This window comes from Ochotona princeps, chromosome 10 (assembly GCF_030435755.1).
Source record: "Ochotona princeps isolate mOchPri1 chromosome 10, mOchPri1.hap1, whole genome shotgun sequence".
Lineage (NCBI taxonomy): Eukaryota > Metazoa > Chordata > Mammalia > Lagomorpha > Ochotonidae > Ochotona > Ochotona princeps.
In genome coordinates, this window is record NC_080841.1 from 32,264,386 (window position 1) to 32,335,757 (window position 71,372).

Genomic DNA, 71,372 nt, shown 5'->3' on the forward strand with positions numbered 1-71,372 from the left:
TCTTTTTTATTTCATCTCTTTAAAACACTTTCTCATTAAATTCTTCACTGACTAGCAGCATCATTTCTTCAAGAAGGTTCTTGATTTTCTTTTTCATTTCTTTTTAAGAAAACTTTTTTTTAAAGATTTATTTATTTTTATTGAAAAGTCAGATATACACAGAGGAGGAGAGACAGAGAAAGATCTTCCATCCCATGATTCACTCCCCCAGCGGCTGCAGCAATGGCTGGAGCTGCGCTGATCCAAAGCCAGGAGCCAGGAGCTCTTCGGGGTCTCCCATATGTATGCAGGGTCCCAAGGCTTTGGGCCATTCTTGACTGCTTTCCCAGGCCACAAGCAGGGAGCTGGATGGGAAGCAGGGTTGCTGGGATTAGAACTGGCGTCCATATGGGATCCCGGGGTGTTCAAGGCGAGGACCTTAACCACTATGCTATTGTGCCGGGCCCAAATTTCTTTTTCATTTCTTCAGCGACACATTAGTCATTAAGTAGCATATTATTTAACGTCATGACATTTTTATTATTTCCTCCTGTTGATTTTGTTTCGTGGCTTCTCATTTAAAGGTATGTAGAGTGACTGTGTAACGGAGACTATCATATCCAGATGTGGGGATACAATGCAGTATGCATCTCTACTTCCAGATCAAAGAAGGACTTCTAATGAGACTGTTAACTATATTTTGACAATAGGATGCTGGACTCTCTGCTATTGTCCATGCCCACAATGGACATATGACTGTTTATGAATAACTATGCTATAGTAATAATACAGGGAAACTCAGTCAGAATGGGGAGGAAACTTGGGGGGTAAGGGAGATCCCAGGGCCTATGGAATTGTATCATAAAATGATAATAATAATAGAAATATATATATATAAAGTAGGACAGGAAGAAGAGAGGCTGAAGTAGGACAGAAAGGAAAGCAAGTGGCTCTTAGCGACTGGAGACCTCTGTTCCAGGGAAGGAGCAATTCTAAGTTCAAAGATTTGATGATTTTGGGCTTGACACTGCAATTCTAGGCCTGAAATTGAATCCTTTCTTTTAAATTTGTTTTTTATTTTATTATTATTTTTAAAGATTTATTTATTTCTATTGAAAAGTCAGATATACACAGAGGAGGAGAGACAGAGAAGATCTTCCCATCCGATGTTCACTCCCAAAGTGGCTGCAGCAATGGCTGGAGCTGAGCCAATCCAAAGCCAGGAACTTCTTCTGGAGCTCCTACGTAGGTGCAGGGTCCCAAGGCTTTGGGCTGTCCTCATCTGCTTTCCCAGGCCACAAGCAGGGAACTGGATGGGAAACAGGGCCACTGGGATACAAATCAGTGCCCATATGGAATCCCAGCACATTCAAGGCGAGGACTTTAGCCACTACCGTATTGTTCCGGGCCCAGATTTATTTATTTTTACTGGAAAGTCAGATTTCCAGAGAGGAGGAGAGACAAAGATCTTCTGTCTGCTGATTAATGCCCCAAGTGGCCGCAATAGCCAGAGCTGAGTCGATCTGAAGCCAAGAACCTGGAGCTTCTTCCAGCTCTCTCAAGCGGGTGCAGGATCCCAAGGTCTTGAGCAATCTGCCGTTTTCCCAGGCCACAAGCAGGAAGCTGCATGGGACATGGAGCAGCTGGGGCACGAATCGGAATCCACATTGGATCCCAGCTTGTATAAGGCAAGGACTGCAACTGCTAGGCTACTGCGCTGGGCCCTTGAAATTGAATCTTAATAGCCACCATGGAGACCATCTTTCACAGAAGTAGAGTCACAGAGCCTTCAGGACTTCACAACTGGAATCCAGTAACCCCTGGACAAGTAGGGCACAACTGTCCTCTGGGTAAGGGCATGAGTATACAGCAAAAAGCCAAGTTGAGGAAGGAAAAGAGGCCTTGGCTGTGGGCAGGGTGCGTGACAGTGACCTCCATAGTATCATCAAAGCCTGTGGAGATTAGCACTAGCACCTCATTTAAACTATTCTGGACAATGGTTTCTATTTCTGTTGTGGTGCCCCTTTCTTTACAAAGTCCTGGCACAGCAGAGCGGCAGGGAGCCTGCGTGATTATCTGCAACTGTGGTGCTAAGGGCCTTGGGTCTGGGCTGAAACTCGAGTGGGGTCTGTGGACCCACTACGTGCATGACGGGGGTGGTGTTGTGATGCACTAGGTCAAGCTATTGCTTGCAAAGCCAGCATCTCATGTTGGACCACCAGTTCAAGTCCTGGCTGCTTTGCTCCCCTAGCTCCCTAACACACTCGGGAAGGCACTGGAAGATGGCAGCTCTGAGGCTGCACTGCAAAGCTGCTGCTTCTTTCCCTTTGATCAAGACAGCAACGAGAGCGAGTTGCACAGGAGGCGAAGGACCTGCCTCCTGCCCATCACCAGGGAGAGGACGCAGGAGCTGGTGTCACCATCTGCTTCTCACCAGCCTCCATTAGCACCCTGCCGGCTACTCTGCCTGCTGGCTCCACAGCTTGGGCTCTTGTTGGTTCAGAAAAACAAAATCCTTCAAAACTGTATTTCTGGAATTCCTCTCAAGTACTAGGCAGACATGGAAATCACAACAGCTTAAAGCTTTGCTATTGGCCCTGCACCAAAATTGCACACTGGCTTATTCAATTTGAAAAGGCCCCGCCTGATCCCCAAGTGAACACCACATAGCTAAAATTAGCCAGGCCATCTGCTGAGACAGCAGCTGGGCTATTCCGAGCCCCAGCAATCTTGCCTGGAAGTGGAGCTGGACCTGGGGGGACAGTGTGGGAGAGGATGGTGGCTCTGTGGTCTAGGGAGATGTTGAAGAATGACCACTGACAGGGAAGGCCACTTGTGGTGCTGTTTGCCAGGGGATAGGTCAGGCACCTGCTATCCGTGTCCTGGTCACTCTCCTTTCTAGCCTGGAGTGTCCTGTTTGGATTCAGACTCCTTGCACAACCATCTTCTGGGATTTCATTAATAATAACAGCTGGCCGAGACTTATGGGAGACTTTGTTACAAGCCAGGAACCCCATTAAATACTTATTAGCACCCCAGATTTTGGGGATTCATTACAGCTAGATTCGTTTCCTTCTGAAGCCATGATGAAGATGGGTTGAAAGCACCACACAGGCACAGTCAGAGCTCAGATAATTGCAAGAATCCAAGGGTTTACCCTGGGGACCCTAACTCCTACTTGTCCTATCGCTGGACAGGGAGATGCCCTTCAAAGGTCAGAACCCACTGCATGAAGAAATGGCCTAGAAATGGCCTGGGAAAGCAGTTGAGGATTGTCCAAACCCTTGGGACTCTGCAGCCGTGTGGGAAACCTGGAAGAAGCTCCTGGCTTTGGATCAGCACAGCTCCAGCTTTTGTAGCCACTTGGGGATTATTAAATCAGGAGACAGAAGATCGTCCTCTCTGTCTCTCCTCCTGTGTATATGACTTTCCAATAAATGTAAATGTTTTTTAAAAAGAGATAAGAAGAAGAATTTGGGTGTATAAATGCGACTCAGTGTTGTGGTTGGTGAGACTACTGCCTTCAACACTGCCATCCTACATGGCAGCAGTTTGAGTCCCAGTGGCCCCACTACTTGTACCATTTTCAACTGCTTTCCCAGGCCACAAGCTGGGAGCCTGATGGAAAGTGGGCTGCAGGGATTAGAACTAGCGCCCATACAGGATGCTGGCGTGAGCAAAGTGAGGACTTGTCGCTAAGCTACCACACCGGGCCCCATGGCTCCACTTCTGACCCAGTTCCTTGTTAATATGCCTGGGAGAGGGCTCAAGTGCTTAGGCCCCTGCCACCCATGTGGGAAACCTGCATGGAGTTCAGGGCTCTTGGCTTTAGTGTGGCACAGGGTAGCCACTGTGGCTATTTGGGGAGTGAATTAGTAGACAGAAGATGATTTTTTTGGAACTCCACCTTCCAAAATCAAAATGAGCATATGGTTTAATATTCATACGTCTCTTCCTGCCAGAAATCCTAGACTTATCCAATTGCTCCACTTCTTGTCCAGCTTCTTGCGTATGTGTGGGAAAGCAGCACTCAATGGCTCAAATATCTGAGCTCCTATCACCTACGTGGAACATCTGTATGCGATTTCATCTCCTGTCTTTTGCCTGGCCCATCCCTGGCTGATGCAGCCATTTGGGGAATCCACCATACTAGGTGGAAGATCTCCCCAAGTCTGCATTTCGAATTCCCTTCCTCTACATTACTGGGTCAGCACAAACAGCTCCTAAACTGTACATGTGGTATTAAAAGTCCTAGCAGCAAGAGCAGCTTACTCTAACCTCTGGCTCCAGGCTCTTGCACTGTGGCTGGTGGTGATGACACACAGCAGCACATTCTGATCTCTGACATAAAGCATCTACCGCATCCTCTTCCAATGGAACCTTAGCCCTTCAGAGTATAGCCTCCCAACTGGAAGCATGGTGAGCCATTCATTCCACCTTTCCATGAGGTCACTTTTGGGTGCGGGGCTATATGGGGCAACTGGTTGATTGATGGGTATAGACCCAGTGCTGGGAACCAAGCTCCTCAACCAGAGCCATGCTGTGTGCATGGCCACAAAGATGGAGAAACACTGAGTCTGCCTGGCATGTGGGAGACACCCTGGCACCTGTTCTTAGGTCAGGGATGGGTTACCCTCTATGAACACAAGGGCCAAGCCACTAAACAGCAAGACAGTCTCCAAACATGTATCTTACAACCCAGAGACACATTGGCAAACTGTCAATAGCCTTAACCATGTGAGTGGCCCTGACTAGTATTTGACAAGTACTTAAGAGAAAGACAGCATTTCTTGTAACACTCGACCCCTGCTGAGGTACGCTTGGTCATAAATAAGACCTGAGGCCGAGGTGCCAGCCTGGAAATGTGGTGGCAATACCTGCCTGCGTCCAAGAAGTGATTGGCAAGCTTTTGGGAAACATGTTCAAGTGTACTCTAGAGCATGGTAAAACCAGTCCGATGGGTCAAAAATATGCCCAGCTGCCATCAAGGTCTCTGCACAGATAGGCATTTTCTGAAGCAGCCAAGGGACTGGGGGTGCCTTCTAGCTAGGAGAGTGAACAGTTCACACCTGAAAAGTTCACAGGGCTTGTACCAGCAGCTAGCCTGCAGCCAGCCCAGGCATCATGAAGCGTCAGGCTGACCCCTCAATGGCAGCTCTCTAAGAGGGCTGGAATGCTGAAGGAGCTCTCTCAACCTCAGAGAGAGAGCAGCACCAGAAGTGTGAAAAAATACCATGGCTGGAGTTATGTGTGGTGCCTCCCAGCAGCACTGGGGCCAGCACATGCTGCCCAGGGCACTCCCAGGCAGTTAGGTGGGGTAGCTCATGGGACAGGTGTGGAGCAGCACCCCAAGGTTCTAGATTCAAGCCTGGTTTTCCAGACATTTTAATCACTTGCTTGCTGTTAGCTGCTTCCCTGACAGAGTTTGAAAAATAGAAAATGACTTTTGAGATGTAATAGAGTTGGTTCCCTTGGATTTTGATTACAGGGAACTCATTAAGCAATCACTCCAACCTAAAAATACTTAGTTTGGTCAGGTGGTGAGATGGTTTAATCGCCTTTCTCTGTGCTATTTAAAAAAAAAAAAAGTGAAGAGTATGGAATATTTAGGATTTATGGAGTGAGCGCAAGAGCCTCTGGGAAGGCAAAGGGTCTCCAGTCAAAGGTGCCAAGGATTCTTATCAAACTGTAAACACTGAGAATAGGCGAACACGAATCTGTCCTCAAAGTCAGTTACTTGTCTGTACTTGGACCCTACCTAACTCCTTACCTGTGCGGTACAGTCTGCAACACTCCAGTGCATCAAACCAAAAACAGCATTGCTGATACACTGAGTGCTTCATGTGGCAAACACTGCAACAACGCTTTGCATCTTTACTGACCTGCATAGGGCCTACTCATGGCTTTCCTCACCAGATTTCACAGCACTGGGTTGGAGACTGCAGCTCTGCACGAGGTTTACAGAACCCAAGCCCTGGCTTTATGGCCCTGCCCGGGTGGTTTTCTTTGCTCAGTGATTGTTGGAGAGGCTGCCCGGCCCACAATACTCCTACTGGCCTCTGCTGAAGGGCAGGAGGGATATTAGACATGTTCCCAGTTTACACATGGGGGAACTCAAGTGTCAACATTTAGCTATCACAGTCAAATAACTGCATAGCCATGTGAGGCAATGAGGTGCATGCGAGACAATCTTCCACAAAACAGATCAATCAATAGGGAGTGTCCTTCTCTACTTCACTGTTACTCTGATAAATCCAAGAGAGGACACAGTGTCTTCCTTTGCTGGTTCCTGTACCCAGGAAGGTATTCCCAGTGCACAAAGCCTGGCTTGCTGCTGCCATATTATTCTGGGATTGCAGAGATGCACATATTTGCAATCCCCCTGTAGTCTCTTTGGATCCTGCACTGTGAAGACTGAGCCGCGTCCATAGCGAGAATGAGACCACAGACACAACACACAAATACAGGAGTTATTTACATTTTAATCGAGAATGACTATTAGCTCATAGGTGACTATGGTGGTGTTATGGGTCATTTTCATTTGGAAGACAAGATTAAGATTGCTCATAGGAATCTAGAACTTAAAATGCAACTTTCAATTTACTACATTCTTTATCCTGAGAGCTTTCAAGTTCAAGTATTTCTAGAAAAGGAAAGGGCTGTTTGTTTCTAAGAATAAGAATTTGTTATAATGTTCCTCCATTTGGTCTCTCCAGACCCATCACCAAAAGCCAAAACCCAAACAAATCCTCCCCAGAAACTAAAAAGGGGGGAAAGAAACAAGATAAAAAAGAAATCTAAATAGTATGAAATTAGTTTTTATTTTTAGCTCAAAATAAAGGTTTAACATTTTCTCAGAATCAAAACTAAAGAGGAACACTTAGAAAAAGGTGGAAGGAAGCCTGCTTTTCTCTCTCCCTAGAGACCTGTAAGGCAGCTGCTCTACTGTGGCTCGGTTCTTTCCATGGGGCTACACTACGCAAACAAAACAGAGCAAACGGAACTTCTCCCTGACGTCCTCCTCCAATCAGCTCCAGATACCGGGGCTGTGTTTGGCAGAGAGGAAGCCCCCAAACACGATGCAAAACAAGGGATGTGAGAAGTTGGGAACCACCTGACCGTGTTCAAATGAAAGCCATTTAGGGAGATCTCGCACAGGTAGATCAGCAGGTGAAGCCACAGCAGAGCCACAATGGGCAGCTGGGCCCTGTATCACTGTTCACCACAGGGATGTCTTGAAATTGAATTTCAACTTCAGCAGATACTTCAGATTTACCTGAGCAATATCATAGACGATGTACCTGGAGGAAGAAATGTTAAGGAACCCATGGTTGCACTTTGCAGTGAATGGTGGCGCCCCCTTCCCCAGGGACAGCAGGGTGCCCAGAGCCCTGGGGTGTGGCCCAGGGAGGCGTGGTGGTGGTGGTTAAGGTCAGCGAGCCCTCTGGGGCAAGGGAATCCTGGTACCCTGTGAACCAGGCCTCAGGGAGTCAGACTGACTTATTGCTGTGCTCCAGGGTTGGTAGAGGGGACCATGCAAGGAACCTGGTTGCTCTGAGACACACTGGATGTGAGTGTGACCAAGGCCACCCCAGGGCATCCTGGTGCATCTGTGCATCCACCCAGGGCACATGCTTGAAAGGATACTCGTTATAAAGCAGACAAGTGTCGTTGACACCAGAGGAAATGCCAGTCCCCAAGGGAACTTCCACACCATCCAGAGTAATACTAGCCGAAGGGTCGGGGGTGGTCTTTCCCAGACCTGCAAAAACAAGTGCGAGCTGTATGAATGGTGACAAAGGACATTGACAATGTTCCAGGAAAAGGGGAATGGTTTTACATTGGGTCTCTGTGTTCACTTTAAACATGTAACTCCTGCACTCTATCCCTTGGGTATAAAACTGTGAGCTATATAGCTCAGGACTTCTGGGCATCAATCTTCACAGGTTTTCCCACAAGCAGCAGCCTTCTGCTGTGGGGGCCACACTTCTGCTGCAGAGAATTCTAAAGCTGTCATTTTAAGCAGGCAGCTGAAGGCCCTAACTTCTCATGTGCTGGCCATCTCCAGTAACAGCAGGGTATTCTAGCACATTATGCCCCAGGAGAGCCCTTTTGCTGCTGTTTAGACAACGAAGTGAACAGTGGGTCAAGGAAGCAGCTGGCTTCCATGCCACTGGGGAGCCCAGCTGCAGCCACACAGAATGGACGTGCCTTTACAACAGGAGCCTCCAACTGCTTTGGTAGCTAGCCAGAACATGGCCTCTGTGGAAAGAAAGCCCGTTCCTGGGTTGCACAGGGAGCCAAGCCGTGTTACCTTTGACGCTGTGTTTGCCCTTGGGTAACTTGCTGATATGTGAAGCATGCTTCAGTTCATACCTATTCAAGAGAGATGGGCTCAGAACAGTTTTCCAAAGGATGGGCCAGCTGAGCTAAGTGCCCACAGAACCCACTCCATCCACTGCTGGGAGCTAAGGGGGTGCTTCCTTTTGTAGAGCTTCTGTCCCACCATCACCGATATGGGGCCATTCCAAGGACAGGCCCGGAATGGGACTATGGGCAGCTGCATTGCAGATTTCTGCTAGCCTGTGATCCCTGGACCTTGGGCCCAGGAGATGCCCTTATTTTTTGGGGGGTAGCTGATAGGACCACGTTCGCTTAATCAGGTATTAGGTATTCTCTGCGGGGAATGTGGAACTAACTAGGTTTGCAAGTCCAGTTCCATGTAAATTAGTTTCAGAAAATCTGGCTAGGACAGGGCTGCTGCAAGGTCACAGGGCAGCTTCTGTGCTATCCCACACCCCTCTTCTCAGCCACAGAAAGGGCAGTCAGCAGCAGCTCCTGAAGTGAGTCCGTGCTCCCTTCCCTGCACCTTCCTTGACCTTAACCTTAACTGGTTTCTTTCCTTACAAGCCAAGAGTTCTAACTGGCAGGGACTCCAAGGCAGTGTCCCTCCCCCATTAATTGGCCCCAGCTTCAGAACCAGGTTACTCACATGTTTCCAAGGGCAACTTCTCCCAACAGGATTAAGCCTATGGGGTCTCCCTGAGACGTGTGACAGTAGTTGGCGCTCTTGGAGACCATGTCAGCAAAATAGATACCTTTCCCGAACATGTAGCCTGTCTGGAGGGTTGGAAAAGAGACAGCTGAAAACCTTTTCCCAGGAAGTCAGGAAGTGATTCACACCATGCCTATGGGAGCCAAGCCTCTGGCTAAGTGCTGTAGTCCTCCCCTGTACCCACAGGAAGTCTGAGCTTACAGATAGGCCAGGAGCCTGAGGCCCAGGAATTGTTAAGAGTTACTAACCCTCTTGACCCACTTTCCTTTCCTCTCAGCTGAGGAAAATCGCCTCATAGGGCTGCCATGGAGACTGAATGAGTCAATGTGTGGTTAGATCAGTGCCATGTGAACACCCAAGGAAGTCTGACCATTTTGCCAATTCCCTTCTCTATGTGAAAAATGGGACTGAGAGTGCCTAGGCCATCTGCCCAGTTACATACAAGTGCATAGTACTGGCAAGTGCTGTGAAAGCTTTTCCCTCTTCATTGTTTACAACTCTGAGAGGTTGGTAGTGGCACTCTAGGGCCCTGTCCAGCTGGCCTCCTCTACAACCAGCAGGTGACTGACACTCCCTCAAGCATGGGCGAGGCTTTCCTTATGGAATACCGCTTGTGAGTGAGGAAGAGGCGGAAACCCATCTCTCGGAGGCTGCCCTGCCAGCCAGTGGCAGAGACAGGTCTGAACACAGGCTGGCCTATGGCTCCAGTCTGCAGCATGCACACTAACACACTCCATGAGCTTTCACAGCAGGCCCTGGTCTGGACACTTCTGACACAGCAACCATGTCTGAGAATTCTGCAGCAACACTATCAACAGGGCTCAGGTCTGGAGGGGGAAGGTGCAGGTATTACCTGGGGGCTTTGGCCTCAGGCATCTTTAAACTGGCTCCTTGTTCATGGGGGCCTGGAGTGCTCTCCCTAAAGGATCCATAATGCTCCTTATGGAGACAGGTACGCTCCCCTACCCAACCCCACCCATCCCCAGGCCAGACAGGCACATACCACAGGCGCTTCGGGCGGGGCTATCCGCAGACCTTGGGACAGGATCCCAGCAAAGTTGGTGGTCCTGGACCCATGCCACAGTAATTGTCGGTTATGAAGCTGCTTAAAGGGCTTATAGCGTTGGCTCTCTCCTTCACGCTCTATCTTAAAGATCTGCTCAAGGCATTTAAGGGGAAACAGAAGTCAGGCATTACTCTGGCTAATGCAAAGATTCAACAGGATTCGAGGCGTGACCAGTCTCCCTGTAGCTAGAAACCTGAAGGTCGTTTGCAGGATAGAAGATGCTAGGTAGGCCAAGAAGAACTGAGACCTGTCCAGGGCCTGCCCAGTAGCATCTGGCCATGGCACTCCTGTGCAGATGCTTGCTCACCCAAGCAACCCTATGGTGGACCTCTCAGAACTTCACTCTGATTCTAAAACCAGGCTTAGGGATAGGACATATCCTTTCAAAAATAAAAAGCCACCCCCAAACTCTAAGACTACTAATTTTCTCATTCAACAGGCAAATGAATCACTTCCTCTGGTGATTTGGCAAAGTAAGCCGCTCATTTCTCTCCTTGCCCAGGATGGAGAAGTGGGCAGGACTAGCTGGCAGGAGGTGAAATGGGGTGGGGAAGAAGGGGGATTTCTTACGTCAACAACTTCCAAGTCATATGCATTGTGCGTTGTTGCATGAGTGTTCTTCACATATTTCCTGATGACCTCAGCTTCTTCAGAGTCTTTGTCAACCACCTACAACACAGCATCCCGAGATGAAAGGAATGGTGATGACAGAAGAGCACCAGGGAGGCAAGACGCCTGTCCACGGGCTCAGTGGATGCTCAGACTAGTAACACATGCCATAGCAGAGGCCCAGGGCCAGCCCAAGTTCCAGGCCTATCCACTGGGCATACCCACTTTCCCAACACATCCACTCCTTCTACTTGAGTTGTAGAGGATTTCAGGGTTGTTTCTTCTGTGTTAAAAATTCCTTGTTGTGGGCCCAGCAGTGTGGCCTAGTGGCTAAAGTCCTCGCCTTGAATGCCCCGGGATCCCATATGGGCGCAGGTTCTAATCCCGGCAGCTCCACTTCCCATCCAGCTCCCTGCTTGTGGCCTGGGAAAGCAGTCGAGGACGGCCCAAAGCTTTGGGACCCTGCACCCGTGTGGGAGACCTGGAAGAGGTTCCTGGATCCTGGCTTCGGATCGGCGCAGCACCGGCCTGTTGCGGCTCACTTGGGGAGTGAATCATCGGATAGAAGATCTTCTTCTCTGTCTCTCCTCTCTGTATATCTGACTTTGTAATAAAATAAAATAAATCTTTAAAAAAAAAAAATTCCTTGTTGTAAGCCAGGTTCAGCAAAATTATGCTTCAATGCTATAAAATGCTAAATACTATAATGAAAATAGACACTAGACAGCTGAATAGTAATCTATAGCCATTTTAAGGTGTATAGAACCCAGTTGTATATAAACTAAAATTGAAATGTCAATGAAGAAGTCACTGGATGTGGTTAAGAACTTGCATTTTTTTTTTAACATATTGGTTACTCAATACTATGTCAATTAACTCCATAATGTTATAAATCGTTGCTGATGTTATGTTGGGGCTTTTAATTGATTGGGATGATACTCTGCCGGCTCTACCTTCAGACAAGAGATGGTCTCCCCAAGAAGCCGTTGAACTTATCTGGACAATAAGATGCTGGACTCTCAGTTTTTGTGTATGCTCTTGGAAGGGGACCCTGCTTCATTCTTCTGCGTGTGAATATGCAGCTGTCACTCCCTCCCTGGCTTCCAGGTTAGAGCAGGACTGATTTTCCATTTGCTGCTTCACTCCCGCATGGCCATGGTTGAGCCAGGAGCTTTATCTGTGGCTCCCTTTATTTTCCGCTGCTTTCCTAGGCCATCAGCAGGGAGCGGGATAAGAAATAGACCAGCTGCCACTTCCCATCCGCCTCCCTGCCTGTGGCCTGGGAAAGCAGACAAGGACAGCTCAGGGCCTTGGGACCCTGCACCCGCATGGGAGACCCAGAGGTTGTTCCTGGCTCCTGGCTTCAGATCGACTCAGCTCCAGCCATTGTGACCATTTGAGGAGTGAACCAGCTGATGGAAGATCTTTTTCTCTTTCCTTCTCTCTGCCAAACCCTAGGGCATTTTTTGAAATTTCCTCATTGAATTGTCTCAGTACCCTGTCAAAAATCAATTGGTTTGTGTGTTGACTCGAAATTCTATTCCATGGATTGGTATTTTGGTGCTTGTGCCGACACCATACTGTATTACTACAGCCTAGTTCTTAAATAAAGAACTATGATTCCTCCAGTGTTGTTGTTGTTAAAGATTTTTTAGGTTATTTCACATTTGGGTTTTAGGATACTCTTGGCAGTATGTTAAGAAGCCAAGCTGAGATTTTCATGAAGGTTGTGTTAACTCTAAAGATAAGGAGTGTGTTGCTGTAATTAAATTTATCATCCACAGACACAGGATGGCTTATCAGGCATTTATGTCTTTAATTTCCTTGTAGTTTTCAGAGTATATTTTTATATTAGATTTGTATTGCTTTTAAATTAAATATATTACAAAATATTTTATTCCCTTTAATCCTATTGTAAATAAAATTGTTTTCTTAATCAAAAAAAAAAAAAAAAAGATGCTGGACTCTATGCTTGGTATATGCTTGCAATGAAAGTATCTCAACTGAACTTGAACTGTGGTAATGCAACAAGGTGGAGGAATCCACCATGGGGGGAGGGTTTGGGGAGGGGTGGGGGGAATCCCAGTGCCTATAAAACTGTCACATAATGCAATGTAATCAATAAAAAAAAATAAATTTCCTCGTTGTGGGAAATCAGGACAGCCAGAAGCACGGGCTCAGTGTCAGTAAACAAGTCTCGGGAATAAGGAGCTCCAGCTTGCCCATGAGTTTGACATGATAGACAGTGATGTCTGGTCACATGGCTAAGCCATTCATAGGGATGCCTGAAACCCACATTATCAGGACATGATGGACAGCAGTGTCTGGTCACGTGGCTAAGTCATTTACTGGGATGCCTGAGACCCACATTATCAGATGGCCAGGTTTGAAGCTGGCTCTGCACCTCATTCCAGCTTCTTGTTAATTCGCAATATGGAAATCATTAGGTGGTGGCACAAACAGTTGGGTTCCTGGATCCTGGTTCTGGCCTAGCTCAGCTTAGCTGTTGTGGGCATTTGGGAAGTGGACCAGTGGTTGGCCAATCTGTGCACTTCTCTTAAAAAATGAAAACAAAACAAATACGGCCTGGTGTGATGGCTCAATGACTAAATCCTCATCTTGCAAGTGCTGGGATCCCACATGGGTGCCGGATCATGTCCCAGCTGCTCCACTTCCTTTTCAACTAGTTCCCTGCCTGTGGCCTGGGAAAGCAGTAGAGTACGGGCCAAAGCCTTGGCACCCTGCAACAGTGTGGGAAACCTGGAGGAGGCTTCTGGCTTTAGATTGGCTCAGTACTGGCCATTGTGGCCACTTGGGGAGTGACCCAGCAGATGTAAGATCTTTCTGTTTCTTCTTCTCTATAAATCTGACTTCGCAATAATAATAAAAAAAAAATCTTAAAAAAAAAAGTTATTGAATGCAGCAAATGTGCACTCAGCTGTCAGGATTTCTGAGTGCAGAGCCACATCCCCAGACTCTCAATATAGCCATCAAGAACCACTGTGGGGGAAGTGCTGAAAGCTCTACTGTAGAAAGCTGAGGGTGGCATACAGAGGTCACGTGTGTTGCTTGTACTTCCAAGTCCTCGTTCAAAGTTCAGGGCCCTGGGGAGCCCAACCCCTGCATTATAGCTGCCCTTGGGCTTTCCAACAGTCTCCAAAATCAGAGTTCCCTCTCTACCAAAGGAAAGGAACTTTTGGTAAAATTCCTCAAAAATCCATCTGTACACTGGGGTAGGGAACTTCTTCTTTGCTAAGGGTCATCTGGATATTTATAACATTGTTAGTACACCACAGGAAATACTCAACTTAAAAATAAGGCTGTTGGGCTCGGCAGTGTGGCCTAGTGGCTAAGGTCCTTGCCTTGATCCCATATGGCCGCTGGTTCTAATCCTGGCAGTTCCACTTCCTCTCTGTCTCTCCTCCTCTCAGTATATCTGACTTTGTAATAAAAATAAAATAAATCTTTAAAAAAAAAAAAAAAAAAAATAAGGCTGTTATAATAGATACTCTGAATTTCCAGTCCTGCCTGTGGTTGCCTTGGCAGGGTCAGACCAAATGACAGTGCAGGCCTCATATGGCCTGTGGGCGAGACATTTCCCAGCCCTGCTCTACACCATGCTGAAGCCCCCAGCATGGAAGCCTGTCTTCAGTTCTGTCCCATCATTAACAGCCGAGAAGCTGGCAGATTAAGGACCACCAGCAGCAACAGCTGGCAGCTTGCAACACCTTTGAGCTCTAGACCACTGCTCTCAGTGAAGACACTTGCAGAAGGGCTCATTACCTTAATGTCTGTTTTGAGTTTCTCATAGTTGACATCAATGGGGTCCTTGCTGCTATCATCAGACCCACCCCTGAGCAGACTGTAGGCCACCTCAATGTCCAGGAGGTTGTCCAGCATTTCCACCTTGGCCTGCAGAAGGAAAATAAGCGAGTTAACACCAACCCGGTCTGGCCTAAGAAATCTGTAAGTTGGGTTGGGCATCTTGCATAGTGGTGAAGATGCCACTGAAGGGGCCCACATCCCATAGCAGAGTGCTCCACTCCTGACTCCAGATTCCTGCTAACATGTCTCAAGGAGGCAACAAGTGACAGCTAAGGTAATTGGATCCCTGCCCACATGGGAGACCTTGCTCAGCTTGGGTTGTTGCAGGCATTTAGTGTCTGAACCAGTGGACTGAAGATCTGTGTGTGACACTCTGCTTTTTAAAGAAATAAATCTAACTCAGCTCTTTCTCAAAGAAATAAAATACAAACATCTGTGCAATTTTATGTTTCCTGTTTACCAGTTTGAAAATAAGGGGGATGGGGTACAGTTAGCCTAGCTGCCACTGGGACAGGGTCTGAGTCTAGCTCCCTGCTAATGCAGACCTTGGAAGCCAGCTGGGATGGTTTAAGTACATTGATTCCTGCCATTCACATGGGAAACTTGGCCTGGGTCAGTTTTGGCTTTTGCGGGTACCTGGGAGGTAAGTCAGTGAATGTAAGATCTGTCTGTGAAAAAATTAAAAAGTAGACCAACATACAGACAGAATCCAGCACAGTTGGGGGTGGGGGAACCAACATTTCCCAGAGTCAGGGACAGTGGATACTCAGAATTCCTGGGATGCTAAGGAGGTCTCACTGCCCTGGGAGGTGACAGCAAACTCTTCTCTCACTTGCACCAATGGCAGTGGGGACCAACCCCACATCCCACTCTTCAGTCAGGACCTTTCCTGGTTCCCCTAAAAGCAGGCAGGGCGAGAAGCTTCCTGCCCAATAGCTCTGTCTCTTGGCCTGACTGGGCACAGCAAGGGCAGGAAAGGGAATCAGTGCTGCCCAGCTCTGTCTCCACCAATGGGAGCAGAAACCTCATTTCACAGTGTGGGCATGGCCCTTGGAACCCTGAGGTGGACAGCCCCAAGAGAATGCGGCGCTACCTGCACGCTGTCCGTGTTGTTCAGGAGTGGGGGCTTCTTCATCCCGAAGTCGTGGGGGATCAGAGTGTAGAAGCGATTGGAGAGATCCAGGATCTGAGAGTCACTGCTGCCCAGGGACACGGCCTGGAGGAGTGGGGAGGAATGAGCCAGGGCTGAGAGCAGCTCTGAGCCCCGCACCTGGCTGGCCTTTCTCCTCTCCCAGGTCACCTGCAGCAGGACTGAGCCACAGCATGCAGGAGCAGGACCTGTGCGTCCTAGTAGCAGGGGGTTCACAAGCTGGGTTTCTCATAGAAATTCCCTTTGAACAATGAACTATGCTGTTATGTGAAGCCCTTCTCCCCTTCCAGGGAAAAGGTCAATTGTAAAATCTAGGAGGTGGGCTTATAGGTTTTGCTGAAAAGCCCTTCCAATTTGTTGCACGTCTGAAAAGTTTTTATAATAAAAATTTATGGGGAGGGGTTGCAACGAAGTACAATCAAAGTCATGCTATCCATCAATCTCATCTTTGAAGTGGGGAGTTTGCTTTCACTGTGCCTGAAGCAGGTTTAGGTGGCCAGACACAGGGGAGTGCCACAGTGCTGTTCAGTGCTCTGTGTGCAGAGGGTGTGCATTAAGTGTATAAAGAGATGGAAGAGCTAGACCCTGGATACTGTTGATATGGAGGTAGCCCTGGAGTCCATGGAAGGTCCCGAGGCAACGACCTGGCACTCTTAGATCCAGATATCATCAAGGTGTGGACTTTGTCAAGTGGTAAAACTCCTTTTGCCACAGCTGGCTTGGGACGTGGGGAAGGATGCTACTCTGCCCTTCCACCTGGGATTCTGGACCAGGAAAAAGTGCTTGGACAGAAAACTTGGCATTTAATGGCCGTTTCGGGGTCTCTTCTCTTGAGTGGAGTGTGCATCCCATCCTCAAATGGAGGTGGAGTCTCCAGTCCCTCTAGGAGGTAGAGTGAACTCTGGGGGCAGGACCGTGGTACATGCTCAGTGAGTGTAACCTGAGCTGTGGCGCAGTGGAGTAAATTGGCTTAGGGAACACCTGCACCCCATGCTGGAGTGCTGGTTTGAGTCTCAACTACTCCATTTCTGACCCAGCTTCCTGACAATGCATTCCTGCCACCTACGTGGGAAACAAACAGCTCTGGACTGCTCTGCCTTTTCAAGAAGAAGAAAATAAGTAATTAGACGTATGAATGAAAGAAACTAAGACAAATTGTTTCCTATTTGACGACTTCGTAGTAACTGCAAAAATAAACTCTTCTAAGGACACACAAAAGCAAAGTATCTCCAAGAGCAGCACCACACTGTTCATCAAGTTGATAGGGAGTTCATGACAAACCTGTAATGAAAACCATTTGTTAGTTTTTGGAGCAGTAGGCACTTTTCATATCCAATAAGGTAAAAAAGAATCTGAACCCTTATAGACTGCAGTCTGGTACATTTATTTCATGAACATAGGCCATGCCGAGGTGAGATGCTAGCCAAGGGAGGTGACCGGGAGAGCCCCTGGGGCAGCCCTGCTCACCTGCTGGACCTCACTGAGGATGGCATACGCGGCCTGGATCTGCCTTTTGCTTAGCTTCCCCAAAGGCATTTTCTGAAGGTCAATCTGTGGAGACAAGCAGGTGCAGGTGTGTCTGGGTGTTCCCCCATCCTCCCCCAGCAGCTGTGGGAAGCAGTCAGAAGGTTGCCAGGAATTCCCAAGGAAACCCCACACCCTAGGTCCACAATAAACAGCCCACCTCCAACCAGGGTACTGGGAGCCCGTGGGAAAGTCTTGCTCAATTTATGGCCGACATCAGCCAACTACGACTACCCCAACCCACTGCTCACACAGTCCAGCACTTCTGCAATAAGACAAAATTCCCATCCAACTTCAAGGTGAAAAGAAGAGAACACTGGTTGTGGTCTAAATTTTTTTTTTTTAATATTCATTTATTCATTAATTACATTGCATTACATGACACAATTTCATAGGTACTGGGATTCCCCCCCCTTCACCCCAAACCCTTCCCCCATCATGAATTCCTTCACCTTGATGCATAACCACAGCTCAAGTTCCGTTGAGATTCCCTAATTAAAAGTTTACACCATACAGAGTCCAGCATCCCACTTGTCCAGTGTGGTCTAAATTTTAGTGCCCTACCAGGTGCCCTTCCTGAGGTCCCAGGGCCAAAGGCAAGGGAACCATCTCTCAGACAGGTTTCCAGCCAGAATACAAGCAGTACAGATTTTAAAAAGTGAAAATTGGGCCCAGCGGCGTGGTTTAGCGGCTAAAGTCCTCGCCTTGAAAGCCCCGGGATCCCATATGGGCGCCGGTTCTAATCCCGGTAGCTCCACTTTCCATCCAGCTCCCTGCTTGTGGCCTGGGAAAGCAGTTGAGGACAGCCCAAAGCCTTGGGACTCTGCACCTGTGTGGGAGACCTGGAAGAAGTTCCTGGATCCTGGTTTCGGATCGGCATAGCATTGGCCGTTGCGGCTCACTTGGGGAGTGAATCATCGGATGGAAGATCTTTCTCACTGTCTTTCCTCCTCTCTGTATATCTGACTTTCCAATAAAAATAAAAAAATAAATCTTTAAAGACAGGCTTTTGAACTTCTGTTCAATCAGTGCTCTCCTTTCCTGATGAGTCAACCCAAAAGGCTACCCCATTCTGCTCCCAACTTTTCTTCTAACATTAGGTTGGTGTTTGGGACAGTGGTTAAGACACTGGGAAGTCTGACTCCCAAATCAGAGTGCCTGGGTTAAGTTCTGGGTCTGCTTCTGAGTACAGTTTCCTGTTAATGGACACCTTGGAAGGCAGCATGTGATGAATCAAGTACTTGGGTCTCTGCCACCAACATGAGAGACCCAGATGGAGTCCAGGACTTCTGGTTTCATTTGGGATATGAAACAATGGATGGGAAATCTGTTACTCTGTCTTTTAAATAAAAAACATACAAAGCCATACTATGAATTATATCCCATGCAGCAAGTGCTGATGTCCTCTTGCTGACACATTACAGAGTAGACTGTAGAATTTTCCATAAGTGGGCTAAATCTTGAACTTCCTGCTACCACGATCGTTGGCTATTCACCCACCCATCCTATCAGCAACAAGAAGGGAACCAAGGGAACACACTCCATAACACCACATTTTTGAGCAAGTCAAATGACCCCTGACAAGAGAGCAAGTACCAGAGGCCTTGGCAATCACAGACCCAAAGAATGAAGGATAGGAACTAGAAGTTGGCATCTGATGATTTCTGCTTCTGAGTTAGAAACCAGGAAATGAGAACTGCCAGGATGCTCCGCATTGATTCAGCCTCCAGGGAGTGCCCAGATAACCTAATCACTAACCTCATACTCCACCATCGCTTTCTTCATACTCTCTACATCGAAGATCATCTTAATGAGCTCCTGAACAGGCTTGGGGAGCTTGGATTTGGTACCAGGGCTGACTGTCAGCTTCTTAACCGCCTCCTCATCCTTCAGAGGAGAAAAACAAATACAAAGATTAGGAAGAATGCCGATCCAACAAGCAATGCAAAGTGGCAGTGATGGTGCACAGGTGTGGCTGTAGACAGCTGGGACATACAGGATGGAGTGCCACCAGCAAAAACGCTCAGTGTTGGTCACAAAAGGCGTGAGGGAATGACTTTGCCCAAGGACCAGACAATTCCTGGGCATCCACAAGCTCTCTTGGCTGCACCAATTTCCTTGCCACACAGCAAGTGCATGGGTTGACCAGACCAGCTGCCCTGCTACCCAACTTGGAAGTCATCTTAGGTAATTGTGGAGGTGAACCTTGAGTGACTGGGTCCCAAGATGGTCAATTCCTTTTTCCTTTCTCTTGTACTTCCACCCCCAAGGCAGTTATAATCCTAAAGTGTACATGTGTATGTACACTTACTATGGACCGGGCCATCAGTTCCATTTGCTGCCAGCCACATTCACAATTGGAGTCTATCCAGGTACAAACTTGGTTTCCCCTGCCGCAGGCTGGCTCCCTGAGATCACATGACCTCAGCTTTACCCTGACATCTGGAATCTCAGGCAATGTCAACAATACACTGTTCAGAAACCTCCTTAATCTCTTCTCATTGTCAGAATTGAACCCTGTGAGGGCAGGGACCTTGCTCTGTCCATCACAGTGTGCCTAGCAACTAATAAGGTGTTAGTTGTGCAGGGGGAAGGTTACTGTGACAGAGCTTTGAACAATCTGTTGGGTCCAATCACATCAAACAGTTCTGCACTGTGTTCCTGCTTTCGGCCGCTGGGGTCACCTTCAGAGTGCCTAATGTAATTCTGAGTCTTACAGGTACTTTTGTTCTCTTAGAGTAACTCCACTAGAGGGTGAACAATCCAGGTGCTGAGCAGCCCAATTTGAGTGCACGTACCTCATGAGCCATGAACTCTACTTTTAGTGGCAGTAATCACAGAGGTACACATGTCATCAGTCTAGCAAATGCTTGAAAATATTCCAAGTGTATCAAAGCGGGAGGGATTGTGCTAATAAATTCTGAAATAGGCCGTCAATGCAAACAATACACCCCAGACTGCAAAGATCTCGCACAGAAAGAAAATTTCCTTATTAATAATTTTTGTTGGTTTTGATCACAGATTCAATTTGTGGACTATGAGTAACTTACTTAATCCAGCAGTTTCTTTCTGCTTTTTAAAATGCAGCTACTGAAAACACTACCACTGTCTATGTAGCTTACATCCCATTTCTTCTGGTCAGTGTTGCTCCAGCTACCTTAGGGCAAAGGTGTGTGGCTATACACAATAGAGAGGGCAGGATACCAAAGACCAAAGATGACATATACTAGGGCTTCAACGGCAGTTAATTCTGGGAGGTTTTTATATTTGGAGTCAAATCCATCTACCTCCAAGTCCAAGGTCTCAACTTCAATATTACGTAAAGTACCCAAGAATTCCCCCCTTTGAGAACTGCCAGGCCCCAAACATTGTGAATTAAAAACTATACCAACCTACAAACCTCTTTTCATAAAATAAATAGTATTTCTCAATCTAAAATACTCTTATTTTCTAAAAAAGTAAAGTATGCTGCCAAAACCCAAAACCAAACCTATACAAAAATTTAAGAAATAACCACATATGCTATGTACTTGTCTATATAAAGACTACCAAACTGCAGCTACAAATATTAGAGTCCAGAACTACAGTTTTATCTTAATGATACTCCAGGGTCACACGACCCAGGATGAAGGAAAGCCTCATGCAGAATTTACAGATCAACCCGTCATTTTAGGGACAACTCACACACTGTCCTTTGACAGTCTCTCAAAAGTGTTACTCTTGTTCTTACCTAGGCTCTACCTCATACTTCATGGTATGCCTTTTTGTATCCACTGATATAATCATACTGTTTCTCCCCTCATTCACATAGTGCACTAACATTTTTAAATGTTGAACCAACCCTGCATTCCTGGGATGAATTTCACTTGGGCATGGGGCATGAATCCTTACATGCCAATAGATTGAGTTAGCTTGGTGTTGAGGACTTTACATTCATATGATCTTGCTCTGTGATGCCTTTTGAATTGAGAAAGGTTCTTCTACTTAAAGAGAGAACTGGCATTAAATCTCATATAAATGTTTGGTAGTATTCACCAGTGATGCCAGCTGATCCATGGTATGTAGTTTAAACAACTTGTTTCTTCCTTTCATCAGAAGGGTGTGGGTGGTATAAGTGATTACCTGGCCGTAGTCAATTTCCAGAGGGTAGAACTTCTTGGGATACTTTGTGAAGTTCTTGGAGTGCCAGGCATTTCCGGTCTTTTCCTCATATAACTTCATAAAGTGCTCAATGGCATCCTCCTTGGATGGCATCTGCTCCAGCTTGTTACTGCCAATCACGGTGCCCACGCGGCCCCAGGACCTGAATATCCAGTACCTGTGGGGGCAGGGGAGAAGTGGGACAACAGCTGGTCACGTTTTACGATAAGTGTCTCTTTCCCACCATTTTGCTAGTGGAGGAATTGCTTTAAACACTTCCAAAAGATGGTGACTGATAAAAAGAATGGACAGCTGTTAAGTTTAAGATAATTAAAGAATGACATCATATGGCTAAAGGAACTATACAAAATTCCCAAGAACAGGATTAACATTTGTCTTTGCAAGTAGGCTTGAAGAGTGGAATAATGGACTCTGATCATCTTCACATTAAGATCCTCTTATTTCTCTCAGAAAAACACAGCAAGTACATTTGGAGGTCATGTATTTAGTGACAATAGCGACAGTAACTGAAGATGCACTCTAGCAGTAGCATAGATCTTCTGACTCAGCCCAGAGGCTAAGACGTGATGAAAGGCAGAGATGAGAGCCATGGCAGGTCTAGCAGAGGCCCAGGTCATCATTTTTGTTTTCCATTTCAGCCAATGGCACACACATTACCTGGAGTGCCGTGCTGCTTAGCTTTAGCTACTTACTGCGCATTTTTCTTTTGCAAAATGATTTTATTACAAGATACATACAATAAATCCATATACAAGATTTGCATGCATTTTAAAGCTAAAATTGGGACTTTTTGTGGGTCTTCTGCACTACTGCTTGGGAGTGTATGAATTCTTTTTCTGCGGGCTTTTTTCTGTAGACATGTTTAGAAAGAACCACCCTGATGCTGCCCCTAATAGCCTGTAGTACCCTCTGACTATAAAATCCATAGCTAAGCTGCTGGTTGAGACACCTGTGTCCCACACCATGACTGTGGGATGCTTGGGTTATACACTGACTCTGGCTCTCAACTCCAGTTTCCTGCTAATGGAGGCATCAGTGATGGCTCAAGCAGAGGGGTTCCCAGAGAAAGAAACCTGGGCAGTGTTCCTGGATCCCAGCTCTGGACTTCCTGGCTATTGTGGGCATTTGGGAAATGAATGCCCTCCTTCACTCTTCAACAAGCAAATAAAAATTAGGAGACAAAAAAAAAAAAAAAAAAAAAAAAAAAAAAAAAGCCAGAGAATCTCTAAAGTGCGGTAGCCTAGCAGCTAAAGTCCTTGCTTTGAATGTACTGGGACCCCATATGGGTGACGGTCCTAAGCTCAGCGGCCTCAGCTCCCTGTACCCACATAGGAGACCCCGAGGAGGCTCTGGGCTCCTGGCTTCAGATCAGCTTCGCTCCACCCATTGCAGTCAATTGGGGAGTGAATCATCAGATGGAAGATCTTCCTCTCTGTCTCTCCTCTTCTCTGTATATCTGACTTTCCAATAAAAATAAATGTTAAAAAAGCATTTACATATATAGAAAAGAGCATCTGTCCTCTGTCACTGCTAGAATTTAGTTAGTGTCCCTGCCCAAATCTTCCACTTACTCACCGGTCCTGTTTTCTCCTGGCTGAAGTCACTGGACAGGGACCACCATGCCCAAAAGCATCCAATTAACAAAAGCCAATCAGTGCCCCCCTCCAAATTTGAAAATCCACCCCTGCCTTAACCTCTTTAGAAGCTAAAATTTGTAGAAACACTAAAGTCTTCATACTTAACAAACTTGATATTCTTGACTTTTAAAATGTATGTTTAAACTTCCAAAGGAGACCAGGGACAGCAAGCGGGACACCAATTTGACGACCGGGGTCAAGGACAGCAACGCTACTGTGGAAGGAACATCTTTCTTCTCACACGGAAAGCTGCAGGCTACATTTCTGCCCCTTTCCAGATCATGGGAGCGAATCTGGTTCTCCCAAGGCTGAAGGCCTAGTACTTAACAGTCCAGCTGTAGGACAGGCCCACACCTGCCAGACCTTCTGGGTCCCAGAGCTCACCTGCTTTCCTTGTCATCCTCCAGCAGCTGCAGCTTGTAATAGGAGTTGGTTCCCTTAACGATATCCACCAGGCCAAGGGTAGCACTGAACACCTTCCCGCCTTTCTCCAAGACGTGTGCAGAGTGTTCCAGACCTGTCCCCAAGGGAAGACCCTTCCAATGTTCTCTTGTCCTCTCGCTCCAGAGGAGTGGCCAGTGCTCCCAGGGCGAGGGGTGGGTGGACCTACTTGGACACACCGACACCACCTCCGAGAGATTCCTCAACAGATGCAGGGATGCTTGGGTCTGGGGGCAAGAGTGTGATCTCCCCCGCTCACCCCCTTGGTGTGCGGCAGGCACACAGAGCCCTCTGCTCACATTCCTGCCTGCTTACCAGAATCGGGATCTACGGCAGCTCCTCCTTTGAGAGTTAATTTCATCCTCTTTTCAGATTTGTTGTTACCTTGGAATGGGACAGAGAAATGCAAACAGTTCTACAGATAGAACTAACGAGTGGTTTTATAGCAAGGAATGTATGCACTGCCTCCCACCCCCAAGGGACCTGCTGTCCCATGCCCAGTGAGAACTGATTCGAGCAAATGCGTCCAGCAACACACGGAAGCTCTACACAGGCCGATCCACCAGGCCTGGGGTGGGAGCCACGGCAGAGCAAAGTAGGGCAGGGTTACAGATTCCTGTAGTGGAGGCCCTTACCTTCCTCCTTGGCTGGTCCCTTGCTCTTCTTGGAAGCCACAGCGCCTGACTTTGCTTTTGGGACTGCTGCTTCCACGGGCTCTGTCTTCACCTCCGCCCCCCAGGTGGACAAGATGTGCACAGAAAGCAACTCCTGCAGGCTCTTGGTGGAGCTGGAGATATCCTGGAGGAAATCCTCTGACACCACACGGACGTTGGCTTCCTTGACTTCCTCCATCTTCTTATTCATCTTTTCTACTTCCTCTGTTCAAATAAGAAGGGACAGTGGCATGTACAAATGCTCAGTATGTTTAAAACCAAACTACAGGGCCCGGCGCGATAATGTAGTAGTTAAAGTCCTCGCCTTGCATGTGCCAGGTTCTCATATGGGCGCCGGTTCTGATCTCAGCAGCTCCATTCCCATCCAGCTCCCTGCTTGTGGCCTGGGAAAGCAGTTGAGGACGGCCCAAAGCCTTGGGACCCTGCACCCGTGTGGGAGACCCAGAAAAGCTCCTGGCTCCTGGCTTCGGATCAGCACAGCACCAGCCATTGTGCTCACTTGGGGAGTGAATCATCGGATGGAAGATCTTCCTCTCTGTCTCTCCTCCTCTCTGTATATCTGCCTTTCCAATAAAAATAAATAAATCTTTAAAAAAAAACAAACAAAAAAACCCAAATTACAGAGTGAACAACCCGGGCCAAAGCCACTGCCGTGGTACAGCAGGTAAAGCTGAGTCATCCCTTATGGGTACAAGTTTGGGTCCTGGCTGTTCTGATCCAGCTCCTTACTGATGTGTCTCAGAAAACTGTGGAAGATGACCTGGGTCCTCAGGCCCCTGCCACCCATGTGAAAGACCTGGAGGAGGCTCCTGGCTTCAGAAAAACCCAACTTTGACCATTCTAGGTGTGAGCCAGCAGATGGACAATCTCTCTCCCCTCTCTCTGCTAACTCAAATAAAGCTTAAACAACAACTAAAATTCCTAGGGATCTGCAAGCCCTCACGATCCACTGCTCTTTCCCTTCTACATCTAACACTCATGATGCTCTTGCTATTTCTTTCTTTTTCAAACACTGATTGATTTTTCTTATTTTTTAAAAAGATTTATTTTTATTACAAAGTCAGATATACAGGAGAGGAGAGATAGAGAGGAAGATCTTCCTTCCGATGATTCACCCCCCAAGTGAGCACAATGGCTGGTGCTGTGCCGATCCGAAGCCAGGGACCAGGAACGTCCTCCAGGTCTCCCACGCGGGTGCAGGATCCCAAAGCACTGGGCCGTCCTTGACTGCTTTCCCAGGCCATAAGCAGGGTTCTGGATGGGAAGCACGGCTGCCGGGATTAGAACTGGTGCCCATATGGGATCCCAACACATTTAGACGCTAGACTACTCTGCCGGGCCCCCCTTTGAAATATTTGATTGATTGATTTTTTAAAAATATATATATATTTTTAATTTATTTTTATTAGAAAGGCAGATATACTAAGAGGAGGAGAGACAGAAAGGAAGATCTTCCATCTGATGGTTCACTTCCCAAGCGGCTGAAACGGCTGGAATTGAGCCAATCCGAAGCCAGGAGCCATGAGCTTCCTCCAGGTCTTCCACATGCATGCAGGGTCCCAAACCTTTGGGCTGTCCTTTGTTGCTTTTCTGGGCAATAAGCAAGAACTGGATGGGAAGCGAGGCCACCAGGATTAGAACCTGCACCCATTTGGGATCCTGGCACGTTCAAGACAAGGACTTTAACTGCTATGCTGTCGTGCTAGGCAAAATTTATTTATTTTTCTTAGAAAGTCAGATATACTGTCCTTTGCTGCCTTTCCGGGGCACAAGCAGGGAGCTGGATGGGAAGTGGGGCAGCCGGGACATGAACCGGAGCCCATATGGGATGCTGGCATGCGTTAGGCGAAGACTTTAGCTACTAGGATACTGCGCTGGGCCCTCTTGCCATTTCTTGAGGGTTCAATGCCTCAGGGCACCTGTCCCCCAATGTGGAACCCCAGTGTGAATGCTATCCACAACTGCTCTGGGCCTGGACCATGCTGCAAGTGCAGCACATCCACACAGAGACTGCATTTCCCAAACAGTGAGCTACCAATTCTCGCTCTGAACACACATGACATATCTGGGATGACATGCCACAGAGCAGCAGCCCACAGGACAAGCACTGGCTTCACTTCACAAGGGGCCATCCTTGCTCAACAAACTCCTTCACGGCCACAAGACATGACGGCCACACGACGGCTACATCTGACAAGGAAGTCAAGACTCACTTTGTGTGCTGATGCACAAGGAGGCCTTGCTGGCAGTCCCTGTCACTTTCCCTCCGAGTTTCTCGACGGTGGCCTTCACCTCGTCCTTGTTCCGGGATAGCTTCCCCAAGGTCAGGATCTTCATGTTGGACAGTGGCTTATCTGGGATGAGAGAGGAGACTTATGAAGTGTGGAGGAGGAGCAGGAAAACCTAGCAGTGACTGGGAACAGGCCAGGACAGAGTCAGAGTCCCGTGACCCTGGCACCCAGCTTCTGGAGGAAAAACTTGAAGGAAACACATGCAAAGGGCCAGTGGAGAAGTAGAGCACAGGACAGCCCATACTGCCCAAGAACTACACATAGAAGGACCAGGCAAGGCCTGACCAGGAGAGACTGCTCTATAAATGGGGTAGCACCCTGGGTCTGCTCCCATACAGACAAGGAAGGCTGCAACTGGACCAAGGGGACTGAGGACTGCAGCCAGAGTATAAGTCGCATGCTCCTACTTTCTGCCTAAAAGCAATCTGCAGTTCATACTTAAAAAATCTATTAAATGGGCTCGGCGGTGTGGCCTGGTGGCTAAGGTCCTCGCCTTGATCCCATGTGGCCGCTGGTTCTGGTCCCGGCAGCTCCACTTCCTCTCTATCTCTCCTCCTCTCAGTGTGTCTGACTTTGTAATAAAAATAAAAGTAAATCTTAAAAAAAAAAAAAAAAATCTATTAAAAAACCTAAACGAGTGCATGCCAGTCATTCTTGGCCAATTCAGCTGCACCGAACCGACTGGATCCAGGCAAACAGCAGCAGCCTCCTATTCACAGTGTTTAGTACAGCCCTGGTTAGGATGCCTAGGCCGGGGTGCCCCTTTCGCCTGCTCTGAACAGGGCAGTGCTGCGGGTTTTTCCAGAGCCAGAGGAGTGGCAGGAGAAGTCTGTGTCTGCCCACTTAAGGAGAAACTTGCCAAGTCTCCAGAGGACAAAACCAGTGTGACCCAGTTGCATTCTGCATGTGAGAGGAAATCTGGGGAGGAGGCACACACACCTGGGCCCATACTGCAAGCAGCACTCTGGACTGGAGACAAGCCCTGCATGTGCTCTGCCACGACCACGGGTCCGCTCTGGTGGACAGGAAGAAGGGCTCTAAGGGGTTTACGCTCAGGACAGAACTTGCCCAGCATTCACCAGGCCACGGCTTTGACTTTAGATCACGCCATGTCACTGCGTGAAGGGGTATGGAGTGGGTCTCTTCTGCCTGTAAATTCACACTGATCTGTGCTTGCTATGCTTTCTCCCTGGCCCTAGCCAGGGACTTCTGTCTCCAGATAAAACAGAGATGGAAGCCTCTCACCATGCATAACTGGCAAGGGCAGAGCAGTAGAGCCGGAACAAGGCTCAGTGGGCAGCCAAGTAGGACACCCCGACTACCTTTCCCAGGGATGGGGGCCATCCTAGTTTGTCTAATGACACCCTTGCCTGGCTGCCCAGAATAAGAGTCATCTGCTCCTAATGCCCACTTCCCCCCATCTCCTAGCTCTGTCCTCCACGCGTGTCACCCCATGCAGGTGGAGCTTCCCTGAGAACATGCAGAGACCCCAGGAGACCTGAATTCCAGGTGCTAGGAGAATCAGGACAAAGGAGTCCTGCTGAGAGGCTCCAAGGGCAGGGCCCCAAGGCCCTGGAACCATACCTGCTGGAGCAGAGGAATTCATAGCAGCGGGGGCCGAGACTGTGGCAGGTGGGGGTGCTGCCGCTGCCGTGGCACTGGTCTCAGGGGGGAATACACGGTCCTGCCTTTTTAGCTTCAGTTTCTTGAGGTAGGTGATTTCCCGAAATTCCTGAAGAATTCAAGATTTTCTTTTTAATAAACTAGTTCCTCCATGTCATAACCACCTAACATGTGAAAGGGGATCTGGCTTGTGCTAAAGAAAGAATCTCTTTTTTCTTCCTTCTTACAATAGAGAACAATGCAAAACAGGAAAACGAGACGCCTCTAGGAAGAAAGATGGCATTACTGTCACTATGGTACTTATGTCTAGGACTTTCATTGTACAATCAAACTGGCTTTGTAGTTGTTTTAAGAGAAGAATCTTTTCCTCTGAGAAAAATGAACAATAATCAGATCCGCCCAGGGAACCAGTGCTGTGGCCTACTACCACCTCCCTGTCTCCATTCTTTTATTTAATTCATTTGCTCCTTTGTATCTCATTCTCCAATTGCCTGCCACAGCTGAAGCCAGGCCAAGCCATAACTAAGCACTGAAAATTCAGTGTTGGGCTCCTGAGTGAACAGTAGGGACCCAAGCACTTTGGGCACTACATAGTGTTCCCAGGGTGTACAGAGTAAGAAATTCAAACCCAGGCACTGATATAGGATGCGAGTGTCCTAAGCAGCGACTTAACTGCGGCTCCAAATGTTTGCCCTCCACCCCATTCTTCAATCATTCTCAAGAATTAACAGGTTTCTCTGGGGCCTTGCATGCCCACTCTGTGACTCAAAGAGCCCCAGGACTACATACACCATTACTACCAGGTCAGGGTAACATCTTTCCTTTCTTAGAAGGGAAAAAGAATGCAGAGAGCCCAACAGACTTAATTCCAGCACAGCTCATCCTCCATTCCAGATTTACAAAGTGTCTTTCTCTTGATGGGCGATCAAAAATGCCACATGCATGAGGCTCTGGAAACAACCACAGTTCCTCTGCTCATTTAATCTATAAATGGACCCTTCCTGGTGATACCAAATCCAGTCAACAGCAGCTGGATAAGGGCCTAACAACACAGGATGTCCAACACATACTGAGCACCTAATCTATGCCACCTACCACAGGGAGGCTAAGAACACGGTTTCTGTGCTTGAGGTGGAGGCTCAGTATGGAGTGAGCTAGATATATGAAGACAAAGTTAAATGTAGGAGCCGAGTTCTAAACTGGAAGTGAGTGAAGGTGATGGAACAGTTGGATTTCTGGGGAGGGGAGGGGGGAGAGCACTCACAAGCCAGTCGTTCTCAGGAAACCCCAGGGAGCTGCCTGTGGCTGTGAGTGAAAGAAGTAGGTAGTAGGTTGTGTGAGCAATGGGCAGGAAAAAGCGTCGGCTAAAGGAAGAGGCTGCGGAAGTCCAGAGTCAGTTCACAGACAGACCTCGACTGTTAGCACTGGGGCCAGTCCCAGCACAGGCTGGGCTGGACAGGATCCTGGATGTACATGTATTCTTTACAAACATCTGCAGACATACTACAGTTGGCACATGAACAACCGAATAGTTGGCACTGCTTGCGAGCATCTTTTCTCCTTCCAAGATAGTGAAAGGTGTTCAAGTACCACATAATGGTCTCTCCCACATTGAATGAAGGGGGGACAGTGACAAGGTCAGATTCACTCTAGTGTGAGGGGACTGGTCACAACAGCTCCCAGGCTCACTCCTTCCAGCAGAACAGGTGGCAGGGGGTGTGATTATATCCTTGCCCCAGGCAGGCTCGCCCCAGTTCCTGCAAATCTCAAGGTAGAGGATTCGAGGTTTGTCCAGCAGCCTTGGCTCTACTGGTGCAGTTTCATAAACAGTTCTCCAGTTGTGGTTTCCACACCAGGTGAACTCTACATGTAGGTCCCCTCGAACAGAGAGTCCTGGGTGATGTGTGAACTCTGGTCCTGACCCTCCCTCTAGCACCAATGCAACAAGATGCTCTTAAGGAAAAGCTTATCTTAAAAGCAGGAATTATCATGTTTGTTGACCATATGTCCCTTAGTGCCCAGCATACAATGAGCCTCAATAAATCAAAATAATTCACGGCCTTTGGAAGCAGTTGAACAAACCTTGACTCCACCACTTGAGAGGCACTTGGGCTTTGTATTTGTTCAGTCTGGAAACATATGGAACCCATAAAACTTTATGTTCTGTGATAAAGTCTCTGCAACACTGCACTGCAGCCTTGGCAACAAGACCTGGCAGTTGTGAGAAGGCCAGCCAACAGATCCCTTACCTTCGGGGTCACCCAGTCCTTCCGGTTGGGTGTCTGTGTCTTAAACATACACTTGGTCCAGGCAGTGACGTCCCCAGTGCAGTAATAAGCATCACTCTTGAAGACCAGCTGACCCGAGCATTCCTCACAGGGAAGGAGGGCACCGAACAGCATGCCATCAGCTACGCGGTCCAGGATCTGAAGCCAGAGGAGGAATGGTCAGAGGAAAGGTGTTCCAGAGGAAGCCACTGCACTTTGCATGGATCTCATTCACTGAAACACACAGGCTTAACTGGGGCTCTTGAACTTGCCCCCCTGCAGCTGGATTGCAATGGAGTGTTTCCCTCTGAGATGCAGAAATAAAGACTGCACCTGGAGCAGTCACTGGCTCTGTATGAAGCACTGAGTCGGACTCAACTTGATGGGGTGGGCAAGGAAGGGGCAGCTGGGAAAATACTGGGTTTCTGGTGAGCCCCTGGAGAGTTTGGGCAGAAGGTGGCAGAGAGCTACACTGGCCAAAGTATCTGGCATGATCATCCAAGGCAAACACATGGCCACTGCAGTCCCCAAGCAGAATTCTACAGCAAGTGTTAACATGTGGAAACCTCTAATTGGGACTGTCCCACCCAGCCCTGGGGAAATGATGACCACAGTGGCAGTGACGACTACCAAAGCTTTATTCCCTGAAGTGAACGCCAGCAGGTGTGCAAACAGAGGGCCTCCCCCACTCTGTTAGGCACGTCCCACTTCAACCCAAGGCCAGCTCACCGCCGACTCCCCAGAAGGCACTTGCTGTTTGTTGAAGATGAGCAGCTCTTTCAGGTCATTGGTTGAACACGCTTTCTTCAGCTCATCCTTGATGTTCCAGATCATTTCATTCTGGGTCTAGAAACGAGACCTGGTAGCTAAGAGACCAGCTCTTATCAACTGGAAGAAAGGTCTGCCCTGGACACACTGGGTCCCCAAGCACACACTTAGGAATTACCTGAGCTGACCCCCACAAAAAAGATAGTCTACTCAGCACAGATTTTAACTCCAGTCATGCTCAACAGGTCTCAAATTAAACCTGAAGTAGGGGCTCTCAAAGGGCTAGGCTGCAGCAGAGGGGGCATGTGCAAAAACTGGGGCTGGAGATGGGCCTGGCAGGTGGGGTTACTGGGAGTCACTCCAACTAGGCTGCAGCATGTACAGGTATGCACAAGGACTGGGTCTGTGGTAAGCTGGCTGGGCTGCACCACAGCAACCATTGGTTCATGTGAGATAAAGGACTGAGGTGGAACTGACCAAGCTGCATACATTGGATTGTGTTGGCTGTTACAGATGACAGACAACACCTGACTCTGCACTGGTTTGCACACTTAAAAGCCTGAGGTCATCCCAGGTGAGGTTTCTTGGGGGATTCCCTGACTGGACCACTGGATTCAGACCTCGGCCACAGGGAGAATCACAGAATCTGTAGTCTGACTTGGAGTGCATATATTGGGACTGGGTCCCCTCAGCTGCTGATGTCTGTGCAGTGCACAGTATACCCAGATACACAGAGGGCACAGCCAGATTATCTAGGCCAGCAGGGGACATCAAATGCCCCATTAGAGGATGGAAAGCAGAACAGGTTAGACAATTCTCTTGGTCAAGACCTGGGCCTGTGGATGCCCTAAGGTGGACTTTGTCAACCATCACGTCTTGGAAAGATTTTCTCAACCCTGGAGGAACAGAACCAACCAACAGCGTCTTAGAACGATTAAAATCGGTCAAGAAGCACCCTCGGAACACTCTTCTCTGTATCAGGGTGCCTGGGGCATCAAGAAGTGATTGCCTACTACCCCCTGATGCTAACGTAGTCTGACAGCACGGAGTAGGCCCCTCCCACTCCTCCACTTGGGACACAAGAGAAAAAAGAAAAATAAAATTAGAAACATTTGTCCTACACACCTTCCTCCATACCTGACCTTTCCTACCTTAATCAGACACCCACACAGGCCAAGTATCCCTCTCAACCATATAAACAATATTAAAAATAATAAAAGGAAGGGTGGGAGAGTCTTATTGTTAGCACCAAAGCCTCCAGAATGTACCCTGCAGAAACCAGGTCTGTAAGACACGTGAGAGCCTACAAGTGCTAGGATGGGCCCAGCTCCCATGAGTGAACACTGCCAACACCCAGAGGCCACAGGAGCTGGAGGGTGTTGTTCTCTACCAATCTTTTCTTATTTGAAGAACAGACAGGTAGACACATACACCCTCCATCTGCCAGTAAATAACAAAGCAGAGATCAGGGAAGACTGTCCATGTCAGTCACAAGGGGGGCAGAAACCCAAGTATGTGAGCCTTATGCAACCTGCTCCTAGTGTGTACATTAGCAGGAAGTTGGAACTGGGGACAGTCAGGACTTGAACCCAGGCACTCCAACATGGCATGTGGCATCATAACCACTGCAAGAACGCCCACTCCTCTACCATCTCTAAGTAGGAGTGATTCCAAACACCAATTTCTTAGCAATATATCATACTCAGTATCACAGAGGGACATACTTAACTGCTTCTGAAAACATACTTTAAAAATTTTTAGTATTTATGAAGAGTCAACTCTCTGCTGTGTACTTGGAGGTGGACAAGCTTCCTTATGGCAGAGCGGCAGCCAGAGTGCTCTGCTACAGGGTCTCATTACAGGACCGTGGCAAGTCCCTCACCACCTCAGCCTCAGAGCCCCTCCGTGTGTAAACTAGAGAAGAAAATGCCTGCTCTGTAACACCCCAAAGATTCACAATCGGCACCAACTGAGGACTTTGACTCAAAGCTGCAGTCACACACGTTTGTATCTGTTTCCCAGCGCTACTGTCAGGGACTCAACAATTTCCCCTGCTCTCCTCCGTCTTACAGCTCAGCACATGGTGGGGCACCATGCAGTGTGAGGAGGAAGGCCAGGGTACAAGGTCAATTGCAAGTGGCACAACTCCTTGACCTGTAAGACCACAGCCAGCAGAAATAGAGAGGCACCAGGTGAACGGAAGCATTTGCAGGTTCTGACTTTGCTTCCTTCTCCAGCATCAAGGAAAGAAAACATGGAATAGCCAATAGAATATGGCTGTGGCCACCGAGATACAGGCCATGGCTCTACTGCCACCAGACGTGGTGCACAGCTGACATTTTTATGCCCTGTCACAAATTCCACCAAACCTGTGATTAAGAATCAATGCTAATCTTTATACCACAAGCAAAACCTGAATGCTCATACAACGGTTTTCACAAAGAGGGCTGACTGTTCGTTCCCTGCTTTCTCAAACATCTGGCATTTCCTGATGGGCAAGTATCATTTTGCTCCAGCACCTGTGGCATAATCATGATGTCTCTCTCTGATCACTGGTCACTGATCAAACAGTTTTCTCCTCTCTCACCATTATGCCTTTTACCTTTAAACAGGAGATTCTCATTTTGAAAATGTGGGAAAGCTACCTCTTCAAATTATTTATCTATGCTAAGAACCTCCAGCATCTTTGCACTTAACATCCCAGTTTCCAATGCCTGTAAGTAATCCTGAAGGTGCAAACCATCTCTACCATCCTGGTGTGAGGCAAACGAGTGGGGAGAGGGTCTGGCTGTGGCATTGGCAAAATGTGGATTCTCTCCTGATTGGGAGGAAAGAAAACAAGCTGGGGAGAAGCCATGTCATGTGGTGATGTCTGTCAGTCTAGTTAAACAGGATACACCTCCACAATAGACTTGCTAGAAGTTAGAGAAGTGAGATAGCCGGGCTTACCTTGAGTGCCTTCTCCAGCTTACTGTCCTTGTCTTTCTCTTTTTTGGATTTTTTCTTGGCCACTTCATCTATTCCATCCACCTCATCTCCTTTCCTTTTTCTGAAAGAGACGTGGCGTCTTAGACTCATAACAAGTCAGGCACCCAGTGTACAGCAGGACACAGTCTGGGGTCACCTGAACACTTGCTGGTTCCTGCTCACACTCCCCTGTGCCCCTAACTCCACTGTTCTCAGGAGCTCATGGTCTTCCTGGGCAGCACCTGCAACCACCATTAAGAACATAAGTCTCCAGCCAAGTCGGGGGGAGAGGGCTGGAGGGTTGTTCCAGAACCTTAGAATATGCCACCACATACAAGATTCAAGGCTCAGGCTCCATCTAAAAAAACCAACAACAAAACAAACAAAAACAACAAACAAAAAACCCACCATACTGTTTCTTTGCTTGGTTCTGTCAGGGGCTGTGCTGGAGATGAGCCCACCCAATGCCAAAAGGGAGCCTTTCAAGCTTAAGCACAGGACTGCTCCGGAGGCCAAGAGGCCTTTCTCAGAGGCTGGGCCACATTGCCTTTTAAAGCCCTAAGCAGTGGCAGTTGGAGCCTTGCTAACTAGCCCACCCAGTAGCTGAGACACAGTCTCAGCTGACACACAGGCCTAGTGAGTTCACCTCACCCATAAAGAAAGACAAAAGTGCCAAGGACTTTTTGGGATTGTGGTGATGGGCAAATGCAACAGCCTAAGCACAGCATACACAGGTACTTAGAACCCTATGGTCACTATGGCAGTGAGAGTGGCCTGTGACCTGCTATGTACTTCTTGTTCCATCGTCATGTCAACAATCTGTGTGTTGTGAACTGAGACCATCTGAAGACTGCTCTGTAACATTGGTCCATTGGTCTGGGTCCAAGAGGCAGAATGCACATGGCCCTGCCACACTGCCTTTAATGTGCCTCTCAGCAAGCAAACTCCAGAGGGACCTGCGCAGGGTCAACAAGAAAGACTTGGCAGTGACCACAGATGGTCACTGAAGGTCCTTCCTGCCCTGAACGCTACCCCACAGGAGAGCTGCACTAGTCCCAACTCCAAGCCAGGAACTTATGGCCCATGGCCCACAGCTCCATCCAAAAATGGCCACAACTTGCTCAGCAACATGTCTGGAGACCTCTTCCTCCATGCAGAGGAGAGTTCTGAATGGGTTAGAGGAAGTGTGGCGGTCACCCCAGGCAAGGGGAATCTCAGAAAGTGGACCTGACTGTGAGGATACAATTCTGGCAGGTGGACTGGACCAACAGCAGGCAGACCTCCCAGGGGAGTGGGCTCCTGGCAGGGACTAGCTATGAGTAGGTGTCTGACATTCCCTGCAGCCCTTCTCTGCCCTGCCTCTGTACTTCCACAACTCTGCCCACCCTCTCATGGTCAGCAAAAGGAAACAGCAGTGATGTGAATTCTGCAGGGCCTTTGGGCCCAGCCCCTCTCCAGAAGCCCTGTGCTCTACCCACCCTTCACTCTTGACTCCTGGGAGCTGCTTCTTCAGGGCCTCCTTATCTTCTGCAGAGAGGAGGTTGAAGCCCTTGAGCTGGCTCGCACTGTACTCAGGCCGGAAGCCCAGCTCCTCTCTGTTTTTGACGAAGCAGTTTGGGTGATACCAGCGGTCGATCATACCCAACTGTGGCTTCTCTGGGTCTAGCATCTTCTTAGACAGGCGCATCTGACCCTATGGAAAAAAGTGTGTGGTTTCTGGGGAATGACACAGGTGGAACATTGTGGGGTCAGACTATGCACCAGCCAGTGACGGACCGTGGTCCCAGCCAACAAATCCAGGCCACAGCAGGACACAGCTCTCTGCTACTCAGGACTGTGCACGACCTAAGCCCCAGTGCCTACATCTTTAATGGGGACAATCCAAAAGGATGGCCACTGGCCTACCTGCCTGTACACATGAGGAAACAGTAGTGTTTCTCTGAGAATTTTTTGGTTTTTTGCTGATCTGGGGCAGCACAGGAACACCTAGGCCAGGTCCTGATGCTGCACACCTATCTCAGGAGGATTTGTTAAAAATTTGCTCACTCCCATTTTTTCATAGACAATTTGGTCTCAACATTTAGGAATCCCCCCCCGCCCCCAAGGCTCAATAATAAACCCAAAGGGAAGAACTCAGTCCTGTGATTACAGGCCTGGGGGTCTGGGAGCTTTTAGTCAGGGCTGCTGCAGTTACTCCAAACTCATGCCAGGCCCAAAGCATCTGACACTGCCCTGCAAGGAAAAAAGACTGTCATTCCAGCCTCAAGCTTCTGACAACTGAAAGTAACAGGAGAAGATCTAAGCAATTCCACGCTTGTCCTGCTGGATCAACTTAGTTTCCTGAGTGCCTCCCTTAAGGAGGCAGAAGCCTTCAACCGATGTTGATGTGAGTCAATTAGCATTTGGAGGTACCATCAGAGGAGAGTGAGAAGCCTGCAAGGCACTGGCCTTCCCTTCCATGTAACTAGGTGTCAGCCTTCAGGGATGAGAACTAGTAGGTAATGAAGTTTCCCTATCAAATGGAAGAACGCTGGAGGTTCCTCCCAGAGAAAAATACTTATCTCTAGCCTTCCATGAAACACAGCCTTCTTCGCACTGCTGCCAAGTCTAGAGGAGACTCAGACTCTCCCAATGCCCTAGGGATGGTGGTAGCGACACATACAGCACTGCACCAGCAGCAAGCATGGCCAGACTTGTCTGGAAGGAAGGTACTCTCATTGCCAGTTTCTACCAAAATCTTCCCTTCAGTTTTAGCTTCTTAGTAAAAATATAATTTTCAATGCAAGCAGTTCACAATGTTTAGACACACGGGGCCCTGAAGTGCTCACCTTTTCTATCTTCTCCATACAGCCCTTGCACGTGCTTCTGTTGGACTTGGCATACTCAGCTGCAAAGTCACCCAGAGTCTTCTCTGCTTTACTCCCAATTCCATCCTGGCCTTTGCCTGAAGGGTCAAATACACAGCAATGCTCATCAATAACCTCAGAGCACCAGAGCTGCCAAAACTCTCATTCCCTCCTGGCCTTGCGAGGATCTTCTCACCAGGACGCTTTCCATGTCATCACTGTCTAGAACAACTGTGGTTTGTGACTAAGGCCTCCTGGCAAGGCAACGACTTTCCTCAAGCAAGTTCTCTGAAACAGCATTATGCTACAGTTAGTTGCCTGACTACCCTTCCCCCCTCCACTTCATTCTCTGTTGCCTCTGGGGTGCCCCCTCTACTTGGAAAGTTCTTAGTAGGCGACGGTGATATGGTGTAGTGCATTAAGCTGCATTAAGTTTGCAATGCCGGTAATCTGTTTGGGCATTTCTAATCTAGCTTCCTGCCAAACTGTCTGTGACAGCAATGGAGGATGGACAAATGCTTGAGTCCATGTACCCATGTGGGAAACCTGGAGAAAGGTCCAGGGTCTGTGAGCTCTGGGGCTGGGGGTTCTGGCAGGGCTGGGTCTCCTCTGGCCCAGTTCCTTGGGCCTGCCTATGAGAACTGGTCCTCCTACAGAGCTATCCTGAGACTTTCTGACTAGCTGAAGCTGCCTAGCCAGATGCCCCAAGGGTCCTTCCTAAAGAAAAGGAAAGGAATGTTGGACTACAAGTTCCATTCCCAGATGCTAATTCTACGTAAAAAGTTCAAAACCTGACCCTTGTTCTATGGACTGCAGCTCTGCCCAGACAGCCCATAGCTCTGGTCTGGAAACCTCTCTCCCATGGAGTTCCCCCACCTTCATTTTTGGGTCTTGGGATTCCTTCTCAGTTTGGTGGGAGGGGTCACCACATGTTCCACCCTCGCATACTCTAAACTGAGACACCAGCATAAACAAATGCAAAAACAAACAGTTTTGATAAGAATGTAGATAGGCTGGCAGGAAGGTAAAAAAGTACAGCTTCTGTGGAAAACAGTATGCAAGATTTCTGAAGAATTAAACACAGAATTCCCGTATAACCCAATGACTTCACTTCCAGGTACATTCAGTGGAATACACAGCAGAGGACAGTGAAAGCAGGGTCTTAACTTGTCTCAATACCCACATTCACAACACACTGTTCACAATGGCCAAAATGCGGAAATCACCCCAAATGTCCACCAACATATAACTGGACAAAACTTAATTTGTTTATATATTATGTCTTACAAAGCAAGGGAATTCTTACAAGCAAAAACAGGGATAAACCTAGGGGGAACTACAATGATGAATGAAGTAAGCAGGTCACAAAACTGCGCATTATATAATCCACTCACATAAGGATACCTAGTGTAGTCAAATGCAGCGACAGGAAGAGCAGCAGTTACAAGGACCTGGAAGGAGGCAGTTTGGAAAGATGAGAAGGTTCTGTTGATGGGTGTATAGTAGTGTGAATGTACTTAATGCTACTAAACTGCATCTCAAATGGTTGAGATGACACATTTTATATTACATATATTTCATCGTTACAAAGTCACATGAGTTTTAAAAAAATTTTTTCAAGTATTTGTGTAGGAAAACAGAAATAGCATCTCCTGTCCTTCCCTCAACAAATCCAAGGAAACACCTTACAAGGTCAACAATATTTATTTCTCAATTACAAGAGCTGGGATGAATTAAGCTTTGTATGTAACTAAAAATATTGGTAGTATCACAGAACCACCCGGAAAGTGCATGATCCGGGAGCGGATCCAGTAGGGAAATAGTGGACACCTCCACTGATCGGGGCGATGGACTGTGCTGGGCCCTGTGCTTGCAAGTACACACAAGAATCTGGTCTGGGATCACCTCAGACACAGTTTCTTTGGAGATCTTCCCAATCGAACTGCTGGACTCAGAACCCAACCATGAAGAGAAGTGCAGGTTCCATTGTTTGTCATGGAGTGCAAATGTCAGAGCCGAGCCTCCTCAGAGGCTCAGACAGAGCAATGGAGAGCATAATCAGGTGCACGTGGAGGATATGGTAGTCCATCAGAACCTGCATAAGATACCTGGCACCACAACAGAGGACAGAACAAATCAATCAACTAGCCCAGCCATACGTTGGCAGTGAAAAACTGGGCAAATGGAGACTAAACTGGACTATGTCAACCAGTAGATTCTGCAGCGACTTCATCATGCCTGGAATGACAAGACTGGCAGCAGTTCAGAACTGTTGAACTATCAAAACCACTTGAGCAAGACCCTCGGAGCATGACCCACATTGGGGACCTGGAGTGGTAGGAGGCTGGGTGGGGCTTCTTTATCTCCCCCTTACCCCACATATGAGGGGGGGAGGGAGAGAGAGAATGTGGAAACAATTGTCTTACCCACTTTCCTATAGCCCTTGACCCTTTGTGACCTAATCAACTATGTAAAGAATGTCAAAAATAAAAAATACTGGTAGTTCTTAACTGTATGATTAAGATGCATTCACAAAACAGATACACAGAAAAATTATACCTTTTTGTACATTATTACTTGATACATTTAAGTTGTAATGGGATGCAATATATCTAGGTCTCTAAATCTACAATTTCTACTATCTAAGTAGAAAAGAGAAATCAGACAGAGTTAGGAAAAGTTTTATTACACTCATCCCCTAACATGGACACACCTCTGACTCCTTTCTTGGCAAGTTTCCTAGAATTCCGCTTACCAATCTGAGTGGTGTTACCAGATTCTCAGTTTTCAGCTGGAGTCATGCATATGGAGAATTGAAGAATAGACAGACAACACAATTCAACACAGGCACAGACAGTTCAGTTCCCACCAGCATGGTAGACTTTTTGAGAACAGATTAAACCAGGTCATATTAGGAAGACAGAAAAATGAGAATGCAGTCTCAGAAGATTTCCTCCCAAAGGTGATGAAAATGGGCTTTTAAAATGAAAAGACAGCTAGCAAATTAGTTTGAGGACATCAACAAATTGATTTTATAGTTTACAAGAAGCAAAAGATGTTAATACAATAACATTAAGGCTAGCCCCTTAATGAAGCAGAAAAAAAAGCTGGAGGACACTACAACTTGAAGACATATCAAAAAGTTACAGCCTTCAAGGCAGCGTGGCATCAGTAAAAGGACAGACTCCCACAGACACAGTCCACGACCTTGGCAAACAATCCAGAAGAAAATTGGAGAAAAGACGGCATCACAACAAACAGTGCGAGACAATCACAGGCAGAGAAGAATCTAGACCCAGATCTTACATTCATTACAGAAAGTAACTTAAAATGGATCACAGACTTAAAGGTAAAACACACAACTATAGCATGCCGCAAGGTACCACACGAGAAAATGTGGATGCCCGTTGGCTCAGTGATAATTCTTTTTTTCAAAGATTTCATCATGCTTGGAATGGCAAGATTGGCAGCAGTTCAGAACTGTTGAACTATCAAAACCACTTGAGCAGTGCCCTTGGAGCATGTCCCACATGGGGATCCTAAGATGAGTGGGAGGCTGGGTGGGGCTTCTTCTTTATCTCCCTCTTACCCCAGATATAAGACAGAGAGAGAGAGAGAGAGAGAGAGACAGAGAGAGAAAGAGAGAATGTGGAAACAATTGTCTTACCCACTTTCCTGTAGCCCTTGATCCTTTGTGACCTAATCAACTATGTAAAGATCACAAAAATTTTTTTTTAAATTTATTTCTTTTTTATTGGAAAGGCAAATTTATAGAGACAAGGAGACACAGAAAGACTTTCCATCTGCTGGTTCATTCCATAACTGGCTGCAACGATCCAAAGCCACGAGTCAGAAGCCAAGAGCCTGCTCCTGGTCTCCCATGCAGGTGGCAGGGTTCCAAGGCTATGCACAGAACCCCACTGCTTTCCCAGGCCACAAGCAGGGAGCTGGAAGGGAAGTGAAGTAGCTGGGACACGAACTGGCATCCATATGTGTCCAGGCACATGTAAGGTGAGGACTTCAGCCACTAGGCTACTGCACCAGGTCCTCAGTGGTAACTTTTTAGATAACATTAACACAGAAGTCACCAATAAATTAGACTTTACTAAAACTGCACTGTGAAAGATGCTGAAAAGGATCAGCCACAGGCTGGGAAAAAACATTTGCAATACAGGGCTATTGCCTAAAATAAGCAACAATGATCCAAACAGAAAAAGGGTAAAAGATCTGAACAACCTTGTCAATTAGGAAGTCAAATGGGAAGGAAATAAGCACACGGACCAATGTTCAACATCATTACAGCATAAGGGGCACAAACAACAGCAATGAAATACTCTGTATCTACTGGAATGGCCAAAATCTAAAACACCTGCCACCACCAAATACCAGGGAAGACGTGACGAAAGAACTCGTTCATTTTTGGTGGGAAGGCAAAATGATTCAGCTATGTTGGAAGACACTTTGGCAGCTTCTCATAAAACTAAACTTTCTATCTGATTTCAGCAATCACACTCCTTGTTACTAATCTAAATAAGCAGAAAGCTGACATCCACACAAAAAAATCTGCCCATACACAGTTTTAGAGGCTTTGTTCATAACTTGCAGCAACCAAGGTGACTAGATAAATCATGGTACACCCAGATGATGGAATAATGCTTAGCGCTCAAAAGAAATGAGCTATCCAGCCCGGCAAAGACATAGAAGAGTCACAAATGCACATCAGTAAGTGAAAATATAACCTGAAAATGGGTGCATGCTGAATGATTTTCATGTAGACTTATAAGACATTTCAGCAAAGGCTAAACTATGGAGACAAAAGATCTGTGGTTAGGGGCTGGAACTGTGACACAGCATATTAAGTTGTACCTTGCAGTGTTGGCATCTCCTGAGGGTGTCCGTTCCAGTCCCTGGTGAGGCACTTGGGAAAACATCAGAAGATGGCTCAAGTTCTAGGGTCCCTGCTACCTACATGGGAGACCACAGGAAGAAGCTCCTGGTTCGTGGCTTCGGCAGTTGTGGACATGTGGGAAGTGAACCAATGGATGAAAGATTATCTTTCTTAGAAAAAAACCATGTACTAACAGGGGCTAGAGAGAAGGAAACCCTACATTTTGGGCACAGATCCAAATTCACAGAACAGACAACACCAAGAGTGAAGCCACAATGCAGCATTATCTGAGGCCATGCTTTAAAAAAAGAGAGATCTATTTATTTTTTATTAGAAATTCAAAAATACAGAGAGGAAGATCTTCCGTCCATTGATTCACTCAAGTGGCTGCAATGGCCAGAGTTGAGCTGATCTGTAGCCAAGAGCTTCTTCCGGGTCTCCCACATGGGTGCAGCATCCCAGGACTTGGGCCATCCACCACTGCTTTCCCAGGTCACAAGCAGGGAGCGGGATGGGATGCAGGGCCACCAAGGGATGAACTGGAGCCCATATGGGATACTGGTGCACACAATGTGAGGACTTAAGCCACTAGGCTACCACACCTGTGGTGTTGCTTTTTATCTGCTCTGGTTCACTTCTCTTCAAGTTGATTAGGAAGCCATACTGCAGCTGTGGTTCTTAAGGATACCAGATTGGGGAGGGGGTGGACAGTGTAACGGCTCAGTGGCTGAATCCTTGCCTTGCATGTGCTGGGATCCCATACGGGTGCCGGTCTGTGTCCCAACTGCTCTACTTCCCAACAGCTTCCTGCTAATGTGCCAGGGAAGGCAGCAGAAGATGGTCCAATCTCTTGCAACCCCGCACCAGGCTCTTGCCTTTGGCAGTCAAGCTCCGGCTGTGGCAGTCAACTGGGAAGTGAAATCAGTGAAGAGAAGCTCTCTTTCTTTCTTGCTCTGCAACTCTGCCTTTCAATAAATAAATAAATAAATAAATAAATAAATAAATAAATAAATACATAAATAAATAAAAAAAAAAGAAAAGAAAATAAACTGGAGTGACGTCCATGGAACTAGCAGTGGTGACTCACTGGATTAGAATGACTTCATCAGCCATAGTTGGAGACTGTGTGCGTAAAGGAAAACGATGTCCTAGCAAAGGGACCAGGTCTGCCGCTTACTAAGGCTTTGCGGATCCCAAGAGACAGACATCTGGTTGTGCAGGTTCTAAGCCATGGAATGGCCTCCACACGAGAACCCAGAAGTGACTTACTGATGGTGCAGCCTTCTGGGATTGTGGGGCAGATTACTTCTAACTGTACTGAGCCAGAGTTGAGGCCAAAGGCAACCACGCCAGATGCCTCTACAACTGTAGTAAGAAACTGGCTAGCAGCTGTTCAGAACAGAGTGAACTCTCATACAAGCCATAAACGTTGGGAGGCAAGGCAGGGTTGCAGATTACAAACATGCTGCTTTGCTGGGGGATGCTGACAGAGGTGGGGAGGACTCTGTGGTCACTTTAATGTGAGACTAACACCGCCCATAAAAAAATAAAATCAACTAAAATGGGGGTGACCAACAGAAAAGAAATTCTTCAAGGGACCCAAAATACAGGGATTTTGTATACAACTTCTTCATACACAGAGAAGGTGCATCTCAGCAAACACAGAGATAAGGAACCAAAGCTTTAGTTATGGGGGAGGGGGAACCAAACCTCCAAACCACAGCCATACCTCACATCACACATTAAGACAAATTTCAAATAGATGAAGTCTGTGAATTTTAAAATAAAATTAATCATTCAATGACATGCACTCAACTCAGTTCATTCCTCTCCCCAAGCCTGGGCCACTTGCTTCATGGATAACAGTAGCTGCTGGTACCACAGCCTTGGGCTTAGACACCCCCTCCTTCTCAGGGAAGCACCAGCCTGGGATGGCCTCCAAGGACCACCTCCCAGGAGAAGCAGCGCTGTGAGCACAGGTGACCATCCAACCCAGGAAGCCCCTGCCAGATGCAGGAGACATGTGGTGCAGAGACAGAGGAATGCGATCCAAGTGCAGAGGGAGCACAGCCCCAGGGCTGAGCCCAGGGCAGTGAGGAGAGACAGCAACAGCAAGGACTGAGGCTTCTCACTTCCTGTTCCATGCAGCTTCCTAAGGCCGTGGCCAGCTTGATGACACCCCACCTCATTCAGGGATGGGTCCACAAGACACAAACTGTGCAAGGCTCAAAGATACACACACAACAGACAACAGCACCCATCTTGAACTGAACAGACTTTGTTCCTTGTTACACAGAAAGAGCATTATTCCCTAGGTAATCCAGGGAAGACTGATTGTAGATGGAAGAGTGTGCCCAAGTCACAGTTGTAGGTAAAGTTTTGCCGTTTGATGTAAGGGCCTGGCAATTCTGGCATCCACAGGAGGGCAGGAATCAACTCCCTGAAGATACGGTGGCCACAGAGGGACAAGTCTATCTGCCGTCCTACTTCCCTTTCTGTCCTAGGATGGCATCGCTGAATAAGGCGTTTCTGCTTGCTTCAGCCAAGCTGTCAGAGGAAACAATGGAGATCAGAGGCTGTGAGGGGTGAGAGGGAGAAGAGGCAGAGCCTGGCAATGCTCCTCTGCACAACACCGTTGTTCAAACCCACACAGACACAACACCAAGAAGGAACCCTGACACAAACAGCCATGTGTCAAGGTTAGGCCCAACTACTGCTGTGACGACTATGCCATTCAGTGGCGATGCCCATGGCAGAGGAAGCTGGGGGAGGGGGCGGTCCGGGATGTACAAATACTCCCACAGCACTGCTCAGTTCTGCTGTGAAACTCAAACTACCCCATTAGAAACAGAAACATGGCAACACCCAACACACTTCTTGTAAGGAGTTATTTGAATATCCCACCCTGGACCCGGCACCATTTCTTCTTCCTCATAGGTCATGAAACTCGCGCCAGTCTAGCCAACCACCAATCAGATGAAACCTGGCATTTCACCTGAGAATCCCACCCCCAAATCTTCCAACCCCTTCCCAACCCCACCCACTCACCAATCATCCCTAGGCATTCAACCTGCAGGCACCAATCCCCTGGGGCCTGCCCACAATCCCTCCCAATCCCTGCCCCCCACACCTTGCCAACAAAAAGGTGCCCAGGTGCGGCTTTCTCTCTTCTTCTGGCTTCCCTTTCCCTTCCCCTCTTTCCTGCTATTCTCCACCCCCCTCCTTCCTGCCCCACTGGAATAAACCTCCTAAGATACCTCGTTGCGTCTGGTGTTTTCAGCTCACGGTAAAGAACCATGTTGCAGGAATTTGCGCGTGTAATAATATCGTAATATCACATGAACTATGAACACTAACATGTTTTAAATAACTAACACTTCTAGCACTTGGAGGAAAGCATCACTCAACAGACAGTGCTGGGTCCCCGAGGTGCTGCTGCAATAACCTGACCATCTCATTCCCAGTTCTCACAGGAGCAGACATCATAAGCTGGGAAACTTTCTCCACTTGCCCAGAAGCTTCCGGAAGGGTTGAACTCACAGCCCCTGCTGTCTGTACGCACCAGTCACCCCTCCAGCCTCTGCGGTCTTCTTGATTTTCTGCTGGTCGTCCCACCGAAGTTCAGAGAAGCCGTCCACTTCCACGTCAGGCTGCCGGATGGAGTGGCCCACCTTCCAGAAGCACGAGAAGTGGTACCAGTGTGGGACTTTTCCATCGAACATGGGTGACTAGAGGGAGGCAGAGACAGAGGGAGATTAGCAGGCAGCTCACCTGGGAACCCAGACTTACCCAGCCTACTTAGCCCTCGCAATGCACACCACGCCCTCTGTAGGACTGTTCCCTATATCCCACGGGCAGAGCTGCAAGTGGATGAGAAACTGCCCCCCAACACATTTCCTCCCAAAACCCTCCCCAACAGCTTGGAACATAGCTGCTGGCTGTTCCTACCCCATTCTCCTGGGCCGTAAAACAAAAGCCCCCAGAATGGCTGCAATGGCCTAGATGAGCACTCAGCCCTGCATCCCTTTTAACCACGCACTGCTCTGTCTCAGTGGTTTGCTTCTCAGATGAGGGAAGTGCATGCAATGCACCTCTTCAGTGTCACACCCCACCTGCACCTGTTGGCAAAGGCCAGACAAGTGCTGCCTTCACACTTGGACTCCAAGGGCCTGTGTGGCCCAGAAAGGGCTCTGTCAGAGCCTCCACAGCGAGGAATAATGAGCAAACAAGACCCATAATGAGCAAGGCAGAGAAAATGTGTCAGAGAAAAGTGTCAAGCTTGTAGCAGCAGCAGCAGCCCTGCAGATGTGACAGAATGAATTAACTTGAGCAAAGGTAGTGCGTGAAAGAGGACAGTTCGGGGCAGCAGGCGAGCGGGCCTGGAGGTGAACCATCCGCTCATCCCCAGCCGCTACCAAGTGTAGCCATGCAGAGGAGACAATTTCCCTACTGGACATGTCTTCTTTCTGGTGCTGCTTCTCAGTCGGGGCTGGTACTGACACACTCAAGGTGGGGTCTTCACTGTGTCACAGGGCAGGTGCTGCTCCCAAGCTCCATCAATGTGGCTTTACATACTGGATGCGGACAGTAATTGTGCATAGGAGAAGGGTCCCGGCATCTCCTAGGTTCCTTATGCCTTTAACAAGCAGTTCTGTACAACCTATTTCAGGGTGTGTGGCAGGGTGGTGGGGGACACAACCAGTACCTCCATTTTACAGATGGAGATGGTGAGGTTGCAGGTGGTGATGGTCACGCTCAAAGGAAAATGACTCAGCTTGAATTTGAATGCGATGCCACAGTGATTATAGCACACTGCCTGCCCAAAGCACCACTGAGAAGTACACAAACTGGGCTGTGCCCCAAGTAAGGGAGGCAAGGAAGCCAACATCCTGGAGAAAGAAGGCACTTGACGGTGGGTTTCTTCCCACACCTGCTGCCCCTGGGCCCGGGGCTGGCTAGTCAACCACTGGTGAGGTGTGCTCTTTTCCCAGGCTTAGATGACCATCAGGGTCCAAACCTTCAGTGAAAACAACCCTTCAGCAACACCCAAACATGACAGTTCTCTGTTCGCCACACTGTCTCAAAAAGGCCCAAGATCTCTCTGCTCAGCAAACATCAAACCTCCAGCCCCAGGTCCTAAGCCAACCACCTAAGCCGCTCAGGTGTCCTTCCGGGTAAAGGAGGCCACCCGCCAGCTTGCCCCTCCCAGGCAGAGAAGGCCACAAAGCACAGTGCCCCAGTAACAAAGGCTCACACCCTCAGGGGACCCATCCCAGCCTGCCCCAAGGCCAAGGCTGAAAAATCAGGTATTTGGCACTGCTAGGAACAATCCTGCTATACAAATGTAAAAGAAGGTGTTTATGCCCAATAAAGGAGAAGAAAGGCTTCTTTCACAGCTCAGGCCAACTTTAAATTCCTAATTAAAATCACAATTTTAATAACAGTTCCTCTGATTATCAAGTGTCAGGAGGCAATTCTAAAATAGACATAAAGGAACTGGCTTATACTGAAACAACGATCAAAATACTGAAAAATTGTGGGTTACAATACAACTTTAAAGTATTAAAAACAAAATAGACTCAGAGCTCATTCTAGTGAGGCAGTAGTCATTTTATGATGGCTTTGACACAGCCCTAGCCATAAAACAGTATGAAAATGTATGCAGGGCTCGGAAGCGTGGCCTAGTGGCTAAGGTCCTCGCCTTGATCCCATATGGCCGCTGGTTCTAATCCCGGCAGCTCCACTTCCTCTCTCTCCTCCTCTCAGTATATCTGACTTTGTAATAAAAATAAAAAAAAATCTTAAAAAAAAAAAAGCAAGAAAATGTATGCAATTATTAGTGGTACCAAAAATCAGGTATTGGAGGTTGGCTTCATGGCACAGTGGGTTAAGCTCCTGCCAGCGATGCTGGCAAAGGTGTCAGAGCCCTAGTTCCACTTCTGATCCAGCTCTCAGCTAACGTGCCTGGGAAGACAGTGGAGGATGGCCTGTGTACTTGGGTGTCCGTCACCCACGCGGGAGACCTGGACAGAATTCCTGGCTTGTTGCAGCCATATGGGAAAGTGAAACAGCAGATCGAAGATGGGTCGCCTCTCTCCCCCAACCCTTTCTCTAACTGCCTCTGAAATGTACTGGGTATGGCTAATATGTCCTTGTTTAGCTGCTAACAGTCATGATGAGTCTTATCTTCATTTCTGGAAAAACAGAGGCAGTAGTTTTTTTCCAGACTCCTCTCCAAGGTCCCATACGTGGCCAGCATAGGATTTCTACAAACATCATGAGCACAGGTTGCCCCCTACCCTTGGGGCAAACTGGAAGCACTCAGTGGGAGGATCAAGCTTTTCAAGGTTCTTGCAATGCAAGCCCTGGGGATCTCTCTCTCCCCACCTCCCAGCCCCACTTGGGACGCACTGTGCGGGAGCTCTGTCAGGTGGCTTCTGCTGGCCCACCAGTGACTCCAGCAAACCACAAGCTCTGTGTCACTGGACCCCAACATGGGGCCTCAGCAAACATCAATGGAAGGTACAGGGCTGGGACTTAGGTGTCAAGCTGAGTTGGACAGGGCCCCAGGAGACCAGAAAGACAGCCCCAGGCCTGGACACACTGTGAAAAACGACAATGCATGCACAGCTGGCCCTGGGGGCCTGCATGGCCCAAATGTCTGTCTGACTGGGCCCTGTGAAGGCTGAAATGCCCAGAGGGGTTGACCAGTCATTCCTTAAAACCACCACAGCCTCATGCTGAGATAACCCAAGCCTCCCTGACCCAGAGCACCAAGTTTCAGTAACAGCTTCCCGGCCCGCGGGGTGGTGGGACGCAAACCATCCGGGGGCCTGCAAATCCCCCTCTCATTCCCCTACACCCCAAGGGCCACCTCGGAAACCTCAAGCAATGACGTCAGAAGGGGGAAGCCCCCACTCTTAAAATGCCCAAGCTGACCAACCCGGAGAGCCACTCTTACGCAAACCGACTGCAAAACGCAGCAAAAAAGAACGAGGGTGTGAATATGGAAAAGTTCAGAGGGGAAATGTTACTTTAAACTCCCAATCGGGCCTAAAGAGAATGCATGACCCGGAAAAAAAGAAAAGACACTCTGCCTTGCATAGTTTTGCATAATTAGGATCAAAAAAAACATACGATAGCGGCCGTTGGCAAAGGCAGCCAAAAATAGGTTCTTCAAAAAAAAAAAAAAAAAAACCCAACTCCTCCCGCGCCAGTCGCCACCATCCACGTAGGACAAAAAACAACCCTTGGCGAACAAGGCAGGTCAGAATGCGGAGCGGCTCCCTGCATGTTTTTCCTCCCCTGGAGGCAAGCGACAGTAAAATGAGCGAGAACTCTCCACGCCACCCACAAGCGGCCCGTCATCTCCACAAAAGCGAAAGGGGTCGCCCGCTGCGGACTCCGGTTCCCGGGCTTTGAGGGCAAAGTCGGCCGGAAGGGGTCCGCCCGGAGGGCCGCACGGGGCAGCGGGGGGCGGCGGCAGCGTCCCCGGCTCCCGGGGCTTCACGCCAAGGGGAGTGCGTGTGTGCAGGAGTGCGAGGTGTGTGTGTGTGTGTGTGTGTGTGTAGGAGTGTGTGGGGGTGGCGGTGCCTTCCCCCACTCCACCCCGCCCCGCGCCGCCCACAAAGCCGCCCGCGCGCCGCCCGCACCTGCACCATGATGGCCATCCGGAGCGAGTCCTTGGGGATGCTTTCGCTGCATTTCTTGCAGGAAGCGCGCCCGCTCTTGGCGTACTCCACTCGGTAAAGCTTCTCCGAAGACTCCGCCATCCTCCAGCTCGCGCCACCCCGGCCCTACAAGTCCGCCTCGCCGCCGCGCTGCCTCGCCGCCAGCGCACGCCCGCCCACCCGAGCGCTGCACCGCAGACGACGCCGCTCGCCGATAGATTGCTGATGTCTGGCCGCGGGCACGCCCCCGGCGCCGGCGTTCAAGGGGCGGGGCTGCGGCGCGCGCGCCCGCGTAACCCGCTGCCGGCCGGCCGGGGGCGCTGTCAGCCCGGCGTGCGCGGGGCGTCTGCGGATCGGGATCTGCAGCCGCGGGACCGGAGCGGGATCCGGCCCACCAGGCGGAGGAGAGGCACCACCCCTGCAACTCCTGACCCCGGCAAGGCTCCCATAGTCTCGGCGCGAAGCCTCCCCTCAGCCTTCTGTAGTCTGAGGAGGCTGGCCCGGCATGACCCTGGACGGGCTTTCGAACCTGCAGCGCACAGAAGGTTGGACCAGATGTGGAAAGCACTCAAAACTGCAGATTGTGGTTCTTGCTAGGTCGGTGGCCATGAGAGCCGACTGAACACAGGACTAAAACCAAAACACCCTACGCGTTTTATTCATTTGAAACACTAACATGCCCGTGTGTCTTTAAGAATATTCACTTCTGGGCCTGGTGCGGTAACCTAGTGGCTGGAGTCCTCCTCACTTTGCACGCCGGGATACCATATGGGCGCTGGTTTATACCCTGACTGTTCCACTTCCCTTCAAGCTCCCTTGTTGCCTGGGAAGGCAGTTGAGGACGGCCCAAAGCCTTGGGATCCTGCACCCACATGGCAGACCCGGAAGAAGCTGCTAGAACCCGGTTTCAGATCAGCTCAGCTCCGGGCGCTTGGAGAGTGAACCAGCGGACGAAAGATCTTCTTTCCTCTCTGTCTCTCCTTTCCCTGTAAATGTACTTTTCCAATAAAAATGAATCTTAAGAAGAAGAGGCATATAGAATTGAACAGTTTGATTTAGTAACTAGATGGAGTCATGAGTTCGTTCCATCTCTGAGGTGGCAACTAGGCCACTGCAAAGTGGCTTCCTCTCATGAGAAGGTTATAGTCCCTTCTGGGACCCCAGGGTCTGCCCCCAGACGTGCAAATGAAATTCATGTGCGGGCAACAGACTGGCCAGCTGGAGCTGTGTTGCTCTTTCTCAGGGAACCAGTGACACTGCAGGAACTTTTTCTTGAGCCCACTCAACTCTGCTGCTCCACCCCCACCAGCAGCAGGACACCCATCGCAGGATCCTGGATTCAGGCAAGTGGTCGGTCCTTCTGCCTGCCCGCACTTGAACCTGCCCAAGTGTCCTACCCAATCAAGTTCCTCTTGCTTTCCATCCGGAGGATGTGTTTGTGTAAACCCTATGGCTTAGGCACCGTGATTTGTTCTGTGAAGTGTTCTGGTTTGAAACTTCTGGAATTGTGTGGCTGGCATTGGTAAGCTGGAAGCAACCTGGCATTTGTGTACTGTCCCGCACAGTATTTAGTTGGTCTAGGTTTTGGGCCAATTTTGTATTTCTTAGGTTCTTGCCTTTTACTTCAGAAAGTGTTTTAAGCGCAGGCACCAACACGGCTGAAACAAGTGGTGAAGTTTTTCTGAGGGTGAGGAATACAAACTAATATCACAAAGAAAAGGGGCAAGTAGGACCCAGCACGGTAGCCTAGCGGCTAAAGTCCTAGTCTTGCATGTGCCGCCTGAATCCCATATGGGCGCCGGTTCTAATCCTGGCAGGCCCACTTCCCATCCAGCTTCCTGCTTATGGCCTGGGAAAGAAGTCGAGAACGGCCCAGAGCCTTGGGACCCTGCACCTGTGTGGGAGGCCTGTAAGAAGCTCCAGGCTCCTGGCTTCAGTTCAGCTCTGGCTATTGCAGTCACTTGGGGAGTGAACCATCAGATGAAAGATCTTCCTCTCTGTCTCTCCTTCTCTCTGTATATCTGATTTTCCAATAAAAATAAATTAGAGTTTATTGTTATTCTTAAGGAAGATTATTCTTAAGAATAAGAATATTCTTATTATTCTTAAGGAAGAAAGATTTAGTTAAGGAAACTACATTTAGTTCTTCAGGAAGAGAAATTGCTACCTTTTGTTCTTAGAATCTGCCAGCAGGAAGCAAGAAAGTGCGCAGGAGGGAGAGGTGAAAAGAGAGCCCAGGGCCAGTGGCCTGGCCTAGCCGCTAAAGTCCTCGCCTTAAACGCCCTGGGATCCCATATGGGCGCGGTTCTAATCCCGGCAGCTCCACTTCCCATCCAGCTCCCTGCTTGTGGCCTGGGAAAGCAGTCGAGGACGGCCCAATGCATTGGGACCCTGCACCCGTGTGGGAGACCCGGAAGAGGTTCCTGGTTCCCGGCTTCGGATCGGCGCGCTCACTTGGGGAGTGACTCATCGGACGGAAGATCTTCCTCTCTGTCTCTCCTCCTCTGTGTATATCTGACTTTGTAATAAACTGAATAAATCTTAAAAAAAAAAAAAAAAAGAGAGCCCAGAGGTAGTGATAGGCCTCTCCTGACACCTGCTTTTGCAGGGCTTGAGAGAGAAGCGGTAACAATGCAACCCCACCCACTCCCCAAGCCCCAGGTAATGATGAGTATGCCTTAAATGACCCATGGGTGGGTGAAAAATATTCCACGGGCAGGGGTAGTGTGCTTTGCAGACTAAACTAGCTACCTGCTTAGGCCATATCAAAAGGAGTCCTGGGAAGGCACAGAAGGTTCAGAATTGCTGTCCTAGAGCCTGAAGGAGATCTGGCCAGGCCCTACTGCCTGCTTGGCTTCTGTTCATGTGACTCCTGTGTGTTTCTTACCACAGATAGATCCAATGCCCCTCTGCCCTGCACATCTTAGCCTCTGGGTCATCTCCATCTTCTTGCCCTACTGTTATTCTTGCTTGCATTTACTGCTTCTCAGTGCAATGGCAAGCTCTCAAAGCTGTTTGTTGAGGAAATGACTGAATCCCACACTTGGTCTTCCGTCTGCACAGACTGCTTTATTAATAACCTAACATGTTTGTAGCTCACATGTTCATAATGAACCTCACAGGTTCATAGCTTAAACATTTTGCAAAGGGTGTTTATAAACATTATTTTTCTTATTCCTCTTATACTTCTAGACTAGGTTATAAAAAAAAAGAAACTAAGAAGTATGGAAGTATGGACTGGCATTTGGTCTAGAGGTTGAGATGCTGGCTGGGCCACCCGTATCCTATATCAAATGCTTTGGTTTGAGTCCCAGCTCTGCTCATGGTTTCAGCTTTCTCCTAGCGTGCACTCTGAAATGGAGGAGGTGATGGCTTAAGTTCTTGGGTCCCTGCCACGCACATGGGCAACCTGGAAAGAGCTCCTGGTTCCTGGCTTAGGCCTGGCTCAGCCCCCACTACTGCAGGCATTTGGGGAGTGATCAGCAGATGGAGGATCTTGCTATTGCTGTCTTTCTCTGTGTTCTTCTCTATCACTCTGCCTTTAAAATAAGCAAATCTTGTGATTTGCAAGCTCACAGTATTTAAGGCAAGGTTGGTGGCTATTGAAATACCACTGGGGAGGCATCTGGCATCTGTATCACTTATCAGAGTTCCTGGGTTCAAGTCCAATCTGTTGCTAATTCAGACCCCAGGTGGCAGCAGATGATGGCTCAAGTGGTTGTTGAGTAACAACCTGGGGAGGTGGTGGTGTCTTTCCATATTTTTCCTTCAGTCAAGCAACTTTCTCTTGAAGCTTCTTGCCACCAGATGCCTGTTGATATCATTGCCAACAGACAGACTGGGGTCTCCTTTGATCAGGAGTGAAAAGAAAAAGGTGAAAGCGGCTTTTTGGGTGCTCTGGGATCCTTGAACTTCTTCCTCATTTTGTGATTAGGGAAAATTTCATCTCTGTTGGGGGCCTTGTCCACTCTTACCATGCCTAGAGTTTTCAGATGCTTTCTACTGTGTACAGGATGCCTTTGATGGTGTTTTGCCTTTGGTCCTCTTGGCATGTCCTTTGCCTGGGTTGAGTTGTTTTTCTCAGGTCCAGGATTGCCCAGTGCCCACCTGCCTCTCCCTTGTCTGCACATTGTGTATATATATATATATATATATATATAGGCATTCTTTGAAAAGTATTATTTATTTTTATTTGAAAGTCAGATTTACAGAGAAAAGGAGCAATACATAGAGAGATTTTCCATCTGCTGGTTCACTCCCAAATGACCACAGTGTCCAGAACTAAGCTGATCTGAAGCCAGGAACCTCTTTTAGGTCTGCCACATGGGTGCAGGGTCCCAAGGACTTGTACCATCTTCCACTTCTTTCCTAGACCATAAACAAGGGGCTAGCTGGGACATGAACTGGTACCCATATGGGATGCTGGTACCACACGGTGAAGGAGTAGCATGTTGAGCCACAGTTCTGGCCCCCTCTAGGTGGATATTTTCAGGTGCACCTGTGAGCTGGGAAGGTCTAGTGAACTGCTTTTCCCTTGGTCATTAAGCCCTTTCTGCTGCCTCATCTGGCATCCCTCTCCCAACTGCCATTATCTTTATCATCTCATCTGCCATCTAAACATCATTTTTCTCTCCCTCTTCCTTCTCGTCAGTTATGGCTTGGACAATGGTTTGGTTGTTTTCTCAAAGGCCCTTGTGGTAAAGTCTTGATCCCCAGAGTCTTACATTAATGATTTAATGGTAAAACGTAATCTAATCATGGTTCCTGAAGGTGGAGCCCTGGAAAATGTTAGGCTACAGAGCCCTTATGATGGAATTGTGGGAATTTTATCAGGCCAGGCTTCATAGAAGGTAGAGAATGAGCATGCTCCCTGACCCCACAGGTAATAGGCCCCCTCTGACATTTGCTCCCTCTGTCACCAGCCTCCACACCTCTCACACACCAGACAAACCTCCCAATCTTGGACCATGAACGTCCTGAAACTGCAAGCGGAAGTAGTCATTCTTCCTTGATAAGGAGCTTTACTCAGATGCTTTATTTGTAGTGAAAAAAGTTGATTGACTTAAGACAATCCAGGTAGAAATCCTAATAAAACTAACAAGCACAAAAGACTGCATTTTTATTTAAAAAAAATCTGGAATGTAGCAGCACTGGGCTCCTGCTTTCTCACTTGGCAGCAGCCAGCTGGGTTGACAGGATGTGTGCAGCTTCCCCATTTTCCAACTGCCTGCCTGCTGCCTCCAATCCGTTATCCACCACTGCACTGTAAACCTCTCCAAACTGACTGGTGGGAACCACAGAAACCCTTCCTGATGATTTCCACTTGTGCTTCTGAGGGTTGACTGGGCTCGACAGGGTGGACAGGGTGGAGGGAAGCTGCAGTCAGAGGCATCATTCATGGCTGGCATCCTTGGGAAAGGTTCCTTCAGGTGTGGCCGGCTAGGACCTCAGCCAGGGCTGTTGTTACAGCATCGCACGTGGCTTCAGCAGTGCTCTGGGCACCATCACAAACAACGCAGCCTGCCTCCCTCCCACCTCTCCTCTCAGGACTGAATGTATCTTGCTGTCTTCACATTACTGTTCAAGCTAGTTCCCCTCAGGGAGTTGGTAAGAAAAAGGCAATGTGTAGAGGTGAGCCGGAGGTCACAAACCGCAATGCCATGCCCCATGTAATTCTGTCCTGTCTGTTTGTTGAACATCCCTTGCCCAGCTTGCTAGTTTTCCATCCTGGACCAAGGCAGGAGGAGCCATGCAGGTGTGTGTATTAAGCGCCATGTGGAGTTTCATGGAGGTGAGACAAACCTCCTGGGTGACCACATTGCCTCCTAGAAGGAGGTCCTGGGGTGTTTGCTCTTCCATCAGAGACAGTGATGGGAGAAGGTGCTGAGGTGTAGCGTCTCTGCCTTCCTTCCTCCACCTCTCTCTCTCTGGTCCACTCCACTCCCCACCTATGCCCACATGGGTGTGTGCCCACTTTCTCACCTCTTAAATAAACTTTATTACTCAGTGTACCCTATGTATGCTTATACTGAAAATGGTTTTTAGGTGAAAGGTGAGAACCCTTATTAAAATTAAACCCTACCTCTCCTACATCCTGCTGCATCCTTCTACATACCAGGTCATATTATGTACATGTTGTTTTTTTTTTAAAGATTTATTTGAAAAGCACAGTAACAGAGAGAGTTGGAGAGATGGAAAGGTCTTTTATCTAATGGTTCACTCTCCAAATGAAAACGATGAACAAGGCTGGATCAGGATGAAGCCAGGAGCCAGGAACTTTTTCTGGGTCTCCCTTGTGGGTGCAGGAGCCCAAGGACTTGGGCCATCTTCTGCTGCCTTCTCAGGCCTTTAGCAGGAAGCTGGATTGCCAGCGGTGCATATATGGGGCAGGCTGGCTGCACAGGCAGCGGTTTCACTGGCTAAGCCATAGCATCAGCTCCTAACCCCCAAAATCTTAAACTAGTGGTGAAGAGATTAATATTAATGGTTGATGGAGTCATGGTGGACAGTTGAACCAATGGGGGTGACTGGGAGATGGGCCCAGTGGGAGATTTTTAGGCTCATCCCGGGAATGTTCTCTTCACTCTTGTGAGTAGGTTGGTTATACAAGTAGAGTGTGCTCTCTGTGTCTTGCTTTGCTCCTGTCTCACTGTGGGAGTCCCCATTCCCACACACATTCTGCCAGTCTCATCACCTGGCAGACTAGCGGGCTGCTCAGTCACAGCTCTAAACCTCCCACCTTCCTCCCCTTCAGGCATTTGAGTTACAGTATTCCCAGGCTGACTAACACAGGATGTGATACACAAACACATCCTTTTTGTGAAAGACTTAGATCTGTCTGGCTTAGGAATGGCCAGCAGCCACGTGTTACTCCTGGAAACTTGTAATGTGGCCAGTTTAAACTGAGACATGCTTTAAGTGTTAAATGCACACTGGATTTTGAAGACTTAATGACAAAAAAGGAGTAAAATACCTTCACAATTTGTTTACAGTGAATTCATGTTGAAATAATATTTTGGAAATGCTGGGTTAAATAAAATCTGCTTCTTTTAACTTTTTGTAAGTTTTTATTTTTTGAGAGGCCTACAGAGAGAGAGAGAGTGAGTGAGCTGCCCTCTTCTGGCTAACGATCTCTGACTTGGATGACAGGGACCCAGCCACTTGGGCTGTCACCTGCTGGCTCTCAGTCCTGGCTATTGTGGACTCTCAGGGAGTGGAAACTAGCATAGCAGATGGAAGCTCATCATTTCTCTCTCTCTCTCTCTCAAAAAAAAAAAAAAAAAAAAAAAAGGCAGTGAACTCTTCCTGTTGTACTCTCCATATTGTCATTGCCACCTGCCCACTTGAAGATAAAAACAGAAGTGCTAACATCTCAATAACAGGCATCCAGAAAGAAAAAAGCAAAAACTGGAGGGAAGGAAGTATAAAAGAGATCAGAAGATGGGTGGAATTTCACAGAGGAAATAAGAGGGAAAGCCTTCTAATTATGCCGTTATCACAATTATGCCGTTATCACGAACTTTAAGAATATCAATGATAAAGTGAAAATCACCAAAACATACGGACAGTGTAGATTACAAAAAGAATCAAACATCAATTTGGCATCAGTGTTTTCAACAGCAAAGTTAAACAGCATTCATTAGAGACAGAATTAAATCTCTATTTTTTTTAAAGATTTATTGATTTTTATTGGAAAGGCAGATATACTGAGAGGAGGAGAGACAGAGAGCAATATCCAATGTCCAATGGTTCACTCCCCAAGCGGCCACAACAACTGGAGCTGAGACAATCCGAAGCCAGGAGACAGGAGCTCTTCCAGGTCTCCCACGCGGGTGCAGGAACCCAAGGCTTTGGGCCGTCCTTGACTGCTTTCCCAGACCACAAGCAGGGAGCTGGATGGGAAGCAGGGATGCCAGGATTAGAAGCGGGGCCCATATGGGATCCCGGTGCATGCAAGGTGAGAACTTTAACCACTACGCTATCGTGCCAGGCCCTAAATCTCCATTTTTCTAAAGGTCAGAGTTACAGAGAGGGAGAGACAGTCAGGAGGGGAGGGAGGTAGAGGGGATAAATCTTTTATCTGTGGGCTCACTCTCCAGATAGCCACAACAGCCAGGGCTGCAAGGGGTGAAGCCAGGAGCATGGACATTTCTTCCAGGTCTCCCGCATGGATGCAGGAGCCCAAGCACTTGGCTCACCCTCCACAGCTGGGACTCAAACCTATTGCCCATGTGGGATGCTGGTGCTACAGCATTACCCACTATGACATAAGGCTCACCCTCCCCACACAGAGAAAGAGAGCTGGTTTACTCCCCAGAAGGTACAAGTACCTAAGCCATTGCCTGTTGCCTCCCAGGTACTCATTAGCAGAAAGCTGGAACACAGCTGGGAGAAGACCCTGGGCACCCTGACATGGAATGTGTGGGTATCCCCAGTGGTCCCTATTTATGCCGTCTGATTGCCAATAATGTTAAATTTGTTTATTTCATTGGGTATTTCAATTTCTTCCTCTGTGATTTTCCTGTACTACCTTTTGCTCCTTAAAAAAAAAAAAGAAAAGAGAAAAGAAGTTCCCTATATGGTTTACTTTAAGCTTCATCTTTTTTTTCTTTAAACGTTACAAACACGTCTTATTTTATTTCCCTTGTTTGCTCTTAACTTCCAAATGCTCTTCACTGAACATTATGTTGACTGGTTTATTAAGGAGCCAGACTAGAGACGGCAATGCTTTCCATGGCGAAGGCAGGACGCGCAATGCCAGCAGCCTGTGGTGGGTGGACGCCAGCGGCCCGTGTCGCGTAGGAGGCAACAGGGTGCTTGGTTTCCATGGCTGCCTCCACCTCGCGCCACCTCCCCTCCTTGTCTTTCCTTCCTTTAAAAACCACAATATAAACAGCACTGGTTGTGTCTTTTTCTGATCATATAAATAAGGCTCAGAGCCGTACAAACAAAACTAAACTCCCTTACGTGGAAGGATGAGGCAAGCATTGTGGCACCTGCCGCCGACACCCTTACCTAGCTGGTGGTGCTGTCCCATGGGCAGGGCCCCGCTTCGAACATCTGTTCAGCGCTGTTACTTTGTGTCAGGGCAGAGCCTGCCCAGATAACTGAAGGGATCTGTGCCCTCCATGACTGCCCTGTAAGGTTCATGCATGAGGGAGGTGTATGGCTGTGCTGAAAAGCTCCGTGACTGTGCAGTCATGGTGGGACCCAGGGCAGTGGCAGGCCAGTGACTAGGAGCTTCCAGTTGTGTCCTTCAAACACAGGCCTGGGCCTCTCTAGGTCCCTTGTGTCCCTTGCTCTCCTGCACCCCAGATGGAGCAATCTCAACTGGAGAATTTTGAGGGTGTGGGAGGGATGATTGGAATCCTGCTCTTTCCTCCCAAGAGTCTCTTTGACCTTCTGGCAGTTGATTTTTCTTCTCACACCCCAGGACCAGCTCTAAAGTGCGGAGGGGACTGGGTAGGGGCTCCTGTGGAGCTGGACTCGTACAGGGGTAGTGCAGTAGCTCCGTACTGTTTGAGTGAGTGATGGCCCCTGTACATAGATTTACTCCAAGGGGATCAAAACAAGGGGCTAGCCTTGGGGTGCATCATGTTAAGCTGCCACCAGTGACACCCCGCCTTGGGACTAGGGCACTAGTTCAAGCACCAGCTGCTCTGATTCTGATCCAGCTTCCTGCTTATGGCATGAAAACAGCAAGTCCTTGGGTTCCTGCATGTACATGGGGGACCCAGATGGAATTCCAGGCTCCTGTTTTTGGTCTGACCAAGCTCTGGTTATTGAGGCCATTTGGGGGATGAAGCAGTAAATAGAAGATCTCTTTCTCTCTTTTTCTCTGTCACTTTAACTTTGAGATAAATAATGTAAACCTTTAAAAAAGGGACAGATAACAGAAAAGACAATTTCCCTAGATAACAAATGAATGAGCAATAAATAAATGAATGTAGGGTCGTTCCCAACAATGGTCCTTGTAGTGACAATTGAATTTCCTATTCCACCATAATTGAGAACTGGAACTTTGACTTTCACTCTGAGTGCTACTCTGTCTATATTCTCAATTGGCTTTTGAATGAATAGCATAGGTCTCCACTACTTGGCAGTCTAGGTAAAAAGAAAAAAAAATTAAGATTTATTTATTTTTATTGCAAAGTCAGATATACAGAGAGGAGGACAGAGAGGAAGATCTTCTGTCTGATGATTCACTCCCCCAAGCTGCATCGGCCAGAGATGAGCTGATCTGAAGCCAGGATCCAGGCTCCCACATGGGTGCAGGTCCCAAGGCTTTGGGCCATCCTCGACTGCTTTCCCAGGGCACAAACAGGGAGTTGGATGGGAAGTGAAACAGCCAGGGCATGAATCACTGCCCATATGGGATCTGGTCATATACAAGGCAAGAACTTCAGCCACTAGGCCACTGTGCCTGGCCCAGTCTAGGTAAGTTTTTTTAAAAAAACTATTTGAAAGGCAGAATTACAGAAACAGAGAGAGAAATCTTCCATCTGCTGGTTTACTTCCCAAATGGCTACATCAGCAGTGGCTGAGCCAGGGCGATGTCAGGAACCAGAGCTTTATCTGGATGTGCCACATGGGTCCAGGAGCCCAAACATTTGGGCCGTCCTCCATTGTTTTCCCAGATGCATTACCAGGGATGTGGATGGGAAGTAGAGCAGCCAGGATTTGAACTATAGACCATTTGGGCTGATAGCACTGTAGGCTGAGATTTAACTTGCTGTATCTCACCATCAGCCCCAATTTGGTTAAGTTTGTATGCATGAATTTTCCTGTGCTCTGAACACTTAGCCTCATTTGATACATGGTAAAATAGTAGGCATTTGTTGAGTGGGTGAATGCCTGATGGAACACATACATACATGTGTAAGAGAAATGTTTTTGACTTGCTTTTCAAGGGTTTGGTGCAAGTCCACCAATGGGCAGAGCCTGTCAGGCCTCCTCTGCAGTATGCAGTTAATGTAGCTCCCCAGTGCCCTGTGCCCACATAAATCTACCTACATAGATCAGTTTTTACTGAGTACAGTTCTCACCGGGCGAATAAGCCCAGTTATTTTAAAACACGAGGCCAACACAAAGAAGCTCACAATTGCCTCTGAAAATTATGTTCTCTCTCGAGCCCACACAGTTGTCCCGGATGCTGTTTCTGAAGAGTGAGGCTTTGTTGTAAAAGAATGAGATGCCCTGGGAAGAAGTGCCTGGGCATCTGGGCCGGTTCTGTGGGCTCAGGGTTGATGCAGGAATCCAAATGGTCACAGCGAGCGCCCCTGGCAGAGGAGGGCAAAGCCATGAGAAAGGGAGAGTTCTTATTTCTTGGCCTCTAGTTTGAAATGCTTTTGTCCTGCTTTCTTAGTAACTGAACCCACCTTATTCTTTTTGGTCTTTAAACCACACACCTCCTCCCCTCCTTCCAACACAGATCCAGGAGTAAAGAAGAGAAAAGAAAATTACCAATAGTTCTCCAAATCAGGAGGGAAATAGCTTCCTAAAGCCTCAGTTGGGGATCTTTGAGTTTACAAAACAGCTGCTGTGGAAATGGTTGCATAACCTAATCAGAGTGGCTTTCTCACTGTGTTCACACAGGGACTTCAGCTGCTAGGATTTTATTTTTCATAGCTTTTTTTTTTTTTTTTTTAAAAGCAGCATCACAATTCTTTGATTCTCCTTTCTATAGTACTTCAGAGGGCAGAGCATTCAGCTAAAGAAGCACAAGCAATTTCGAATTTTAAGATTTGGTTTTCTTGGAGCCCAGCATGATGGCCTAGTGGCTAAGGTTCTTGCCTTGTACGTGCTGGGATCCCATATGGGTGCCAGTTCTAATCCCAGCAGCCCTGCTTCCCATACAGCTCACTGCTCATGGCCTGGAAAAGCAGTTGAGGACGGCTCAAAGCCTTGGGACCCTGCCACCTGTATGGGAAACCCAGAAGAGGCTCCGGGCTCCTGGCTTCAGATAGTTTTAGCTCCGGCTGATGTGGCTGCTTAGGGAGTGAATCATCGGACAGATTTTCCTGTGTTTCCTCCTCTCTCTGTATATCTGTCTTTCCAATAATAATAAATAAATATTATTTTAAATAAATATGCATTCAACCTTAAAAGACGTATTGTATTAGGACCTGGTGTGATACCCTAGTGACTAAATCTTTGCCTTGCATGTGCCAGGTTCCCATAGAGGCACCAGTTCATATCCCAGTTGCTCCACTTCTCATTCATTCCCTGCTTATGAACTGGAAAAGCAGTAGAGGATAGTCCCAAAGCCTTGGGACCCTGTACCTGCCTGGGAGACATGGAAGAAGCTCCTGGCACCTAGCTTCAGATCAGCTCAGCTTTGGCTGTTGTGGCCAGTTGGGGAGTGGACTAGCGAATGGAACATCTTTCCCTCTGTCTCTCCTTCTCTCTGTAATTTGCCTTTCCAATAAAAAAAAATATATATAAAGTAAAACTTATAAAAACTACTTTTAAAAAGTTGTATTATATTATTTAAATACTATTTTTTGTTTTTGAATTTTTTCTAAGTGGACCCACACTAAATGAATTATTCTGATTTCCAAGTTTTATTAAGCATCATGTTTTTGAGATTTGTACATACTCATCTTGACAGGTGGGCTGCAGCTTATTTACATTGCCGTATGGTATTCCATTGAATGGCTTCTCCAGTCTACTATTTGTGGATATTTGAACTGTTTCCATTGGGGCTATTATGAACAATCCTGCCATGAACAATTTAGCAAACTTCTGATATACTTCTGATATCCCTAGGCAAGCGCATTCCCAGTTATGCACAAGACAGGAAATATGGGTCAGAAGGAGTAATAGATTAGGCAATGGCCAGCTTTATTTTTGTTCACCTGGAATTGATTCTATAAGGGATAGTTGCCACTATTCACTTATTTCACCACTGTTTAATAAGCTATTTTTGAATCAGTCATTGTACTGAGCAAGGGAGCAAGAGTCTGCGTTTGTCCTCCAGGAATTCACAGTTCAACAAGGAGGTGCACTGAATTTCTGTGTGCCCCAAGATCAGTACAGTAAAGTGCCAACTTTCCAAAGTGATAGGGGTAGGAGGTGGGGCCTTTGGGAGTGACTAGGTCCTGCCAGAAGAACCACATGAATGGGATTAGCAGGTTACCTTTGACAGACCTTCTGGGTTGGGTCCCCAGGACACAGTTCCACCTGAGGGCCCTGCCCCCCATGCCTCCTTGGACGCCTCCAGTCTGCATTCTGGTAGACCTGCTCTCTATGACTTCCTTATAGTTTGCCCTCCAACTCACATGCAATTATAGAGGCCTCTTGCCAGAACACAAGTCTTCCCTGCTCCCTGCTGCCATAAATTAGTCATGTTCCTCCTTGGGCATGCTATAGTCTGTTACTGTCTGCCACTCACTAGTTGACAGCATTTGGAAAATCCATCAATTACCTCTGGCCTCAGCTGTGAATCTGGGAGACCAGATGCTTCCCTACCATCCCACCTTGTTTTGGGACTATTATGAACAATCCTGCCATGAACAATTTAGCAAACTTTCTGCCTTCTGATATCCCTAGGCAAGAGCATTCCCAGTTTTGTTTTGAGGAACCAAAGTCGGCTTGTCCATTTCGCAAGACATCAAATAGCAGCTCATGTCACAACGGGGTTCAACTGGAATTTAAAAAATCAAATCTTTTTTTAAAAGATTTGTTTATTTTTATTAGAAAGTCAGATATACAGAGAGGAGGAGAAACAGAGGGGGATGGATGGAAAGTGGTGCTGCTGGTATTAGAACCGGCGCCCGTATGGGATACCGGTACATTCAAGGCGAGGACCTTAACCACTAGGCTGGACAATAAGTATTTATTTATTTTTAAGATTTGTTTTTTTCAAAGTCAGAATTATAGATAGAGCAAGAGATAAGAGAGCAGGTCCACATACTGATTCACTCCCCAGATGACTGCCACAGAAAAAGGCTGGGCAGATTGAACCCAGCAGCCAGGAGCACTTAGAACATCTTCTGTTTTTTTTTTTTTTCTCGTATGGCCAATAGCAGGGAGTTGAATTGGAAGCCAAACAATTGGGACTTGAACAGGCGCCCGTGTGGAATGCCAGCATTGCCGGTGGTGGCTTTATAACTAACCCTCCCCTTTCTGTGGCCTACTGGCAGGGTGGCAGCTTCTCAAGCAGACTGTAAGTTGCCTTTCCCACACTAATCTTGTTATCGAATCAGGATAAATCTTTGCTTTTATAGTGAATTGAACTGATTTGGCTATTGAGTTTCTGGGATTGCAAAGATTGACTAGGGCTGGAGAGTTTGTTTTGTAGGTTGGAAATAAATTGCTCTGTTGTCCACTAGATGGTGTCCAACACACATACACATAACCCCATGCATTTCTGGAAAATGTACAAAAGAACCCAGTCAGTTTGAAAGAAACTTTATGGGAGCTAATATACCATGTTTTGATTGCAGAAGCGATATGGGAACTGACAGGAGAGGAGGTAGGGGTGACTTTTATTTTGATTTATAAAAATAAGATTTTTAAACTCTCTTTCTTTGAAAGGTAGGGTTACAGAGAGAGAGAGAGAGAGAGAGAGAGAGAGAGAATCTTCTACCTGTTGGTTTATTCCCCAAATTGCCACAATGGCTGGGACTGGGTGAGGCTGAAGCCAGGAAATCCATCTTGATCTCCTACATGGGTGGAGGGGTCCAAGCACTTGGGCCATTTGCTGCTGCTTTCCCAGTGTCAGCAGGGAGCTGGATCAAAAGTGGAACTACTGGGGCTTGAACTGGCACTCAAATGCAGGTGGTGCAGGCAACATCTTAATCTGTTATTTCACAATGGTGGCCGTTTAGATCATACCTTTGGTTGCTTTGGGAAGAAAGGAGAATTGTAGGATTGTGGGCAGAGAAATTCCAGGGCTGTTGTAGCCATCCCATTATGCGGTGATGGTGTCTGGACTAGGTTTGCATCAGTTAAGCGAAGGTGGAGGTGAGCTGCAGAGGCAGAAAGGACAGGCCTTGGAGACAGACCAAAAAAAGCTCTCCCTGGATTTGTTAGCCTCAATTTTTGTCCAACAAGCTACAGACTTGAAGAGGATAAAACTATGAGTTTAGCTGTGTTAATATTCCCAGAGCTGCACAGAAGGCACTCTGAAGGTTTTTTTGCATAATAATGAATAAAATGGCTACCATATACTGAGTGCCAATCTATTAAACACTTTATATGCATCAATTTCATTTATCACTCTCCAAATGTACAGCTCAGGCACCTAAAATCTTCCAGTCAGATGTACATGGGTCAGTATATAGCAACCCCTTTGCAGCTCTGTGTTTTGTACTCAACCAACTGTGGATTGAAAATCATAAAAAATTAAAATTGCATCTGTACTGTCTTCTCAATATCCCTAAAGACTACAGTAGCACATTTACGCACATAGCACTTACACTGCATTAGGTATCTAAGTAACGTAGGTACAGTTTAAAGTAAATGAAAGGATATGCCTGGGTTATCTGCAAAAACCGTTTTATGTAAGGGTCTTAAGCATCCACTATGTGCAGGTCCTGAACCAATCTCTTGAGGATAATAAGGAATGACCACATATATATATATACATATATATATATAAAAAATATTTGTTTATTTTTACTGCAAAGTCAGATATACAGAGAGGAGGAGAGACAGAGAGAAAGATCTTCCGTCCGATGATTCACTCCCCAAGTGAGCACAATGACCGGTGCTGCGCCGATCCAAAGTCGGGAGCCAGGAGCTCTTCCAGGTCTCCCACACAGAAGCAGGGTCTCAAGGTTTTGGACCATCCTTGACTGCTTTCTCAGGCCACAAGCAGGGAGCTGGTTGGGAAATGGAGCCACTGAGATTAGAACCAGTGCCCATATGGGATCCTGGTATGTTCAAGACGAGAATTTTAGCCTCTAGGCTACTGCCCTGGGCCCAGAATTACTGTATTTTGAAAATTCTCCAAAGCCCATCAGACAGCCATGCATGTTTTTTTAAATCACCGTTCCCCGATCTTTTTTTCAGGGAGCTCCTCTAGTCTTCTCTCCATCTCTCTCTGTATCCCTGCTGGAAATTGTGTACTTTGCAGAGTCAGTGTTAGACCCTCATTCCCTGAGGCCCTGACAACCAGGTGCCCTCCAGGGAACCTGCCCTGGGCCCCCAGCTCCTGGCCCTCCTTGCAAGGTATGCACCTGGGCTCTAGGCCTGGGAGCCTAGGCTCTCCCATGTCCCCCTACTGCTTGTCCCCCTCAGTTGCTTCCGTGCCCTACCTTAGCTGCCATGGACTCTCCCTGCTGTGCTTGAAGCTCACACACATGCAGCAGGAGAGAGGCGCAGGGGCCCAAATAAACATTTCATAGCTTGCTCAAAAGTGTAAAGGAGAAGTATTTAGTTCACTTAAGCAAGAATTCCTCAAGTACCTGCATTGCACCAGCAACTGTGCCAGGCCTTGGCCTTGCTAAGGAGTGCCTCCTTCCACCCAAGCCCCTCACCTCTTCAGATGTGGCCACATGAGCATCCACCTGCTCCAAAGCATCTGGCATGCAGCTTGCACAGCAAAAGGGAGGTTTGTAGGGGACCTCTAGTCTGCTAGCTTCTACGCATGCCATTGCCCCTAAAACTCCACAACACATCCTCCTCCTAGGAAAGCCCCTTAGGCAGACCTGGGTACCCAATTGCAAGGAGAGCCTTGATTCTGGGGGGGGGATCTCTCGGTGTGTGTAAGCAGCTTTAGGCTGGCACCCTAAGTGTCTCCTCCTTCCCAGTCTTTGAAATCAGGGCATGTCTGTGGGTAGTCTGTCTTTTTTTGCCTGATGCTTGCACCTGGTCTTCTCTGGGAGGCACATTAGTGTCTTCCTTTGATTTACTCAGCCAGACCTCAGAGACTCTTTGGTCCCCATGGCTCTGCCTCCCATGTGGTGGGCAGAAAAGACCTTAGGCTGAGCATGCCATCCATGCCCTGAGGCTAGCTTACCTTGGCATTCTCAGAGCCATCCCAGAAGCCAGGTCTTGTTTTTTTGTTTTGCTTTGTTTTTAATTTTTATTGCAAAGTCAGATATACAGAGAGGAGGAGAGACAGAAGAAGATCTTACGTCCCATAATTCACTCCCCAAGTGACTGCAATGGCCGGAGCTGCATCAATCTGAAACCAGGAGCCAGGAATTTCTTCCAGGTCTCCCATGTGGGTGCAGGGTCCCAAGGCTTTGGGCCATCCTCAACTGCTTTCCCAGGCCACAGTGTTATGTCTTTACATATTGAATGAGTAAGGGGTGAAAAGAGAGGGCTGTAAGAGTGAAGATAGCGGGGGTACATGACCATGAAGAAAGGGGGCAAAGACACGAGGACCAGACTGCCATGGTGCTCCTCTGTCGGGCTGCCCTCTGGGGGCATCCCAGAATCAGGAATCTCCAGTTTGTCTCCAGAGTGCTGAGCATGGCTAGGAGTGAATGGGGGGCAGCCTTCTCTGTTATAGCCAGGCAGCATCCTGGCCCAGATCTGCACCAGCAAACCCTTGTTCTCTGACCTTGGGCATGTGCATGGCCTTGAGGAGCAGGTGTGTGCTGACTCCACAGCCCTTTGCCCTAGCTGCTCCTGTTCTTTCTGTCTCTCCCAAGTGCTGGAGCTGAGCCTGCAGATCTCATGCCAGGGTGAACTTTAGAGTCACCCAGGGGAGCTTTAGAAACCCCCTCTGAGGCTTTCTTTAATTGGCCCAGGGTGGGGTGGGCATCATGATTTTTTAAAACTCCTAACTGAAGCCAGGCCAGGAAGGAGCAGCAGCAGGCCAGCCCCCAACAGGTAGAGCGGTGGGGACCAAGTGCCAGCCTCTCAGGCAGCTGGCTTTGATCTGCTTCCCACCTCTTTCCAAGTCCCAGAAGCCCCTGGGCACTGAGTCACACATATCCCAGTAAGACCTCCGCAGTGTGAATTTCTGAATGCAGAGCTGCCAAGACATATGGCAAATAAATGAAAGCATTCAATGATTTCGCCAAGAGCCGGGGGCAGAGGCTCTTAGCCCTTGGAGGGAGTTGGATGGGGAGTGAAACAGGCAGGAAGGGTCTCCAAGCGAAGCCATTGGTGGTGGTGGTGGGCTGGGGATGAGAGAAGGAAGGCAGGAAGCTGGGGGCTCGAGCCAGGAGAATCCCCTCTGTGGAAGGCTGGGACAGGAGTAGGTGGGACTAGGGCCCAGTATTTGGGGATTGGGCCAACAGGAAGCTGTTGGCTAAATCAAAGTGAGTGTCTGGGAAGCCACTTCCCTTTCTTGGGGCAGACTATCTTTTCCCTGCAGCCCTGCAGGTGTTTCTTCCCCGAGGAAAAAGGATTTTATCCCTAGGAGACAGACCACCACTGCGACTAGCTGGGATAGAGACTCATCCCAGCAGTCACTCCTTCAACCAGATCCTGTTCAGGGGTACTCCCACCAGCACTCCTGGCTCCAGGTAGAGGACAAGGACGGATGGTGAGGGCTCCCCGTTGGAGCTCAGTGCCAACATCTTGCCCTTGTGAGATCACAACATTATGAAGAGGTGTAGGGTCTCTGAAGGACATAGCGAGCCAGGAAGCTGGCAGGATCCCAGCTGCTGTTACTGGGTTACCCCCTACCCCAACCCTAGACTTACTGAATTGAAAGGCAGAGTTACTGAGGGAGAGAGAGTAAAAGAGATCTTCCATCCATTAATCCACTCTTTAAAGGGCCACAGTGGACCCTAGAGCTGGGCCAGGCCAAAAGCCTGGTCTCCCATTCAGGTGACAGGGGCTCAAGCAATTGGAACATCTTCCATTGCTTTTTCAGGCACATTAACAGGGAATTGGATCAGAAGTGGAGCAACCAGAACTTGAACTGATGCTCGGGCCCAGCACGATAGCATAGTGGTTAAAGTCCTCGCCTTGCATGCACTGGGATCCCATATGGGTGCCGGTTCTAATCCCGGCATCCCTGCTTCCCATCCAGCTCCCTGCTTATGGTCTGGGAAAGCAGTCAAGGACGGCCCAAAGTCTTAGAACCCTGCACCCATGTGGAAGACCCAGAAGAGCTCCTGTCTCCTGGGTTCGGATTGGCTCAGCTGCAGCTGTTGCGACCGCTTGGGGAATGAGCCATCGGACAGGAGATCTTCCTCTCTGTCTCTCCTCTCTGTATAACTGCCTTTCCAATAAAAATAAATAAATCTTAAAAAAAAAAAAGAAAGAACTGATGCTCACATGGGATGCCAGCACTGCAGTCAGAGGCCTAACTTGCTATGCCACAGTGCTGACCCTGGGGTTTACATCTTAAAGTAAGTGTCTGGGGTCCCTGTCCAGGAACAGCCACTGGGAAAGTCCACCACTGGTTACAGGTTTATTCACACGGCTATCCTGTATGTGGAATCTCCCAGGGGACATGATAAGAGAGCTAGTCTGGACATGGTGATAGGGATTTGGGATTGGCACCCATGGGCAGTGCTTGGTTTGCTGTTTAACCACAGATAGATGCCTTGGCCAGCAGCACTTTCCCACTAGGCATAAAATTGGATATATCCATGCTGGTTTTGGGCCAGGAGCGTGATGATCATAAAACCCTAAGAACAGCTTGGGTGCTGGTTCTGGATTGCTCTAAGCAACAGTGAAAACCTCAGGACAAACTAGAAATACATCTTGTGGGAGGCAGGTTGAGGGGGAGAGTCATTGATAGAGTAATTGCTTGGTTAGGTAGCCAGGATGTATGAGTACATATTGAAGCTTGGATTGGAGAGCTGTTAAATTGAATATGACTCTGAAACATGTTAAAAACCTTTTCTTTAGTAAGTGAAAGTAACATATACACATATGTGTGTGTGTCTGGGCAGGCTTTTGGCCTAGTGGATATGATGCCATTTGAAACACCTGCATCCCATGTTGGAGTGCTTGAGTATGAGTCCCAGCTCTGCTCCCCTTTCCAGCTGCTTACTAATGCATACTCTGGAAAGCAGTAGGTGATTGTCCAAGTGTTTGAGTTTTGCAACTGACATAGGAGATCTGGATTGAGTTGCCAGCTCCTAGCTCTGGCCTCCTGGTCCAGCCCTAAGCTATAGTGGACATTTGGGGAGTGAACTGGCAGATGGGAGAGTTCTTTCTCTGTATGTCTCTTTGACTTGCAAATGAATAAAATTTTTAAAATATAGGTTCCACTATGAATGGGGAAGCATGTAGTCTGCTCAGTCTCCCCATGCCTCATCCCCACCTTTAAGGATTCAGTGCTGCCCTGAGCATCCTGGAATTACACAGGAACATGGCAGGGCCTAGAGGGTAAAGTTGGCATTGTTCCCCAGTTGGCCAACTTGGCATTGCCTATGTGAGGTTTGAGGTCCCAGGGTTGCTGGCAGAGTCTCTTCAACCTTCACACAGAGGCTGTCATCAATTTCCAATTAGCTGACAGCTTGGCAGGCAGCTGCCGGCTCCAGACTCCACGCTATTAGTGAAGGCATGGTCCCTGCTGGAGACAGAACTGAATGAGGATGGAAGGCAAATTAGATGATCCCTCTGGATCAGTCTGTCTTTGGGTGGAGACTGTTGATTCACCTCTAGTGGGCATGTGGGTTTCTTTGGACCTGTGGGGGTGAACTCTGCCCCAGTGTTTTCCTCTACCTTGAGGTGCTGGGACTGGGAAAGTTCTTCCTCTGGATCTGGACATGAAAGCTCCAGATCTTCCCTCCAAACTGGACAAGCAGGATAACTGTCTGAGGATAACCCCGTGGAGTTTGCTGTCAGCTTGGCCTCGGAGTCTGGAAGGGTCCCCTAGGGACTGCACCTTTTGTCTACCCACAGATAGATGAGGAAGGTGGGGACTGGGAATTGCTGTCGTTGGGAGTGATGGGTGCACCCCAGACTTCTTGATGAAGAGTTGACCAAACCAGGAACCCTGGCAGCACAGAGAGACCTGAGCCTATTTGTGTACTAGGAGAGGAGGGGCTGGTGGAATTCTATATCTGGGGTCAGCAAACTGAATGGTGGGGGTATGTCATGGGTCGCAGTGAAGGTTCCCCCAGGGAGCACCACTATTCTCTTCTTCAGAGTCTTCTCCTTCTTCAGGGGGCACCAGCTCCTCTTATTGGTTTGCCCCAATTTATCAGATGCAAACAAGGTTTCATAGAACTCAAGGTAGCACTGGTCCAGGGAAGTCCAAGCAGGCAATGAATGCTTCTCTAGAGAGACTGCCTGCTATTTCTTCCCTCCTACTTTGCTCACAGCAGGTGTCTGGGCCGAGGTAGGTAGAATCAGGGTCTGTGTTAGATGATGACCGCCGACTACCCGCCTGCTGGTGGAATAATATCAGCAAGTTGTCCAAAGTTGTAATGAAAACTTTATTGGAAAATACACTCCTGGGCCCCCTTCGCGCAGCGCAGAGGGAAGGAGGAAGCGAAAAGGGCCTCTGAGATACATATTGAGTAGTTTTATACTCCTCTAGAAATGTGGGCTGGCAAAGGGGCTGTCTATGCCCCAATTATATAAGGAATGTCCATTCAGGTGTGCCATTGGTTGGCTGGAATCCCACCAGGCCAATGACGTAACTGGCTCCTGTGGCCCCTTCAGTTCCGGCCTGAAGTCTGGGAGACATCCCAGGTCTGGAGCAGATCCAGCCCCTCACCTCCAGTGCCCTGGGTAGCCATCAGTCTGGATCTCCACACCCCATTGGGTCCTGGTGGTGGTCATCCTCTGCCAGGGCTGGCAGTGCCTGTCTTGTTTGGAGGCCACTCATTGGCACCCTTCCCCTTACCATGTACAATGTGCCATGATGTGCAAGCTCTAGATCTTGGGGTCACTCCTCTGCTGTGGCCTGGAGCAGAGCCCTGGCTGGGTTTGGTGGACCTGATTTCTATCAAGTTACAGCTCCCTAACTTGAAGTGAAAAGGAAGGAAGCCAGCATTTACTAAACTACCTCGCTGATTTCATTTTCACTGATGTATCCTGGTGGTTAGGACACTGGCAG

General features: G+C 48.1%; 1 protein-coding gene across 2 annotated transcripts; it reads right to left on the minus strand.

The window, feature by feature from the left end:
* Positions 1 to 7,148: 7,148 nt before the first annotated feature.
* On the minus strand, positions 7,149 to 49,652 carry PARP1 (poly(ADP-ribose) polymerase 1). Of its 2 annotated transcripts, none has more exons than XM_058669262.1 (23): positions 49,424 to 49,652; positions 45,334 to 45,499; positions 36,866 to 36,981; positions 35,516 to 35,730; positions 34,020 to 34,119; positions 31,032 to 31,148; positions 30,285 to 30,461; positions 27,997 to 28,144; positions 26,335 to 26,475; positions 24,079 to 24,325; positions 23,763 to 23,824; positions 23,391 to 23,523; positions 21,331 to 21,526; positions 18,967 to 19,095; positions 17,152 to 17,235; positions 15,628 to 15,750; positions 14,493 to 14,621; positions 10,671 to 10,769; positions 10,038 to 10,190; positions 8,972 to 9,099; positions 8,294 to 8,355; positions 7,627 to 7,741; positions 7,149 to 7,280 (listed from the first exon to the last, which is right to left on the minus strand). In XM_058669262.1, exons 1-23 carry the CDS (start codon positions 49,541 to 49,543, stop codon positions 7,199 to 7,201), a joined length of 3,042 nt encoding a protein of 1,013 aa, XP_058525245.1. In that variant the 5' UTR covers positions 49,544 to 49,652; the 3' UTR covers positions 7,149 to 7,198. The 2 variants fall into 2 exon arrangements, with proteins under 2 accessions (XP_058525245.1, XP_058525244.1); XM_058669261.1 differs by having other exon boundaries at positions 23,763 to 23,831; positions 24,083 to 24,325; positions 49,424 to 49,651.
* Positions 49,653 to 71,372: the final 21,720 nt, after the last annotated feature.

Excerpts from the sequence above, each read along its gene's own strand:
- PARP1 (XM_058669261.1), bottom strand. The coding sequence starts at position 49,543 with ATGGCGGAGTCTTCGGAGAAGCTTTACCGAGTGGAGTACGCCAAGAGC. Across the intron at positions 21,527-23,390 it reads GAGGATGACAAGGAAAGCAG|GTACTGGATATTCAGGTCCT; the intron begins GTGAGCTCTGGG and ends CTGCCCCCACAG. Across the intron at positions 8,356-8,971 it reads GAAGTTGCCCTTGGAAACAT|GTATGAACTGAAGCATGCTT; the intron begins GTGAGTAACCTG and ends TCTCTTGAATAG.